The sequence below is a fragment of the Sus scrofa genome, chromosome 12, assembly GCF_000003025.6.
Source record: "Sus scrofa isolate TJ Tabasco breed Duroc chromosome 12, Sscrofa11.1, whole genome shotgun sequence".
Classification (NCBI taxonomy): Eukaryota; Metazoa; Chordata; class Mammalia; order Artiodactyla; family Suidae; genus Sus; species Sus scrofa.
The window spans coordinates 60995234-61063809 of record NC_010454.4 but is presented as its reverse complement, the minus strand read 5'-3'; the positions used below and the strand labels follow the sequence as shown (position 1 = coordinate 61063809).

General features: G+C 59.0%; 3 protein-coding genes across 8 annotated transcripts; all 3 read right to left on the bottom strand.

Annotated features, from left to right (window-relative positions):
* On the bottom strand, window positions 3129-5914 carry PLD6 (phospholipase D family member 6). Its single transcript, XM_021068030.1, has 2 exons — window positions 5415-5914; window positions 3129-3434 (listed from the first exon to the last, which is right to left on the bottom strand). Exons 1-2 carry the CDS (start codon window positions 5827-5829, stop codon window positions 3184-3186), a joined length of 666 nt encoding a protein of 221 aa, XP_020923689.1. The 5' UTR covers window positions 5830-5914; the 3' UTR covers window positions 3129-3183.
* On the bottom strand, window positions 18410-34624 carry FLCN (folliculin). 3 transcript variants are annotated; one of them, XM_021068029.1, is made up of 14 exons: window positions 34153-34608; window positions 32552-32653; window positions 30062-30121; window positions 29596-29868; window positions 28313-28459; window positions 27290-27511; window positions 26483-26643; window positions 24204-24295; window positions 22927-23117; window positions 21868-21981; window positions 21169-21292; window positions 20260-20391; window positions 20049-20154; window positions 18410-19620 (listed from the first exon to the last, which is right to left on the bottom strand). In XM_021068029.1, exons 4-14 carry the CDS (start codon window positions 29842-29844, stop codon window positions 19419-19421), a joined length of 1740 nt encoding a protein of 579 aa, XP_020923688.1. In that variant the 5' UTR covers window positions 29845-29868; window positions 30062-30121; window positions 32552-32653; window positions 34153-34608; the 3' UTR covers window positions 18410-19418. The 3 variants fall into 3 exon arrangements, 1 of the variants encoding a protein (XP_020923688.1); XR_002337421.1 differs by having other exon boundaries at window positions 20260-21292; window positions 21868-24295; window positions 34153-34624; XR_002337422.1 differs by lacking the exon at window positions 34153-34608 and adding an exon at window positions 32779-33313 and having other exon boundaries at window positions 20260-21292; window positions 21868-24295.
* Window positions 39890-63248, bottom strand: COPS3 (COP9 signalosome subunit 3). 4 transcript variants are annotated; one of them, NM_001244149.1, is made up of 12 exons: window positions 62415-62556; window positions 58022-58151; window positions 55830-55942; window positions 55697-55746; window positions 53259-53351; window positions 52358-52537; window positions 50185-50325; window positions 48638-48811; window positions 45668-45754; window positions 41756-41869; window positions 40482-40562; window positions 39890-40209 (listed from the first exon to the last, which is right to left on the bottom strand). In NM_001244149.1, the coding sequence occupies exons 1-12, from the start codon at window positions 62467-62469 to the stop codon at window positions 40156-40158; spliced, it is 1272 nt and encodes a 423-aa protein (NP_001231078.1). In that variant the 5' UTR covers window positions 62470-62556; the 3' UTR covers window positions 39890-40155. The 4 variants fall into 4 exon arrangements, 2 of the variants coding, with proteins under 2 accessions (NP_001231078.1, XP_020921748.1); XM_021066089.1 differs by lacking the exon at window positions 58022-58151 and having other exon boundaries at window positions 39892-40209; window positions 62415-62560; XR_002336808.1 differs by having other exon boundaries at window positions 39894-40209; window positions 40482-41869; window positions 62415-63248.

Here is a 68576-nt window from a genome sequence, read left to right as displayed (position 1 = left end):
CCCACAGAATGGGAGAAAATACATGCAAATGCATCGACTGACGAGGGATTAATCTCCAAAACTTACAAACACCTCCACAGTGCAACACCAAAAAAACAAACCCCATCAAAAAATGGGCAGATCTAAACACTCAATTCTCCAAAGAAGACACACGGATGGCCAAAAAACACAGATGTTCAACAGCTCTCATTATTAGAGAAATGCAAATCAAAACCACTACAAGGAGTTCCCATCATGGCTCAGTGGTTAACAAATCTGACTAGGAACCATGAGGTTACAGGTTCGATCCCTGGCCTCACTCAGTGGGTTAAGGACCCGGCGTTGCCGTGAGCTGTGGTGTAGGTCACAGACATGGCTCAGATCTGGCACTGCTGTGGCTGTGGTGTAGGCCGGCAGCTGTAGCTCCAATGAGACCCCTAGCCTGGGAACCTCAAAAGACAAAAACAAACAAACAAACAAACAAAAACCACGACGAGGTGCCACCTTACACCAGCCAGAATGGCCATCATCCACAAGTCTACAGACAATACGTGCCGGAGAGAGGGTGTGGAGGAAAAGGAACCCTCTTACGCTGTTGGTGGGGATGTAAACTGGTGCAACCACTTGGAAAACAGGATGGAGATGCCTCAGAAAAAAACACAGAATTCCCACCGGATCCAGCAGTCCCAGTCCTGGGCATCTACACAGAGAAAACCACGACTCGCAAAGACACATGTACTCCAACGTTCCCTGCAGCACTCTTTGCAATAACCAAGACACGGACACAACGTAAATGCCCATCGACAGAGGAGTGGATCGAGAAGAGGTGGTACATATACACAGTGGAATATTACTCAGCCATTAAAAAGAACGAAATACCAGCATTTTGTGCAACATGGATGGACCTAGAAACTATCAAGCCAAGTGAAGTCAGTCAGACAGTGAGACTCCAACGCCACATGCTGTCCCTTCCATGTGGAATCTGAAAAAAGGGCACAATGGACTTCTTTGCAGAACAGACACGGACGCAACAGACTTTGAAAAACTTCTGGTTTCCGAAGGAGACGGGTTGGGGGGTGGGGGGATGGGCTGGGGGTGTGGGATGGAAACGCTATAAAATTGGCTTGTGATGCTCACTGTACACCTATAAACGTAATGAAAGTCATTGAGTAAAAATAAATAAATACATAAATAAATAAAAAAGGGCACAATGAACCTCTCTGCAGAACAGATACGGACACACAGACTGAAAAACCTCTGGTTTCCCAGTGAGACAAGCTGGGGGTGGGGGGATCCACTGAGGGTTTGGGATGGAAACGCTATGAAATTGGGTTGTGATGATCACTGTACACCTATAAATAGAATAAACTGAGTAACAAAAAATAACAGGAATTGCATGGTGGCCTCACGGTTTAGGCTCCCGTATTGTCACTGCTGTGGCGCAGATTTGATCCCTGGCCCAGAACTCCTGCATGCCACCGGCGTGGACAAAAAGTGTTAAATTGTAACAGTGGAAGGTAATACCTTTTTTGTGGGTGAGGACGTGGAACACTGCGGGTGGGAATGTAACACACAGTTCAATTGTTTTGCAAAGTCGGGCGGCTTCTCAAATGGTTAAACAGAGTCGTAGAAGCCAGCGATTCCAGCCCCAGAAACACCCTCCTCAAGCCACGAAGCTGCAGGTGGACACACCTGGATGTGAACTCTGACCCCGCCTCATTATCTGCGAAACCACCCTAACGTCCGCGGTGAGGACGGTGGGCACCGCGTGGTCTCTGTGCACAGTGAGCGGCTCTTCAGCTGTGAGGCCGGGTGAGCGGATGGGCGAGAGCAGGGACAGAGCGCAGGCCATGGGGCCCATTTCTGGGAAACAGCCACAGCAGGGAAATCCACAAACAGGGCCTCCTTCTGCAGTGACGACAACGCTCTGAAGGTAGCGGTGACGGGGTATAATTCTGTTAACATGCGGAGAACCACTGAGCTGCACACGTTAAAACGGTGATTTTTGTGGTATGTGAATCCCAACGAAGCCTTTTTTTTTTTAAGGCTGCAGCAGAGGCATAGGGAGGTTCCCAGACTAGGGGTCAGTTCAGAGCTGCAGCTGCCGGCCTGCACCACAGCCACAGCCACGCGGGACCCTTAACCCACCGAGCGAGGCCGGGGATCGAACCGGCATCTTCATGAATACTAGTCGGGCTTGTTCCCTCTGAGCCACAACAGCAACTCCCCAACAAAGTCTTACTTTTAAGGTAATCAGTCCCTCTAAAAGCCAGTTCCGTGCAGCCAGTACAGCGTTTCAAATGAACGAACGAACTTGCAGGGTCCACCCCGACACTGCTGCCTCAGGTCAGGGCCAGTGCAACAGGCCAGCCGCGGGTCGGGGGCGCCAGTCACTTCGGGCATCGACCAAAACGGGACAAAACAGCCTCCTTGGAGGTGCATTTTAGTCCCGCCCCCTCAACCCCCTACAGGAAGTTTATTTTATTGCAAGTATATTTCAGGAAGGCTACTTACTAGCTCAGACTTTTTTTTTTTTTTTTTTTGGTCTTTTAGGGCTGAACCCTCTGGGTATATGGAGGGTCCCAGGCTCGGGGTCGAATCGGAGCTGTAGCCGCCGGCCTACACCACAGCCCCAGCAACGGGGGATCTGAGCCGCATTTGCGACCCACACCACAGCTCACAGCAACGCCGGATCCGTAACCCACTGAGGGAGGCCAGGGATCGAACCCACAACCTCAGGGTTCCCAGTCGGGTTCGCTAACCACTGAGCCACGACGGGAACGCCTACGTCCAACTTGGAGGTTCCCTTTCCCAGCACTAAGAGGACGAAAGTAACCAAAACGGACCCAGGCGCAAGGCGCAGGCGCAGCGGACCCGCCGGCCGCGGGCTCCGGCTCCACCGCCCGACCGACCCGCCAGACGGCGCCGGGGCCTTCCCGGCGCCGCGGAGGAGACCAATTGGGGGGGGGGAAGAACCGGAGCGCAGCCGGGCGGCGGGAGGTGTCCCCCGCGCCGCGGCCGGTCATGTCCGTCCGCAGGCACCAGCGAAGGCCCCCGAGGGCGCGGCCCCGACCCTCCCGCCCCGCGGCCGCGCCCCCCGCTCGCTGACCGCCCCCTCCGGCCCCCAGACACTGCTCGCGGGCGCCGGGTTAAATAAAGGAGGAGAATTTAATGGGCCGCCCCCCCCCACCCCGCCCCGCGCCGTCAGCGGCTCCGCTGCTTCTGCGACGGGAAGAAGGTGTACTTGGCCGGGTTAAACTCCTCCCAGATGCGCTCGAACTCGGCCAGGAAGAGGCGCACGTACTCCTCGTCCTCCAGGATCAGCACGTTCTCCCTGTTGTTCTGAATGGCCTGCGTGGTCCAGTTGAGCGAGCCGGTGATCAGCACCTTCCTGTCCACGATGGCGAACTTGTGGTGCATGTAGCCCAGGTCCTGGTCATGCCGGACCTGGATGCCTGCGGAGAGCCACACGTCGCAGCCGCTGTCCCGCCGGGCCGCCCCGCCCCCGTCGCGGCCCCTCGGCCGGGTTTGGGCTCCTTCCCAGGCGCGGACGCTGCAACGGCGCTGACGGCCGCTCGGGTCCAGTTTCCCCACGCACCCCCCACGCCTGGCCTGGTGACAGCGGCTGAGCCAGCCTGGGACCCACCTCAACCCACCCAGGGGCGGCGACGCGGAGGAAAGGGAGCATGGGTGTGTGTGTGGGGGGGTGAACCAGGGTTGCCCACGCCGCTGCTCTCAGGGCTCCTCAGTTTCCTCTGCAGAGAAGCCCCACCCCCGGCTCCCAGCCCCCTGACCTGGGTGGGCCCCCAGCCAGCCCCGTGGGCCCACCACCACACCGACAAGGCAGTTACTGGTTTCCGGAAAGCCAGTGGTCATCAGAGCAAAAAGCACCTGCTGCGGTTTCACGCCCCTAACCGGATCCCCCTGCGAGCACTGTCTTGCCTGCATGGGCAGCGCTGGACCCAGCAGGCCCCAGCCCTTGGTGGTGGGGGATCAGGCTGACCTGAAGCCCGAGCTCGCATCCAGCCCCTCCGACCGTCAAGGGCAAGGAGCAGGAGTGCGCCCTGCGGCCCCTCCTGCCTCCTGCCATTCCTCACGCCCGCGAGGCTCGAAAGGCTCTCCAGCAGCTGTGCCCGCTCTCCACGCAGCCACACCTGCTGCCACACCTCCTGACCCGCCGGGGTCCACTCAGCCTCCCCAGCGGGACCTCCTCATTCAGCACTGGGTCCCAGGCCCGGAAGGTCTTGGCAGCTATGGCTCACAGATGCCTGGCTCGCCCAGTGAGGGTGAGCCATGGCCGGGGTGCCAGCGGAGGAAGATCAAGCTGCACGTGGAGTCTGGACGAGGGCCCCTTGAGGGTTCCCCCCAAACCTGAGGTTCAAGACCTCTCTAAAAACTGAGTAAATAAAACCGCTCTGCCTAAACCACCCAAGCTTCCCCCATCAAAAGCAGGGACAGACCAGGGCTGCTCACGACTGCCTGGAGGCAGCCTCAGTACTTAAATGAAGTTTCCAACCCCGTGAGGAGTACCAGCGGATTAAGTGATCTCACCCGCAGAGCCAGCTGCCCGGTCAGCAAGAGGCCGGGGCTGCGCTGAGAGCAGCCAGGACAAATCTTAAAGGCCCCACGCGGGTTCGGGTCTCGGCGGCCACCAGAACCGACAGGTCAGGCGGCAGCCGGTGCAGGAATGACCCTCTTGGTACCTCCTCCATGGTGGAGGGCAGCGCACAGGACTGCACCACACGGAAGCAGCAGGAGGACTCACAGGTGAGGCCCAGGATGTATGAGGTCTTCAAAGTGACCCCACTTCCAGCTCACCTGGCCCCACTCCAGGAAGAGACGCAGGAAGAGAGACCTAACTTCCCTGTCGTTTTGCAACTGGAGAAACAAATCAACTAAACACGCTTTAGTGTATTACTTTTCGTCGCTTCAGAAGCTCTAAAGGGAAATTTGTCGGTGAATTTAAGCTGAAAAGCTTTTTCCTCCCTTTGATCCCGCGCACCTGTGCCCTGAACACAGACTTCCCAGCCCCGACAGCTTCCGTTTGCAGACCTACTTCTAGCCTTTCCCTCTATTTACTAAGTGCTTTCTGACTAAACCAACAGCATTCAGACTGCAAAAGCCAAAACCTGACTGGCAGGGCTGCACCCCCAGATCTATGCCCAAGGCGCAGGCTTCCCCGGCTCCCAAAGCCGTCTGGGTCAGGGGAAGGCGGGAGCAGACCGAACCCTGGGAATCACAGACCCTGCTCCCCCGGGGCTCCCACCCAGGTCTCCTTGTAAAACGCTCTGCACAGCTGCTGCTCATAAGGCCCTAGAATTTCCCCAGATTTTGCCAAGCCGCCAGGGTACGCGAGCGAGTCTCCCCGTCCTCAGACCCCTCCACAAACACCCCGCCTTCCGCCTCTGCCTCCCCCGGCCCTGCGCCCCGCTTACCTGCCTTGCGGAGCAGGCCGATTTGCGAGCCGTTGAGGGCCATGTAGTCGCAGTCGGTGATCACGCGGACGCGCACCCCACGCTGGTGTAGCAGCTGCACCGCGCGGCCCAGCTGCGGGCTGGAGAAGGCGAACAGGCAGAGCTCGAGGCTGGCGCGGGCGGCCAGCAGGGCACGCAGGAGGCGGCTCAGCGAGCTCTCCCCGTGGGGGAGGCTGCACGGGCAGCCGGAAGGCGCGGCGCCCGGGGCCCGCAGCAGGGCCTCGGTGCAGGTCACCTGCGACGGGAAGAAGAGCACCTCGCGCAGCGGGCGCCGTCGCCCGGCCCGCAGCCAGCGCAGCAGTGCGGGGAGCGCCTCCAGGGCCAGCGCGAGGCCCGCGACCGCCACAGCCGCCACTTGCCAGCGTAACGGCCGCATGTCGCTGAGGCCGGCGAGGCCCAGCCCACCACGTGCGCCCGCCGAAGACTGCGCCTGCGCCTGCGCGCCCGCGGGCCACGTGCGCCGGCCACACACCGCACTTGCGCACTCAGCGCCCGCCGCCCATTGCGACAGCACGTCCACCGTCCGCTGGCTTGCTGCGCCTGCGCATCCAGGTGCGCCCGCCCACACTGCGCCTGCGCATTCGCACCTCGCGGCCACACGCACCACCACCTACTGCGCCTGCGCGTTCCCCCACATGCCGCCCACTTCACCTGCCTGCCAGGGGGCCCTGGCACGCACTACCCACAACGCCCGTGCATTCGTCACGCACCGCACCTGGGCACCGGCTTTCCACGGGGAACAGGTGCCTGCCGCCCACGGCGCCTGCGTATTCAGCAGCCATCGCCCTTTGTGTCTGCGCTCACCTCCCACTAGCCCACTGCCTCTGTGCACCCACCTGCCGCCCACCTGTGGCCGCTGCCAGAGGGCACAGGGGCAACCGACAAATAAGGGACAATTTGAGGAACAACATAAGTAATGCATCATTGTATTATAGCCCAAGAATAAAATACTACTCTAGGAGTCCCCGTCGCAGCGCAGTGGTTAACGAACCCGACTAGGAACCATGAGGTATCGGGCTCGACCCTGGCCTTGCCCAGTGGGTTAAGGATCCGGCATTGCTGTGAGCCGCAGTGTAGCTCGCAGACACAGCTTGGATCCTGCATTGCTGTGGCTCTGGCCTAGGCTGGTGGCTACAGCTCCGATTAGACCCCTCGCCTGGGAACCTCCATATGCTGAGGAAGCGGCCCTAGAAAAGGCAAAAAGACCAAAACAAAACAAAACAAACAAAAAAACAAAAACCTGAGATACTACTCTATAATGATGGAACTGACAGAATAAAAAAAATTGTAGTAGGAGTTCCTGTCATGGCTCAGCAGTTAACGAATCAACTAGGAACCATGAGGTTGCAGGTTCGATCCCTGGCCTCACCCAGTGGATTAAGGATCTGGCATTGCTGTGAGCTGCGGTGTAGGCTGCAGACGCGGCTTGGATCCCGTGTTGCTGTGGCTCTGGCCTAGGCCGGTGGCTACAGCTCCGATTAGTCCCCTAGCCTGGGAACCTCCATATGCTGCAGGAGCAGCCCTAGAAAAGGAAAAACAAACAAACAAACAAACAAATCGTAGTAGTTACGATCGTGGTTCAGCGGAAACAAACCTGACTAGTAACCACGAGGATGAGGTTCCATCCCAGGCCTCACTCAGTGAGTTGAGGATCCGTTGGTGCCATGAGCTGTGAGCTGTGGTGTAGGTTACAGACCTGGCTCGGATCCCGTGTTGCTGTGACTGTGGTGTAGGCCAGCGGCTACAACTCTGATTTGACCCCTAGCCTGGGAAACTCCCTATGTCAAGGATTCGGCCCTTAAAAAAAAAAGGCAAAAAAAAATTGGAGCGAAAACGGTATGCCTTAGGCAAGAATTCCAAGGAACCTACGTAGACACGCCTCCAGAATGGCATCACGGGATCTGCCCTCCGAGCGGGAGCAGGACTGAGTGCCCACAGTGGGGAAAGAGGAGAGTCACCTTTCTCTGAAAAGAACTGCAGGCAGCCCCTTCCGCAGTGCTGGCTGACGTCACCAGAGCCAGCTGTGCACATCACGCAGCCCAGACGGAGGCAGTGACAAGGTCACACTGCCTCTGCGCTCTCTTTCCCAAAGCCCCAGGCTGCAGCTCCGTCCTGACGGGAGGCACCTCAGGAGCCGGCTAGGAGAGCGTGTTACACATTCCCCGGGACACCGGGCTGGTTTTCACGCCGTGGTCATGAAAAGAAGGAACACCTTGGACACTGTCACGGACCAGAGCAGACGAGGGAGAGGCAGACTTGTCACGTGACAACTAAGTGCAGTGCGGTCCCTGGACTGGCTTCTGGGACAGAAAGACGATGCTAGTGGAAAAAGCGGTGGCGTCCAGATAGCGTCTGCATTTGCGATTAACAGAAAGGACCCGGCGTTCGTTTCTGCACTGCGACCAACGCAGGACACTCAGCAAGTGAGGGAGTGGCTGCGCAGTGCGGGGGAGCGGCTTTCGGGTAAAGCTGAAGTTACTCCGAATTAAAAGCGTGTTTAACATGGACCGCCCACACGGCCCAGCTGTCCCGCTCCTGCCACAACCCCAAGTATCGCACACAAGGACTCGCACACAGACGTTCACGCCGGGATTCTGTGTAATCACTCAAATCTAGAAACGCCAGAGTGTCCGGCAACTGATAAACGTCTGCACATCTGGGCAATGGGATGCTGTTTAGCAACAGAAAGAAAGAAACTTCCTATTTACGACAACGTGGATGAATTTCTCTTACAAAGAGAGCACGTGCTCTGTGATTCCATTTGTATGACATCCTCGAAGATGCAAACTGTAGTGACAGAAAGAGGCTCCGTGGTGCCCGGAGGCGGGGGACGGGGGGTGGGAGGAAGTACAGAGAGACGTGAAGTGATGGGTGTGTGTTTTTATCTCGATGCTGATGATGGTTCCGCGGGCACGAGCGTAAGTGAAACGTGCCAAATCACAAGGTTTAAAGAAGTGTGATTGACTGTATATCAACCGTACGTCAATAAAACCGTGTTAAATAGAGCTCCTGAGTTTAATTCTGGCTCCCCTACTTCCTCACTGCATGTCCCAAGGTGGCTTCCTCTTTTGAGACCTTCTTATGAAATCACAGTAAAGACTGAGAAGATGGGAGTTCCTGCTGAGGCGCAACGGGACGGGCAGTGTGTTTGCAGCTCGGGGATGGAAGTTTGAGTCCCTGGCCCGGCTCGGTGGGTTCAAGGATCCAGTGTTGCTGCAGCTGTGGCCCAGCTCACAGCTGCGGCTCAGATTTGATCCCTGGCCCGGGAACTTCCACATGCCACAAAAACAAAAACAAGCAAAAACACAGAGCTGGGGGAACGAGTCAATGACAACCATCTCAGGGCACGGAAACCCACCTAGGCTGGAGCAGCGGGAGATGTGGCCTCGGTGGCTGGGGCTGCCTCCATCGTTTCACCACCTACCCCCACCCCAGGCTTGGGTGCAAAGAGCGGTATTCTTAGCCATGTGGGGCCGGCTGCAAAACCCTGCAGTTTTGCTGGCTAAAAATGGCAGAGTCGGGGCTCCCGCCGTGGCTCAGCAGGTTAAGGACCTCACGTTGCTGGGGCTGTGGCGTAGGCGGCAGCTGTGGCTCTGATTTAACCCCTCGCCTGGGAACTTCCATATGCAGGTGCGGCCCTAAAAAAAAAAAAAAGAAAAGAAAAGAAAAAGAAAGAAGAAAAAAAGCAGATTGAGTTGTGAAAGAATGAGAACAAGCCGCCTGACCAGGCTGGCAGTCCCGCTTGGGGCGAGCAGCAGATCAGTCAGAAATGTGACAGAGACCCTGGAAGTGAGAACATCAGGAAGGGACCGAGTTTGCTCTCGGCACTTCCCTGGCTAAGTGGGGAGCTGGCACGTAAGCATCCCCCGACCCACAACCAGAGTGACCGGCAGAGGCCCGCAGGCTCAGCCTCTTTGGGTAAACCCTCTGCTAAAATCCCTGCTGACTGTTCCATCAGAAAGACTCAGGGGCGACCCTGAATGGAAAGAAGTTAAACCACTGGGCAGTCGCGCCAGCGAGCGCACGGCAGAGAGAAACGTGCTGAAGTGCCAGTCCAGGCCTGTTTCCCAAGAACAGCTTCGGAAACACAGAATAAAACCCAGAGTTGCGCCACTCGGTTACCCAAAACGTCCAGCTCTCGGAGCTCCCCCTGTGGCTCAGGGATAACAAACCCGACTAGGAACCATGAGGATGCGGGTGCAATCCCGGGCCTCGCTCAGCGGGTTAAGGATCTGGTGTCGCTGTGGCTGAAGCACAGGCTGGCCGCTGCAGCTCCGAGCGGAGCCCTAGCCTGGGAACCTCCATGTGCCCCAGGTGCGGGTCTGAAAAAAAAAAAGCCCAGTTTTCAACCAAAGCTTACTAGACACGCAGAAACAAGACAGTTTGCCCCACATGCAGGGAAACAAACCAAGAGAAACTATCTCTGGACTCAGGTTGGATTTAGTAGAAAGAGATTCCAAAGCAACTCATAAAGGGCAGAGCTCCCATTGTTAAGGACCCAACAGCATCTGTAAGGTTCTGGGTTCGATCCCTGGCCTCGCTCAGCGGGTTAAGGATCCGGCATTGCCTCAGCTGTGGTGTAGGGCGCAGAGGCGGCTCAGATCCGGCGTGGCTGGGGCTGTGGTGCAGCCCGGCAGCTGCGGCTCTGATTCGACCCCCAGCCTGGGACCCTCCGTGTGCCGCGGGAGGGTGTGAGATGCCACGAGTAATTTTGGTTTATTCTCAAGAATTACAAATGGAAGAACTTAGGAAGAGACGAGGTAACTGCCCAGTAGCCTGAACGAACACTCCAGACGGTCTTTCCTTGGAAAAGTGTGCACTGCGTCTGTAACGTAGCAATAGGAAGCCCTTGACCACCTTTGAGCATGGAGGAGGTGCTCACGTGTGCGACGCTGCAAAAGCACAAAACCATTTCCGTCCCCGGAGCCGCCGTCCAGCTCGTCTGGGTCTCAGCACAGTCTCAGAGGCCTGCATCACGCTGGGGGTGGGGCCCGGAGCTTTCCAGAAAAACCAGTCAGTATAGGGCCTGCCTACCCATTCTTTTTTCTCTCTTTTTTTGGTCTTTTTAGGGCGGCACCCACAACATATGGAGGTTCCCAGGCTAGGGGTCCGATCAGAGCTGTAGCCACTGGTCTACACCACAGCCACAGCAACGTGGGATCCAAGCCACATCTGTGACCGACACCACAGCTCAGAGCCACGCGGGATCCTTAACCCACTGCGCAAGGCCAGGGATCCAACCTGCGTCCTCATGGATCCTAGTCAGGTTCATTTCCACTGCGCCACGACGGGAGCTCCTGAGCCACTTTTAAGTGTACAGGTCAGAGATACTGCACACGTCATCCACCCCCTTAACTTTACATCTTGTAAAACTGAAGTTCTGTTCCTGCTAAAAGGAATTCTCATTCTGCCCTTCCCACCCCAGCCCCCGACAACTACCGTTCTGCTCTGTCTCCGTAATGCAGTCTCTTCCTCGTGTGAGTGGAGTCCTTTGTCCTTGTGTGACAGACTTATTTCAGTCAGCGTGACAGCCTCGAGGTCCACCCCCGTGGTGACACATGAGGGAATTTCTTTCCTTTTCCAGGCCGACCGATAGGCTCCTGCACGAAGCCCCAGCACTGCGCTGTCCCCTCAACGGCTGACCCGCACTAGGGCTGCGTCCGTCTTCTGCCTGTCCTTAACGATGCTGCTCTAGGGAGGTCCCGTCGTGGCGCAGTGGTTAGTGAATCCAACGAGGAGCCATGAGGTTGCAGGTTCGATCCCTGGCCTCCCTCCGTGGGTTGGGGATCTGGCGTTGCCGTGAGCTGTGGTGTAGGTTGCAGACGTGGCTTGGATCCCGTGTTGCTGTGGCTCTGGTGTCGGCCAGTGGCTACAGCTCCGACTCAACCCCTAGCCTGGGAACCTCCATGTGCTGCGGCAGCGGCCCTAGAAAAGCAGTAAGAGTAATAATAATGCCATGAACAGGTAAATGGCTGTCTCTTGGAGACGCTGCTTTCAGACCTTTGGGGTACATACTCAGAAGTGGAATTACTGGGTCACATGGCAATTCTCTTTTTAATCTTTTGAGAACTCTTTTTTTTTTTTTTGGTGTTTGTCTTTTGCTTTTTAAGGCCGCACCCGTGGCATGTGGAGGTTCCCAGGCCAGGGGTCCAATCAGAGCCACAGCCACAGCCACGCCAGATCCAAGCCACGTCTGCGACCTGCACCACAGCTCCCGGCCACGCCGGTTCCTTCGCCCACAGAGCGAAGCCAGGGATGGAACCTGCGTCCTCACGGATGCGAGTCAGATTCATTTCCACTGCGCCCCGACGGGAACTCACCCCCAGCTACTTATACTCCCACCAACGGCGCACAAGGGCTCCAGTTTCTCCACATCCTCGCCAGCACTGCTGATTTCTGCGGTTTTGCTGTCGTGTGTTTTGACGGTGGCCCGCTTAATGGGTCCGAGATGGTATCTCATGGTCGTGTGCTCTTGCTCGTCTTCAACGATTAGCGACACTGTTATCCTTTCAAGTGCTCCTTCGGGGACCTGGACATCCTCGGAGACGTGGCCATTCAAATCACTGGGCATTTTTTGCTGTTGAAATTTAGAAGTTCTCTATGCATTCTGGATGTTAGTCCGTTATCAATAAACAGTTTCCAAATATTTTCTCCTATCCTGTGGATTGCCTTTTTATTCAGTGGATGGTGTCTTCTGATGCGCAAAATTTTTAAATTTCCAAGGCATCCAATTTGTCTATTTTTCTGTCATCTACACCTTCGGCCTCACATCCAACAAGACGTGGCAAATCCAATGTCAAGATCTTCTCCTATGTTTTCTTCTTGTTGTTTTTAAAACTGCTCGATGAATTTTACTGTTTTCTTCTGAGAGTTGTACTGTTTTAGATCTCACATCTAGGTCCCCAAGCCATTTTGGGTTAAATTTTACATACGGTTTGGGGTGGGTTCTGTTCCTTTGCATGTGGCTACCCAGTTGTCCCCACTGAATGGCCGTGACCCTTCTCGGCTATCGTCTGGTCCTGTGTGCGAGGCTTCGTCTTTCCGAGCCCTTGCATCTACTCCGCTGGCCTATGTGTCTGTCCCAATGCCGAAACCACAGTTTTGCCTTTTTTTTTTTTTTTTTTTTGCTTTTTAGGGCTGCACCCGCAGCATGTGGAGGTTCCCAGGCTGGGGGTCCAATCAGAGCTACAGCCGCCGGCCTCCACCACAGTCACAGCCACGCCAGATCCGAGCCGCGTCTGTGACTGACACCACAGCTCACGGCAATGAGGGATCCTTAACCCACGGAGCAAGGCCAGGGATTGAACCGCAACCTCGAGGTTCCCAGTCGGATTCCTTTCTGCTGTGCCACGACGGAAACTCAATTTTGATTTTGGAAGAACCAAATTTGTGGTTTCTTGACTTTCTGTTGTTTTTCTATCTTCAATTTACTTTCTCTCTGCATAAATACATGCACGCATACCCGTATCTGTCTCCATGAGCCGGAGCCAAGGGACAAGCCCAGGAAGGAGGAAGCAGCCCCTTCCTCGTTCTATTCCTTCAGGCCTCAGCCTGCCCGGTGAAGGGGGTGGGCTCCCCCCCACCCCAGTGCCGGATGCACTGCTTTCTCTCTCTGAGCTCCCTCTTGCTTGTTCATAGGGAGTATTTTCACTGGTTTAAGCTGTTTATCGTTTACCTTCTCCACAAGATGATACGTTTCAACAAACAGGTAACTGTTTCCAGCCCCTAGAAGGATGCTGGTGTACAGAACTCCCAAGAGCTTTCTTGTTTTTTAACAGAAGCATCTGTAGCTATAAATTGCCTCTCATCACGGCTTCACCACGTCCCAGAAATTTCGGCACATTCTTTTCATTTCCAAGGATTTTCTCATGTCCACTGTGACTTCTGCTTTTCTCTCTCAGTTGCATAAAAGTGTGCTGTTTAGGAGTTCCCGCTGTGGCTCAGTGGTAGTGACCCAACTAGCATCCATGAGGACGTGGGTTCGATCCCTGGCGCTGCTCAGTGGGTTCAGGATCTGGCGTTACTGGGAGCTGTGATCGAGGTTGGGGACACAGCTCGGATCTGGCGTTGCTGTGGCTGCGGCATAAGCCAGCAGCTACAGCTCTGCTATGACCCCCAGCCTGGGAACTTCCATTACGCCTTGGGTGTGGCCAAAAAAAGGGGGGGGTGTTATTCAATTTCCACAATTTTATGAATTTTCCGGTTTTATGTAATCGATTTCTAACTTTGTCTTGTCATCAGAGAAGATACTTTGTATAATTATATTTTAAAATCTATTGAGGAGTTCCCATCGGGGCGCAGTGGTTAACCAATCCGACTGGGAACCATGAGGTTGTGGGTTCGATCCCTGGCCTTGCTCAGTGGGTTCAGGATCCGGCGTTGCCGTGAGCTGTGGTTTAGGTCACAGATGCGGCTCGGATCCTGCGTTGCTGTGGCTCTGGCATTGGCTGGCAGCTCCAATTAGACCCCTAGCCTGGGAACCTCCATATACCGAAGGAAGCGGCCCTCGAAAAGGCAGAAAGACAAAACGTGAATAAATAAAAATAATAAAATCTACTGAGACTTCATTTGTGGCCTAAAACACGGACTGTCGTGGAACACGTCTGCGTGCACTTGAGACCGGGCATGCTGCCGGCAGAGTGGTCTGCGCACGTGTTAGAGGCACTTGGTGTGCTGTGCTGGTCAGGTCGCTTCCTTATCTTCAGTTTTCTCGATACCTGTTACTGTAAATGGGAGATGGAGTCTGTTAGTGCAGAACTATTTCTCCCTGCGATTCTGCTTTTTCACACATTAGTTGTGTGAATGCTTATAATTGTCGTATCTTCTTGTACTTTACAGAAAGCTTTTTGCTAACATATAATGGTCTTGTCTCCTGCCAAAAAAAAAAAAAAAAAAAAAAAAAAAAATCCCCCACAGCACATGGAATTCCCAGGCCAGGCATCGGATCCAAGCTGGATCCTTCACCCACTGTCCTAGACCAGGGATCGAACCTTTGTCCCCTCACTACAGAGACGCCACCAGTCCAGCTGCACCACAGCAGGAACTCCCTCTTGAAAACTTGTTTGACTTAAAGTCTACGTGTCTGCATATAACCAGGTAAATACGTAAGTCTTTTTTTTTTTTTCCTTCTCCTTTTTTCTTTTTAGGGCTGCACCCACAGCATATGGAAGTTCCTGGGCTAAGGGTCAAACTGGAGATAAGGCTGCTGGCCTAAACCACAGCCACAGTGACACCGGGTCTGAGCCACATCTGTGACCTCCACCACGACTCACAGCAACACCAGATCCTTAACCTACGGAGCAAGGCCAGGGGTCGAACCCGCATCCTCATGGATAGATGCCAGGTTCTTAGGCTGCTGAGCCCCGACAGCAACTCCCAACCTGTGTCCTTGATTAGAGTTTAGTCTTTACATCGGAGGGACCAAGCTGTCACGGTGTTGGTTTTACCACAGGCCCTAAGGCGTTTTTCTCACTTCTTGCATTCTGTCTTCTTTTCCATTGATTTTCTTGAGTGAAATGTTTAAATTACTTCTTAATTTCCTCTTCTGTACACCCTATAACTTTTCTGTGGTTACCGAGAGGAGGCTGTTGAACATCTTAAAGTTGCAATGTTCCCATTTGATCTTAGAGCAGCTTCACTTCAACAACAGACAACAATTCTGCTTTTTCTGCAGCCCCACCGCACCCTTTTGACTGCTGCATCCTTATAGACCATGTGCCACGAAACAGCAATGATTCTAAGTGTACAGTCCCCTGAGTTGTGTATACAATTTCGAGTTATCAACCAAAGTTACAGTGACCCTAGCTTTTTTTTAAAATTTTTTTGTCTTTTTGCTATTTCTTTGGGCCGCTCCCGTGGCATATGAAAGTTCCCAGGCGAGGGGTCGAATCGGAGCTATAGCTGCCGGCCTGCACCACAGCCACAGCAAGACGGGATCCGAGCCGCGTCTGCAACCTACACCACAGCTCATGGCAACGCCGGATCCTCAACCCTCTGAGCGAGGCCAGGGATCGAACCTGCCACCTCATGGTTCCCCGTCGGATTCGCTAACCACTGTGCCACCAAGGGACTCCACAGCGACCCTAGCTTTTACATTAATTTTTTTCTTTAAATGTATGTTAAGGTATAGAAAACAAAATGGACAGCTGCAGGGCACGGTCGTGGGGATTCTCGGTGTTACAACGCCCAGGTATTCGTCTTTGCGGAGGTCTTTACTTTTCACACGGCTTTGAGATGCCATCTCGCGGCTCCCGTGCCACCCTGTAGGCTTCCCTTGAGCCCTTCGGGCAGGACAGGTTGGTGAACAAGATCCCCCGCTCTCCCCTGGAAGCATCTCTGCTGCCCCTCACTGGAAGGGCAGGCACGCTTTCCCACAGAAGAGTCGAGGCCGACGCTTCAGACCTTCCGTCTGCCGGCCTGCTGTCCTGCGGCCTCCCGGCCCCAAACAGAAACCCGAGCATCACCTCACGGGGACCTCGCGTGTCCACGACGATTCAACGCCCTCCGCGGCCCTCAGCCCTGCTCTGTGTCTTTGCAGCGTCTGGTCACGCGTCTCGGTGGGATTCTCCTGGAGATCAACTGGGCAGCTGCTCGGCTCCGTACGGTCCTTCCTCGCTCTGCTACCGAGCTCGGCCGAGAGTTTTCTAGAGACTGAAGGTCGGCTTCGCGTCAAGCCAGACGACGGACACCATCACCCCACGGCATCTGCTCACTTTGGGTCTGTACGTCCTATGCTGGTGCTTCGTGCAGCGTTTCAAACGTTTTATTCCTTTGTCGGGGTCTGTGATCAGTGCCGTCTGACCCGAACCCACTGAAGGCTGCGCCGATGGACAGCGTGCACAGCGCTTGCTTTATAAAGACGATGGCGCTACCGCACACTTAACAGGCTAGAGTATCACGTGGACATAAGCTTTTCTTTTTAGGGTTGCACCTGCAGCATATGAGAGCTCCCAGGCCAGGGGTCGAAGGGACTCACAGCTGCCGGCCTGCACCACGGCCACAGCAACGCAGGATCCGGGCCGTGTCTGCGACCCACACCCCAGCTCACAGCCACGCCGGACCCTTCAGCCATGGAGCAAGGCCAGGGATCCAACCCACGTCCTCGTGGATCTTACTCAGGTTCGCTAACTGTGGAGCCACGAAAGGAACCCCGTGGGACCCTCTTTTACGTGCACCGGGAAACGAAAGCATCCGTGTGAGCCCATCTGACAGGTGCTTGCCTTCCTGAGGGGCCTGGAGCCAGACTCACAAGCAGTGTCTCCGAGGTGCGCGTGCACGTGCACAGTCACGTCTCGAGAAAACCGGGGTCTGCAGCCCTTATTCACTCCCGGCCGCCCCGGTCCTTCCCTCAGGCTCCCACAGCACGTCCCTCCGGACGCTGTGCCACCATCTGGGAGGTGCAGCTCCTCAGCCTCCGTGAGGTCTCTGGTCCTCTCCTCAGGGTCCCAGACGCTCCCTGCTGCTCGGCGTCGTCTTTAAATCTCTCTACTCAACTTTTCATTTCCGTCACTGTTGTTCCAGGTTCAGACTTTTCTGACTCTTGGCTCTCCGTCCCTCCGGTATCGCCACTCTGTCCACACAAAACGTCCTCCGCATCTTCTTTCAGCTCTTGGGGCATCTGGGAGACGGCTGTTCCCCGAGTTCCCCTTGCGGCACAGCAGCAGAACGAACCCGACCAGCATCCATGAGGTCGCGGGTTCGATCCCTGGCCAGTGGGTTAAGGATCTGGCGTTGCCGTGAGCTGCAGTGTCACCGTGGCTGTGGTGGAGGCCGGCGGCTGCAGCTCTGATTCCACCCCTAGGCCGGGAACTTCCATATGCTGTGGGTTTGGCCCTAAAAATGAAAAAACAACAACAAAAGAGATTTGTTTTAAAGTCTTTCTTTCTCAGGGACAGATTCTGAATTGTTTTTGGTTCCTTTCAACAGGTTCTCCACACCCTCCCGTTTCTCTGCAGGTCTCCAATTTCTTGGTTGAACACTGGACATTTAAAAACGTGACAGCTCTGGGCACCAGATTCTCCCTCCCCTGCGGTTTGCTGGGGGTCTGTTTAGTTTTTATTGTTATAGGCGCCTTGCCAAGAACCAGCCAGAAGAGTAGCCTCCAGTTTTTCTCAGGTCTTTGCTGAGTCCTCACCTGGGCGTGTGCAACAGACGCTTGCTAACCTTCTCAAACATGCAAATTTTTTCCGGCTTTTTTCGTAGGGCCGCATCCGTGGCACATGGAGGTTCCCAGGCCAGGGGTCCAATCGGAGCCTGGCCACTGGCCTGCACCACGGCCACTGCATCCTCTCGGACCTCTGTCAGGTTCGTCTCCACTGAGTCACGACGGGAACTCCACGTGCAATGGTTTCTGAGCGTCCTCGTCCTTAATGTCTGGCCCCTGAGAGGGGAAAGCGAAACAGTGGAGGGGAGAGGGTGCCAGCCCCCCTGCACTCGCCTCCTTGGGGGGTGCCGGCCCACGGCTGCCTCCCTCTGGGTCTGCACTCTGACCAGAAGCAGCAATCAGGGTTTCCCTCGTGTTGTGGTGCGTTAAGGACCCAGGGTTGCTGCAGCAGTGGTGCAGGCTGCAGCTGCAGCATGGGTTCGCTCCCTGGCCCAGGAACTTCCACATGCGTGGGGGCAGCCCCCACCCACAGCCAAACGAATAAAACAGCAACTGGCAATGGAGCACGGAGCCCTGGCATCTGGAGGCCAGGGGCTTTCTCACTTCGTGCTCCCACAAGCTCCACGCGCGCTGTTCCAGGAGCATGTGCACGTGGCTGCAGGTGGGACCCTCCACGAAGAGCGAAAACTGACGGAAGGTTACCCAGCACCTGCCAAGTCCTCTCCTGGGACGTGTGAGCCTCCAGCCGGGAAGAGCTCCGAAGCTCGTCCACCGCCAGAACTGCGTGAGCCGTGCTGTTCTCCGGGACGGACCGCAGACACTCTGAGGCACGTGACCAAGGAAAACACAGTCGGCCATTTAGAAAAATATACCTTTATTGTGTCGATGCTGCTGCACGATGCAGACACCTGCTCATACAAACACGGTCTTCACGTTAACTACAAACTAAACACGAGAAACCACGAGCCAATCAGCAGGACCACTGGGAACGCGTCTAACCGTGACTCCTCTTTCCAGACGCACACTGGGACGACGAAACCGCCTCGAACCACCCCCAACACTCGGAGGGTTGCCTGCCGCCGAACCTAAGTGTCTCCAGAAGCAGCAAAGGGCAAAGCGACCTGGACGGAAACCACGGCGTTTCTCAACTCCACGCAGAGCCGGCCCGTCTCAAGCTCCTTCGACCTTTCCACAAACCGCCACCTCCGCACAAAAGACCGGGCCTTGGCCTCAGGCTGCAGGCTGATTTTCCAGCTGCCGTGCTGGGCGGCCTCCCACGACCTCAGGGCGTGACTTCTGGACGACCCGAAGCTGGGGAAACACTCACCCCACCCCCGAGACCCCTCCCAGGCCCGACCCCAAGGCCAGACCGCCAGCAAGGCCTACGGATGGGCCCCCGGCTGACCTCCACAACCACAGCGAGACGCGCGGACACACTGGGAACCTGGAAAACCCGTGCTGAGTCCCGGGACAGAGAGACTCGAGCGCTGACCTCAATCCAGGACGCGACGCTGCGGCCACGGCGCTCAGGCTGAGGCGGCCTGACGGACCCCCATGAGCTGGGAGATCCGCGGCCGCCACAGGCCTGAGGTGCCCGAGGGCAGGGGGCTCCGGGGCACGGGCTTCCCGCCGCCCCCTCAGGGCCGGGCAATGCTGACAGTCTGTCGGGTGGTGCCAAGAACCGTGCCAGGTCCACCCCCACCCAGAGGGCCAAGCGCAGCCCCCGCGGCGCCCACTCCGTGTCGGCAGCAGCTCCACGTGGGCAGTGTGGACGTGGGGGCACGGCCTGCGACGGCCCGGGAGCGCACCCGAGCTCCGTGGCCAGGACGGCCGCCCCCACTCCCCAGCGGGTGCCCACGGGGTTAACTGCGGGGCTCGGAGGCCGTGGGGCTGCGGACGGTGGACATGAGGTGGGACTTGTAGGTCTTGCTCAGGCCGGTCATCCAGAACTTGAGCAGCTTGACGTTGTCCTCCTCGGACGCCCCGAGGATGCTCAGGAGCTTCTGCGTGTCCTCCTTGGGCCGACTGTCCACCTTGGTGAACTTGAAAAGCACCTTCACTTTGCTGCAGGAAACCGAGACCAAACACTCAGCGACCCCGGCAGCCTCACCAGGGCTGGGGCCCAGGGGCCCCGGTGGCTTCCAGACCGGCAGCAGCTCTGGAAGCAGCGCGGGGTCCCTCGCCTGCCCGCCGGCGCCCATGCTGGGGCGTCCAAACAGGAAGACAACAGCGGGAACCACGCCTTACACTCGGAGAAGAAGCGGCTGCTCGGGGGTCTCCCTGCATCCATCCCCTGAAGTCGGGACAACGTCTGACCCGCTAAACCCGACGACAAGCGACTCCGCGCGGGACACGACGGCCGCTTCCCGCGGAGCGCCCGGTCTCGCCCCTGCGCCACCTCCCCGCGGCCGCCTCCTTTCCGGAAGCAGGTCCTGGTTCCCGGGGGAGCGCCCCCCCCCCCCCCAGCGGCCCGGGGCCCAGGCGGCGCTTACTTCATCCACTCCTCCTTGAGGCACACCAGGCACTGGTCCACCACGTCCACGGACAGGTTCTGGTTGGTCAGGGCAGCTTCCATCTTATTCAGGATGGTGGGGCCGACTGCGGGCCCGGCGGGGCAGAGCGGGGGGCGTCAGCACGGGCGGCGGGCAGCCGCAGCCCCCCGCCCCGTTGCGGCCAGAGGCCGCCCTGCCCAGCAGCGCCCACCTCGGTCCGCGGCCACTGGGCTTCCACTGGTGACCACGAACTCGTACTTGCTGAGGGACTGGTCGTCCTCGCACGCGGCCGGGTGGAGGCTGGAGCGAGGGGCTGCGTGGACCTCCACGATGACGGCGAACTCTGCGGCAACACAGAGGCGCTGCCCGGGGGCTCCTGACACCCGGCCAAGGGCCCCCGCGACCTCAGGCCACCGAGACGGGGCAGAGCTCCCGTCGGAGGTTTGCGCTCCGGCTGTAACGTCTTCTGTGTGTATCGTGAGCGTCCAGGGCGCACGTCTGCCTCGTGAAGCTAAGGCCGCGGTGCAGCGCCGCCCGCGGATTAACTACTGAATCACTAACTACGTCCGACGCCTGGCCTGGCCCGATGCCGGATGGCCGGCGGGAGCGTCCCGCCACGGCCCCAGCGTGCGACCGGGAGCTGACACAGAGCAGCTGTGTGGGGGTCACGCAGCCTGTGGGGGTCTCCGGGACTAGAGCCTGCCTTCTCCGCGCTGCCTCCTGCACTCACGCCCCAGCTGGGGTGCTCAGGGGGTGGCAGCCCCGCAGGCCTGCACTCTGGGGGGACCAGGAAGGAGGCCTCAGTCCCGCAGGCCTGGACCTGGGTGGCCTCACTCGGCCACACCACAGACGGCCCTGCCATCCACCCCCCCATCCACCACGGGGGTTCCCGCCAGGCCTGGCACCTGTCCCCACGGAGAACCGCTCCCCAGCGAGCCACCCTGACGGGAGGTTGTGCCGTCCAACCCTCACCCACTTCAAGGACAGAAAACAGAGGCCCAGTGTCCCCAGGAGAGCAGGTCCTGCAACGTGGGTCTTCCCGGCAGGCGCCGTCCTCGAACCCACAGCCAAGATCCCGTCACCGCGCTTCGGCTCCGGGCCGGGAGCGCAGGGCACGCACCTGAGGCCAGCACGTGGGGGGGGATGTGCACGTGCGGGCTGAGCCCCAGGAAGTTGCAGCGGTAGGCCTCCTCGTACTGGCCGCTGTAGGGGATGACGCGGACGCAGCCCACGGGCAGCATGGTCTGGGGGGACAGGGCGCCTCAGAACCGGCCCCGCCAACGCGGCCCCCAGGTCCCCCCAGCTCTCCCGCTGCTCTGACCTCAGGCGTCCGTCTCTCGCCTCACCCCCCAAAAGCCTCTAAGGCTCTGGAGAGGCCGGTTCACTCTGCGGCCTCGGGGGCCTCGGCAGGGGCTGGTGTGCACCCTCGCGCACACTCGCGCACACTGGCAGAGCCAGACCTGGGCCCGGCGCCCCCTCGGCCTCCGGGGAGGCAGCCACACCTCGCCCCAGGGGCTCTCGGCGAGCCCTGAGCAGCGGACGGCGGGGGCCCAGACCCGCCTCCCCGAGTGACGGCTTCTCAGAGGCCCTGGGCTGGGGGGCGCGGCCGCCGGGACGGTCAGCCACCCATCAGCACAGCGTGGACCACGGGCTGGAGTGAAAACCACGGACGACCGCCCTTGGGAGTGGTGGACACACGCAGACCCGAGACGCAGGCGCGACCCTGCGCCCGGTCTCTGCTGCGTCCTCACCCGGCTGTGTGAGACCCGCCAGGCCGACACTCCTGCCACGAAACACGTAAGAAGAAAGACCCGCTCACCCGGAGAACCTCGAAGGCTGAGTGGACGAGGTCCGCGTCTCTGCTCTTCCAGATGACCTGGTTCCCCATGAGCACGTGCCAGGCCAGCATGCGAAAGGACGGGGCCCCCAGCACCTGCAAGACACGGTCGCGGTCTCGCGCGCGAGCCTTCTTCCCGCCCCGGGGAAGGTGTCCGTGCGTCTGTCTAGAAACTTCCTCTGCAGCGAGAATGGAGACCGGTCAGGACAGGCAGCGTCTCCGGGAGGCCGGGTGAACCTGCCCGAGGCAGGAGGGCGCAGGCTGACCCCGAGGCTCCTGCGCACATTAACATCTGTTCCCCGACGCTGTTCTCAAAAACTTGAGGCAGTTAAGTGCTGGCTTTTTGTCCACTTCTCTCCTGCTCTACACGCTGAAGCTTTGCCAAATCACGTCAGCGCGAGCCGGCGGGATCAAAGCCTCCGGCTTTAACCCACGCGAGCGGCCGCATTGAGGGTGGATTTGACAGGCGGCTCTTTTTCATCCCGAGGCCCCGAAGACCACCTGCCCTGAGGTCAGTCTCCACTTCACTGTCCAGAAGAGAAACGACCCTTTTCTGACAGGTTCACGCTCGATGTCAAAGTCAACTCCATCTGACAAAAGGGACAGGCCGCCTCCGCAAGCGCGCCGTCCGCCCGCCCGCCCACCCGCCGGCCCCCGCCACGCGCTGCACCACAGGCTCCGCTCCTGGGCTTCACGGCCCAGGGCGCACCTGCGGCACTGGGGTGGGCACGGCAGGGGTCTCTCACTCCCTGTGAGAACGGACGCCGTTTTCAACGTGTGAGGCACCTACGCTGTGCGCAAACCCACGGTGCTGTTCAATTCCTTTAGAAGGGTCTAGAATGATGCATCGTGAGACGTCAACGGTAAGGCCTTTTCTGAAAGAAGCCGCTGTATCCTCACTGACATCCCAGAGGCCACTGCCACCCTCAGCCGCCCCCCAGGAAGTTCCTGCGTCTCCTGCACACGACAGGCCCGAAGGACGAGGCGCTGGATGCGGAGAAGCCGAGAGGAGGGGACCCGGCTCCCCTACCTGCCGCCTACCTGCCGCATGTGCCGCAGGGACTTGAAGACGGGGGGCTTCCGCGGCTGCCAGGCTCCACGGTCGGAGAGCACGGCCGGGTCCGGGGGGCGCTGGGCCAGCTCCCGGCCGCCCGCGGCCTCTGACAGTGCAGGGCCTTCCCCCTCCTCTGCGGCCTCGGGGCTGCCCCAGCTCTCCGACTCCTCTTCCAGGTCTGCAACACAGACGCCGACTCAGTCCCCGCCGCGCTGCCCTGGGCGCCGGCGTCCCCTGTGCCCTGCACACGGCCACCACGGCCCAAGGACACGCGTGGTTCACAGCGTCTTCTCTCCGCGTCACACGCAAAGGGCCTCACGAGTGCCCTCGAGCCAGGATGTCACGCAGCTGTGTCCCACCCAGCGTGCGCTCTGAGCCCCTCTGCTCACCTTCGCGGCCAAACACAGTCCCAGTCCCGAGAGTGAGCCCCGCACGCGGGCGTCCCCTCCCCCGACACGCACGCCCGGCTCCCCGCGTGAGTACATTTTGACGCAGGCCGCCCTCGCCGTCTTCACGGGCCGGGAACTTTCATCCCCACTTAGAGGCCATCCCGTGTGGCCACAAATCCGGAGGCGAGGCTGTGTCCTGACCAGGTCCTGCTCTGGCTGAACCAGCTGCCCCCCACACGACGCAAGTCCCCCGACTCCAGGAATAACCTGGGAACAGCTCCAGGGCGTGCTGCCAGTCACCTGCACAACTGCGCACCGGACGCACCCAGAGAGGCTGGGGACCGAGCCCTGGATGTGCACCGCCGGAAGCCGCCTCACCGCGGAGGGGAGCAGCGCCCCCGGGCCGGGCCAGACAGAGCGGCAGACCAGGAGCCCAGGGAGGGCGGCCCCAATGCCGAGAGGCTCGGGAGCCACCACGTGCAGTGACGTACGATGTTCTACTGTTAAAACGCAAAGAACTGGGGTCCCTGGTGGCCCGGTGGTTAAGGACACAGCTGCTGCGGCTTGGGTTCGATCCCCGGCCCGGGAACTTCTGTTTGCCACGCAGCGGCCAGAAAAGGGCAAAGGATGCATCACCGTCAGAAAGGCCAAGCGGCTGCTCACGTCACACAGGGACGCGAAAGCTCCAAGCCGTCCTGAGTCTCTCCCGAGCGACAGCCGACAGCCCTCGCCAGTGGCCGTCAAGGAAAACGAGACAGGAAACGGCGAGAAAGAGGCGAAGCGCGAAGAGCCAGCTTCTGCGATGGCTTCCCGCTGGGTGGCGGGGTGCAGACGGCCCCGCGGCCCCAGCCCCGGCAGGCGCGGCGCCCGCTCACCTGCGAGCTGCTCCATCTGGACCAAGGTGTCCTCGGTGGGCGCGCCTTCCAGGAGCTTCTCGGTCAGCCGGCTGCCACACGCCTTCAGGAGCCTGCGGAACAGAGCGTCCCTGACGCGCCTTCCCCGGGGCAGAACTGGACCAGGGGCAAGCCAGCCTCGCGCCCCGACTACGGCTAACGGGAAGCACGGCTGTGAGAGAAGGGGCTGAGCAAGCCCCGAGCGGACCCTACAGCACACGTGGCCCAGGCCTCCAACCAAAGGCAGGAAGTCGGGGTGGCGGGGTCTAGACGGAGAAGCCTGCCGCACGGTCCAGCGCCTGTGCGGGGCGCTGACCCCACCACACAGTCCGCCCAGTGGCAGGGCCCGCAGAGGGACCGCGGCCTGGGCTGTGTGGCCTTATCGGGCCGCTTCACTCATCTGGACGGATGTGACTGCGGCTCTACGGCTGAAACGACACAACCAAGACTCGCTTTAAAAAAAAACTTAGGCGCTCCCGTCATGGCGCAGTGGTTAACGAATCCGACTGGGGACCATGAGGTTGCGGGTTCGATCCCTGGCCTTGCTCAGTGGGTGAAGGATCCAGCGTTGCCGTGAGCTGTGGTGTAGGCCAAAGACGCGGCTCGGATCCCGCGTTGCTGTGGCTCTGGTGGAGGCCGGCGGCTGCAGCTCCGATTCGACCCCTAGTCTGGGATCCTCCATATGCTGTGGGAACAGCCCAAGAAAAGGCAAAAACACTCACACACACACACAAAATCCTAAGGGAGTTCCAGCAGCTTAGGGAACTGACACTGTTATTATAGGGGCTCAATTCACTGCTGTGGCAGGACGTTTTATACGCTGCAGGCGCAGCCAAAAAAAAGAAGATAAAGAGGAAAAAAAGAGAAAGGATTGAGAGAAAAGGCGAGAAGAAGATCAAAGGGCAGTAAAGATGCAGGGAGCTGCTAAAGCTGGACAACGGGAGCGTCCAGCTCTTTGGGCTGCTCGTTACACGTGGAGTCCGTGTGAAAATTTCCCTAAATAAAAGGACACTTCTGACAAGTAAGTCCTTGAGTGCGGCTCCTGAGAATCTGCAAGCTGAAGAGAAAAAGAATCTTTCTGCCTCACCTGACCTGGCTCCTCCTGCCTTTTCATTTTTATTTTTTGCTTCTTAGGGCCGCAGCTGAGGCATACAGAGTTTCCAGGCCAGGGGTGAAATCGGAGCTGCAGCCACCGGCCTCCACCACGGCCACAGCAGCGCAGGACCTGAGCCACGTCTACAACCTACACCACACTCCGTCGCAACGCCAGATCCAAGCCTTGCGGTGACCTACACCACAGCTGATGACGACAGCAGGTTCTCAAGCCACTGAGTGAGGCCAGGGATTGAACCTGCGTCCTCGTGGACGTTAGCTGGGTTTGTTTCTGCTGAGCCACAATGGGAATCCCCTTCTTGTTCTCTCAAAATCGTTTTATTAGGAAGAAAGACAGGAGGAACTGTACGCCAGGTGCTCCCGCCTTAGTGTGCAGGTTCTCGGGAGCTGCACTCAGGGGTCTACGTGAGAGGAGCCTCCACACCAGGCCCTGACGGGGACGCTGCACACGGATGCAGGTCGGGGGTGGGGGGGTCCCTGGAAGGAGCGCAGCCTGCAGCGGGAGGAGGAGAAACCCCCTGCGGCCCGAAAACAGACCGGGGTGGTCTCCAAACACGCCCCCAAATCTGGCGACGCTTCCCCCTCTAAAAGAAGGGGACAAGCCTTCTCCTCCCGCCAGGCAGCGCCTAGCGACAGGGGCACACTGGTGACAAACAGCGCGTGCACGAAGCACAGGGGGCTGCTGGGGTCGGTCCTAAGAGCAAGCAGGTCCCATCCAACTGCCCCACACAGCCGGCGACGACACGCCAGCCTCGAGAGAAAGCAACTCCGCTGAGACCAGGCGGGGCTCCTGGCAAGTGCAGACCCCCAGGCTGTGCAAGACCAACGCGCCCCGCTGTTTACGAGAAAGGGGAGACTGCTCGTCCTGGCACAGAAACATCACTTTGAAAAATCCACTAGGGAGCTCCCGCTGGGCCGCAGCGGCCGGGGATGCTGTGGAGCCTGGGGCTGATCCCGGGCCTGGGGCAGCGGATGCAGGGACTCAGCAGGGCCGAGGCTACAGTTCAGTCCCTGGCCCGTGAACTGCCAAGTGCCACAGGTGTGGCTGCTCAAACACAAAACACATCGGGAAACCAGTCCCACCTAAATGCGACCCGGCCCCCCAAACCAGAGCACAGCCCCCCCGCCAGCTGTGCGGGGCGCGTTACCAGGCGAAGGAGGTGTGCAGGCAGGCCCAGAGGCTGTCGTCGTCGGTCAGGGAGGTCAGCGAGCGGGCGGCATTGCCGTTCCTCTGGTGCAGGAACGGCGTGAAGGCCGTGTTCATCCTCTGCGCGCGCTGGGGGCACCCAAACTGCTCCGCCTCGAACACCTGACACGCACAGGGAGGGTCAGAGCCGGCTGGGCGCCCGGGCGCAGCTGGCACCCCAGCCTGGAGGCGGCTGCCAGACCCTGGCGAGCACAGCAGCTCTGCCCACGGGCGCCGGAGACGAGGCTCGGCCGGGAAGCTCTCCTGCAGCCGCCCCTGCAAGGGTCCCCCCCTCACGGGCCGGGGAGGCTCCCCCTGCTCAGAGCTGCAAAGGTGGAACACGTGACCGCCCAGGGAAAGGAGGGGCCAGAGGCGCGAGGCCTCCACCCCACCCCGAGCCTGGCAGCAGGCAGAAGCAGCAGGACTTCGGCCGAGCCGACCATCGACCATCTGCCCCGCTGCCCGCGCCCCCCCCGCCCCCCTCCTGGCCGACGGCTGCAGAACATCAATGAGACTCGAGCTTGTTATCAGAGCGCCACCGGCCTGTCCTGAGCTGCAGCCCTGCCGCCGCAGGTGCACCTTGGCCGTGGCTCTGCAACCTCGGGCACACAGGCCGCCAAGGTCACGGCCAGAGACGGCAAAGCCAGCGGGGACAAGACCAGAGCTCCGCCTGCAGCAAAGTCAGAGTCCAGGGACCAGAACCAGAGACTCGAGAGCCCGTGGAGGAGGAGGCGCCCCGCGCCTCGGCCGGAGCCCCGGCCCCGGTCACCTTGAGGGCCTTGCCCTGCAGCTCGTCGATGATCCCTCGGACCCTGCCCAGCAGGAAGGGCCAGGAGTTGATGAGGTAGATGCGGTCCATCATGATGGCGATGATGCTGTACCAGCGCTGGAAGCCGCGGGCCAGGCTGTCCTTGATGAAGAAGGTGTGGCTGAACACGAAGCCGTGCTGCTCGTCCCCGAAGAAGATGGGGCCTTCGCGCCCGGGGCAGACCTGCGGGACGGGGACACCTGCTCCGGGGCGCCGTCCTCGGCGAACCCCGCGGAGAGCGGGAAGGGCGAGGGGACAGAGGAAAGGGGCCTCCTAGAGGTGACATGCGACCCTGAGAACCGCGAGGGCCGGCGGGCTCCCGCCTCCCCCCACCTCGAGCCATAAACCACGACGCAAGGTCGCAACCTCGCCCCGCGGGGCCACCCTGGAGTGCTGGCAGGTCTACACAGCCGCGCAGCGACGACCGTGTGACAAGACTTGGAGGAGACGTGGGCCTCGCTCCCGACACCCCGCCCAGCACACACCCACCCTGAGCAGGGGAACAGGGGGCAGCAAGGCGGGCACACGGCGCCCAGGACCAGCAGCGAGGGAGCCTGGTGTTTCTCAGCAGGGGTACCCCGCGACAAGGAGCGGCTGCCCCCAGACTGCATCCTCTGTGACGAGGACACAGGCTAAGGCGGGAACACGACATCGGCAGCTGCGTATCTGAGACGTCCCGACCCGCGCCAGGCGGCTCGGAGAGCACACAGCGACTGACGGGGACGAGGCGGGGAAGCGACACCGGACGTGAGCAGCGCGTCCGTGAACAGCCGCTCCCTGAGGGCCGGGGGCTTCAAGCGCCAAGCTGGCCACGGGCCAGCCTCCACCAGGGCAGGGCGCACGCGGAGCCCCGAGGCCGCCCGCGCCCGCTCGGCCCGGCCGGCTTTGTCTGGCAGCACCACCAGCCGCCCTCCGCTGGTCACGGAGGCGGCGCTGGCCCCAGGGCCCGGGGCCCGGGGAGCGGGAGGGGCCCGGGCCGCTCACCTCACAGCTCAGGCTCCGCACGCAGGCCTGGCGGACGATGCTGAAGAGTTGGGGGTGGTTGGGGTGCTGGTGACTGACGTACTTGATGGAGGTCTCCTTGTCGTGGCTGATGTAGCCGGGGTGGCCAGCGGCAAGGGACCGGCAGCCCTGCCCGCGAGAAAGCAGGGGAGGCCGGTTGGTGGGGGAACAAGCTATGCGCCCTGCCGCTCGCGCAAGCGTGGCGCAGGAGACGAGCTGCCCTCATGGGGCGGTCACCGGGTCCTGCGGCCCCACCAGCCGAAGACCCCACCGCTTCCTACCAGGAAGCAGCAGGACGTGGAAGGAACGAAGGGCAGCAGACCCGACCCACCAGCATCGAGGAGCAGGGCGAGCCCTGGGCGCGTGACCCAGAACCCCCCCCCTGCAGGGCAGCGCCGAGGAGCGGCGGGCAGATGTGCCGGCCTGTCCTGGGTCCCAGCACGACTATGTCGCTGGGGCCTCAAGAAGCCACCGGACCGTGGCATCGGCGTGGCTGTCCGGGGACACACACCCAGACCCTCTGCGTGGTCCAGCTGGCGCCCTCCACAGCCACCCGCACGGAGTTCCCTCAACTCCGATGGGACCTCCCGCCTGAGAACTTCCACGCGCCGTGGGTGCAGCCCTAAAACACAAAGTCAATAAAACAAAGCCACCAGCACGGGGGTGGTGGCCAGTGCTGTGCAGGACCCCCCGAGGCCATTCCAGCCCAAGGGCTCGGAGTCCTCCACGACTCTTCCAGCCCAGACCCCGCCCCGGGGGACACACTCGGTCACCTCCTGCTCCCTCCCCCAGATCCCCCGTGCTTTCCAGCAATGCATCAACCCACCCCGTCACGCCATCTGCTCCTCGGCACAACCAAGCCAGGGCGGCTGGCGTGCTGCTCACACGGCACTGACAGGTCCACCCCCGCCCAACCGCGACTCCCGACCCAGGTCCTTGGCGAGGAGCCGCGGCTTGGCGAGAACACGTGACCTCCAATCCACAGCCCCGAAGCTGCACCGAGAGGCCCGCCCGGCTGGGCAGACCCGGGAGGAGAACACTCCCCTGACAACAGGGTCCAGGGCCAGAGGCTCGAGAGGCGCAGTGTGCGAACGCGCGTGTGTGGGGGGCTGGCAACCGCTCTGCCAGGGCAGGGCGCAAACACGAGAGCTCACGCGACAGGAGAGGACGGAGAGGGGAGCAGCGAGCGCGAGGGCCCAGGGCCGTGCTGCCGGGCCCCACGAGCCCCTGCCGAGAACAGGCGCCCGAAGCCGGGGGACACTCGCCTCGCACATGTCTGACTTCTTGGGCCCCGGGCTGCTGGACTCCGCGCTGGCCCCTTCCGCCGGACTGTGCGCGCGGACGCGGCTGCTCATCTGAATGCCGCCCTCCTCCTCCTCGGCCTGGTCGCCCTGGCCGGCGCCGTCCCCGCTCCCGGCCCCCTGCGGAAGCGGCGCGTGCAGCACCTCCGTGCAGAAGAGAGTGCGGGGGCCGTGGAGCTCGCAGAAGTGGCAGAGCGCGACGATGGCGTTCATGGCGTCCGGGGGAGGGCGCGAGGCCTGTGGGGAGAGGGCAACACCGCGCGCTGGCCGCCACCTCCACCCGACGGCACTGCCGGCCCCGGAGCACGGGGAGTCCCTGCTGCGAGGACGGAGGCCGAGCCGGCCGCCGAGGACAGACCCCCAGCGGGAACCAGACGCTGCGGCCCAGGCCCCGGGAACCCGCCCGGCGCAGCCGCCCCTCGGAGCTCACCTCCTGGGGGCACACGGGCGGTGAGCGCGTCAGAAGGGCAGGCCCGCTGGTCCAGGATCCCTGCGGGGGGCGGGAGGAGTTTAGACAGAAGGGCCCCCAGGGGTGTGGGGGCTGCCCAAGCGGGGCCGGGGCGGGACACTAGGACTCCAGGGACCCTCTGGGCCACACGACACCCGCAACGCTTTCTCAGAGATCAGAGCGCCCCCGCTGGGTTCCGGTAAGAAACGGGATCAGGGCAAACTTTACTCGGATCCTGGGGGTGGGGGGGGCAGAGCGGGGCTGGGGCGCGCGGAGACGGGGCGGCTGGACCAGGAAGGCAGGTGACGTGGAGCTGGGTGGGCTATTCGGGGGGCACCTCGATGGGACCTGGGCCCCCAGAGCTTAGACGCAGGAGAAGAAGGGCTCGTCGAGGGGACAGACGACAGGCAGGGCAGCAGAGCAGAAACCCCGTGCGCAGAAAGTGACCGCGAGGACAGCAGGGCCCTGGCGGAGCAGCGGGGGGAGCAGGGCACCCAGCGGGCCTCCAAGGGCAGAGGAGGCCCAGAGGGGGAGTGACGGCCCAGTGTAACTGCCACGTGTGACACAGCAGGGCCTGGAAGCCAGGCGCGAGGAGGGACGAGGACTCTCTGGGCCCAGGCGTCTGAGACGGGAGTGGGAGCTTCGCCCTCCCGAGCATCCCTGTCCTCGTCTCACAGGCGCGCAGGGCTCACGGCCACCGTTTTAAGGGAACAGGGTGGACTGGGGACCATTTCTGTCACCACAGGAAGTGCCCCAGACAGCCCTGCTCCACTGGTAACCGTTCAGGCGCCCGGCGTCTGAGAGAGTCCCGGGCGCCGGCCCTCTTCTCTTGGGGACACCACCCCCACCACGGACTCCAAGGGCAGGCTCCCTGCGCGCGTCGCCCAGCGGCCAGGCCCCCGCAGAGGGCCGACCGAGCCAAGGCACCAAGCGGCCTGAGCGCGCACGGTGGGGCCGGCGTCGCCCTCCTGCTGCTGGGAGCTCAGGGCCGCTCTCCGGCCTGCCCACCTGCCCACCTGCCCACCTGCTTCGCAGCTGCCCGCTGGGCCGACTGGCCCGCGCCTGTCAAACAGCAGGAACCGCAGGACCCACCACGAGACAGGCCTCTGAGGAGGCGGCCCCGCGGGCAGCAAGTCAGGCCCCGGCCTGGACGGCAGGGGGGTGGGGGGGAGACAGTCGACAGAAGGACGTTTAGCCGGAGGACCCCGAGGTCAGGGAGAGTCTGGGCTGCAGGACCAGAGGGCAGCGCCGAGGGTAAAGGGCCAGGACCCTCCCCACGGACCCCAGCCGGTCACCCCTCAGCCTCCCCCCGCCGCAGGGCCCTGCTCGGAGGAGCCCCTCATCGGCCCCAGGGCCCGGCTCGCCCGTCCCCCTTCCCCGACAGGGGAGGGCTCCTCTCCTCCGTAACAGGTCCCCCACACAGTCGACACCCGCTCGCTGCCGCTGGAGAAAGACAGGAACTCAGGAGCCGAGCAGAAAGGACTGCTGTTGCCACAGAGGGGGGAAGGGTCACTGTGGGGTCTGCAGACACGAGAGTGAGGGGCACCGGCTTGGAGGACACCAAGGAGCAGAACTGGAGTCATAGAAGCTGAACAAACCAGATTTAAAAGGCTAAGGGCGGAGTTCCCATCACGGCTCAGTGGTTCACGAATCCGACTCGGAACCGTGAAGTTGCAGGTTCAATCCCTGGCCTCGCTCAGTGGGTTAGGGATCCAGCATTGCCATGAGCTGTGGTGTAGGTCACAGATACAGCACAGATCCCGCGTTGCTGTGACGTAGGCAGGCAGCCACAGCTCTGATTCGACCCTAGCCCAGGAACCTCCATATGCCGCGGGCACAGCTTTAAAAAAATTTAAAAAGACCAAAAAAAAAAAAGGTAAACGCGACGTGGTTGAAGTAAATGGCTGAAACGCCTACTGTGAGAGTTTTTATGGTGCGGCAAGTTGGAGATCCGGCGTTGTCACTGCGGCAGCTTGGCTTGCTGCTGTGGCACAGGTTTAATCCCTGGCCCAGGAACATCCACAGGCCGTGGGCATGGGGGAAAAAAAAAAAAAAACCCACTGTGGAAGAAGGAGCCAGGCAACACGACGGAGTGAGAACCTCGGAAGGAGGAGCTCCCGCCGTGGCTCAGCAGTAACAAACCAGACTAGTACCACGAGGACGTGGGTTCAATCCCTGCCTCACTCAGTGGGTTGCCATGAGCTGTGATGTAGGTTGCAGACTCGGCGCGGAATCTGCGTTGCTGTGCCTGTGGTGTAGACTGGCAGCTGTAGATCTGATTCGACCCCTAAAAAAAAAACCTCAAAAGGAGAGATACCTAGACCCAAAGTAATCAAAGGCATCAAGCTTGGAAAAGACCCTATTTTCCTGTGAGAGACGAAAAAAGACAAGTGAGACCTTCGCCAGTGAGAGGCGCACACCGCGGCAGCACCTGGCCGAGGTTCACCCCGTCTGCAGAGCAGCAGTACCAACCTCCGTGCTTGGCAGTCACGGGACGCGCATGGCGCCTAGGCCAAAGCGAGACAGGCCGCTTCCCAACAGCAGTCTTTCTTCAGCTCTGGGACCTGAGGGTTTCTAGATAAAGGGAAAAAAAAGTCACAGCAGGTTCTAACAGCAACAAGCAACAACTCAAGGGGCTCACAGCCAACGTGAAACTAGGATGTCCCCAAAAAGGACTTGGCGATTCCCGTGGTTCTCACTTTTCAAGCAGCCGCTGACGGAGAAGGGACACTGGGGTCAAAGACGGGCCTGAGTTCACGCCTCTACAGCAACTTTTCACAAACGATCTCTTGCAATAAACTTAAGGGACCTTCTCAAACGTAAGATGCTTAGAGACACAAAGTCCTCGCTGCTCCTTGCTAGTCCTGGTCATAAGGGGGCAGCGGCCGCATCCCCCACTTTCACCCTTCAGACCGCAGACCGCTCTGGGAAGGGAGAGCTGAGGCGACCTTGCTCAGCTCCTTCCCAGCATCCAGCATCCGCAATCAAAACGGGCGACTCCTCTTAGCTTTTCATCTCTTGCTTCTCTGCGGCCACACCGCTGGCACGCAGAAGTTCGCCAGCCAGAGGCTGAACCTGAACCGCAGCAGTGACCTGGGCCGCAGTGGCGACAGCGACGGAGGCCGCAGGGAAGTCCCCCTTGTCAATCTTTAGGTGAAAAACACTCCCGCCTGACCTCTCTTTGGTCCCCGGGGGCCCCGGCCCAGGAGCCACCGCAGGGCAGTGAGGCAGCCCAGGGCAAAGCCTGCGAGCCCGCCGCCTGTGGAAGCGGGAAAAGGCCCGTCTCCAGGCCCGGCCGGGCGACGGCCAGGAGGCACCGAAGCCCCTGGGCGCCGCCCGAAGCCCCTGGGCGCCGCCCGAAGCTGAGCTGCACAGGCCAAGCCTCACCGCGGGGAGGGAACCGCCGCCGGGGCCGGAACAGCGGGCAGCTCTCTATGGACCCCCCACCCCACCCCCGTCTCCGCCGGGCGCCCGGGCTTTCCAGGATCCGAGCAAAAGGCAGAAACGTCCGCCCGCCCGACGGCCTCCTCCCCTTCACACTCCACGCAGAAGCTCAACCCCCGCCCTCCCGCCGGGGCCGGCGCGCGGGACGACGCTGCCCTCCCGGGGTGCGCCCCAGGCCCGGGGTTAACTGCAGCCGCCGCAGAGGGCCGACGCTGCGAGGACCCGGCGCAGGGCGGCTGCCGGCCCGCAGCCTCGCTGTACACACAGGGGACACACGCGGCGTCGCGGGCACCGGCACTCAACCACCGACAGGCTGGTGCCCCCGACACGTCCGCCCCGACGGCCCCGACGGCCCCCGCGGATTGTGCCCGGTGTCCCCCGGCTGGCGACCCATCGCCTCCCGCGGGGACTCCTCCCGGCCCCCGGCCCCCCGGGGCCGCCGCGACCCACCCCCGGGCCGAACCTGCCTCCCCCGACCGGGCGCGCCGGACCGCACCCGCCACACCCGACGGCCCCTCACCTCCAGGGCCCGCGGGACCCCGGGCGGGGGCGGCGACGCCGACGCGCCCCTCAGCCCGGCCTCGCCGGCCGGCTCCCTCCCCTTGCCCCGAACCCGCGGGTCAACTAACCGGACAGACCAGGGCGACGCCAGACGCCGGCGGAGTCCTGAAGCCCCTGGGGCTGCCCTCGGGGTCCGGGGCCGCGCCGTCACCTCCTCCCCCGCGGCTGCACGGCGCCCGCCCCCAGGCGCGTGACTCGCCCGGGCCGTACCACTGCCCCGGCCGCGGGTGGGGGTGCGGGCCGTACCAACGCCCAGAGGTTTAGTGGGGGCTCGGGCCGTACCATGGCCCGCCTGGCGGAGGGGGTGCGGTGCGTGCCACCCGTCCCAGAGGCGGTGGGGGCGTGGGCCACACCACCGCCCAAGCCGCGGGTGGGGGCGCGGACTGTATCATGGCCGATTCGCGGAGGGGGTGATGGCCGTACCACCGCCCAGGCCGCGGAGGAAACGCGCGGAGCCGCACCCCGGGAAGGCCCGGAGAGCCCGGCGGCTCCGAAGTCCAGCAGAACGCCGTCGCCACTACCCCCAGCCCGCTAACCCTCTGAAAATTCCGGAGTGGTTCCGCCCGCTCAGACGGAGGGGCGGGGGATGTCGGAGGAAACCATTACAGGAGAGAGGGGTACTTCAATTTAAAGAACCTTTTAAAAAAAACTTGAAAAATATAGCTATCCTAGGATTCCCAGTGCACACCAAAGAAACAAAAAAGGGAATGTCGCGATTCCATAAAGGGCGCTGTAATTCCCTTTGCTTGCACCATTAGTTTTTATTAAATTTCCGATTGAACCGGTCTTCGGTGGGGCGTGCGAGCATGGGGCCGTCCGCCAGCTGACGTAAACAGAGGGCGACGTCGAGGGAGAAGGCCGTCGGGTGACGCAAAAAGCCCGCGCCGCCGGGAAAGTGGGACGGGAAAGCGTGTGCGCCAAACTTTAAAAACTGTGGTTATCCAGAGATAATCTTCTAAAACCTGGGCGTCTTTTGTTCAGACTGTATAGTGGTCAGTCCGAAAGGCTTCAGTGCCTTATGCCAGGCGGCCTAGAGTGAGGGAGTGTCAATGGACCGCCCTAGACCAAGGGTAAAATCACCGGGTCTGAGAGTTCCCTGGTGGCTCAGGCAATTAAGGATCCGGTGTTGTCACTGAAGCGGTTCGCCTCGCTGCCGTAGCTATGGGATCGATTGCCGGCCCAGGAACTTCCGCGTGCCAGAAGCGCGGCAAAAAAACAAATCACGGGAGTCACTTCTGAGCCGAGGAAAGCGCAGATGGGCACCTTGTGGTAGAAGATTAAGGGCTACAGGGGATGGAGTTTTGAGGCCAGTTATTGCCCCTATATTATTAACTAGTCCTAGCAATCCAGTTCCTCTTGATATTGGACAGCCAAGAACTTAGCATACTGGCTGATAAGTCAAAAAATAATTTCCGAAGCAAACAGTAACACAGGAGTTCCTATCGCAGCTCAGCGGAAACAAAGAAAGAAACAAAGCCATTAGGACGCGGGTTCGGATTCCTGTAGGTCGCAGAGGTGGCTGTGATCTGGCTTTTCGGTGGCTGTGGTGTAGGCCACCGGCTAGAGCTTGGATTCGGCCCCTAGCCTGGGAACCTCGTATTCCGCACCTGCAGCCCTAAAATGGGGCGGGGGGGGGGGCAGTAACAACAACAACAAAACCCCCACAGGGATATACTGATTTGGAGTTCTAGGTTTACTTCTGTCATCAACGCCTGAGTTTTACAGAGTTTGTGAAATGCTTTTTGAAAGCCTTAGTGGAAAGGTGCAAGAAATGACTGCGGCCTCCTAGTCTGTGGCCTTTCAATTTCTAACAGAAAAATTTCCCACATCTGTCACAGTAAACAAAACTCACCCTGAAAATGACACAGCAGCAATTCTGAATATAAATCTGACCAACTGATTTCCACACTAGTAAAGAACTTAACACAACCTTCCCAAACTTTGCTGCCATGCTGCTTTTATTTAAAGGGAGCTTAACATCTTAAAGGGAAGAAATCCCACTGCATATCCTGCTGCTTCAACCAGGAAGACAAATGTTCTTTCACAATTTTTAGTGTTTTGTTGTGTTTTGGTCTTTTTAGGGCTGCACTCGCAGTATATGGAAGTCCCCAGGCTAGGAGCTGAATCAGATGTGCAGCTGCTGGCCTGCGCCACAGCCACAGCCAAGTGGGAGCCCAGCGGCTTCTGACCTGCACTGCAGCTCACAGCAACGCCCGATCCTTAACCCACTGAGCAAGGCCAGGAATTGAACCCGAGTCCTCATGGATGCTAGTCGGGTTCATTAATCCCCAAGTCACAAGCTGAGTCACAAGAGTCACGCTGGGAACTCCTCGACTGAATACGTCTAATCACGTCATTTTTTAAAAAGTATTATAATAGATCCCCTGTTATAAATAGTAATCCAAGCTTTCACCTCTTCCAGCAACAACAGTATTTCCTGGGTTTTCAGTTATGCTTAACAGCAAGCAAGTAACGGGTCATATGTCAGAAGGTGGAACTCACACAAGACTTGTACGTCCTGCAGAGGTTTGGGCTATCAGACAAATGCATGTAAGTATCCGGCCAGTTGCAAGGCAAGAACTAGTCATTCAATATTATCTCTTAAAACAAAACGAGTGTTTATTTTGCATTTTTTTTATCAGAGCGGTTTAAGAAAACTGTTTAAAATTACCTCTCCTCCCCAATTAAATCCATATGATAGCTTGTTGGTATTTTAATCCAATACCAGCTGCTTGTTAAATCCCAACTGGTTGTTTTTCAGTCTAATGATAATAATAAGCAGTCCTTGGAGGATGGAGGCTTATTAAATGCCTTTTACAATTAGCCTGAGTGCTCTGGTTTCAGCTTCTGATTTAGGAAAGGCTACAGATGGGATTTTGTCTTTGTGCAGCAATGTCACCATTAAATAACTTAAGTGCCTACAAAGAGTACCTGCCCCATCTTCCTGTTCACAAGTACCTCATTTACCATTTATTTACTCTGGGCTCTTTGCAACTGCTCGAACTTACATGCAAATAACAGTTTTCTTCTACAAATTCACTGCTTTCATGGTGCAACCCAGAAACTCAGAATTTACAAATCCAGGAGCTCCCATCGTGGCAGTCGGTTAAAGATCCAGTGTTGCCACCGATGTAGCGTAGGTCCCACTGTGGCTCCGTTTCAGCCCCTGGCCTGGGAACTGCCCTATGCCTTGAGTGTGGCAAAAAAAAAAAAAAAAAAAAAAGGGAGTTCCCGTCGTGGCGCAGTGGTTAACGAATCCGACTAGGAACCATGAGGTTGCAGGTTCAGTCCCTGCCCTTGCTCAGTGGGTTAACGATCCGGCGTTGCCGTGAACTGTGGTGTAGGCTGCAGATGCGGCTCGGATCCCGCGTTGCTGTGGCTCTGGCGTAGGCCGGTGGCTGCAGCTCCGATTCGACCCCTAGCCTGGGAACCTCCATATGCCGCGGGAGCGGCCCAAGAAATAGCAACAACAACAACAACAACAACAAAGACAAAGACAAAAAGACAAAAAAAAAAAAAAATTTACAAATCCCAAACTGAATTTCTGAAAGGAAGGGATAGGAGAGAATCAGAAACTGACCCGTGGCGGAATTTGAACAGGGGAGTCCCCGTGAGCATCGTGGCTCACAAGCTGACTTCACTTCTTAAGACCCTCTGCCAAATCAGGTGCTGGAAAAGCGTGTTTGTTGCCGGCCGGATTATAGAGGCACCTCCCGTTACTGCGGCCAGGGGTATCTTTCACATGGTCATATTCCATCCGCGATTCTCATGTCCTGAACAAAGCGAGGAAGGCGTGCTGCACTCTGTGCAGGGCAGAGAAGCTCCAGCCCTTCGCGGCCCGTCTGCCAGTCTTTGGCTCCGAAACACCTGCCGCCATTTCAAAAGCGGGAACTCCGAGATGTTTCTTTACACCAGTTCATCCCAAACTGGAGACTCTGGGCCAAGTTCCCCTGAGACATTCGACACTCGAGGCTGAACACCGTCTGGGGGCTCGCCGGGCACAGACAGAAACACACACACACACCACGTACTGAACTCTGAGTGTCTCTCATTCATCCACAGCAAGTATTTTCTACTTGCTCGGCCACGCCCACGGCACACAGAAGCTCCTGGGCCAGAGCCGTGACAACGCTGGATCCGTCACCTGCTGAGCCACAGGAGCACTCAGGATCCAGAGCATCTACTAACAACTGAGGACCAGTGAGTCCACTACGAACGCCAGGCCCGGGCCACACCCTCGGGACTCGGAACCTGCCCTAACTCCCTAGGCGCAAACGCACCCTCGCGACGCTCCAGGTCTTCGTAGGTGCACGTGTTCAGAGAACAACCTGCCGCTGAGAACCACCTCGAAGGAGCAGCTAAGGCTGTGACTCGGCACAGGCACAGGCAGAGCCAGAGCAGGCACTCCTCAGGCGCAGCAGGTGGGAGTCTCAGTGTCACTTCCTGTAACAAATGAGGCCACCTGCCTCCCTGACTGAAAACTTCCAAGAGTAACGCCTGTCGAGAGAGAGACCACCCACCGGTTTCACAGAACAATCTAGCGGATGCACTAGTCACGTATTAGAAAAGGCAAAGACTCACCAAGGGATGAGCAGATTTAGGGGGTCCCCACCTGTGCATGTGGGAGCCCTGCCGCCGGGGCCTGCGCCCCACTCCCTGGCTCTGCAGAGCTAGGGCCCCACCACCAGAGAGGACGTGGGAGGCCCCCCCCCCCCGGGCACTGCAATGGCCGGGGCGCGTGGGGAGTTCCGCGTCAAAATGATGCGGTGTCTCGATGAACCCTGTTTTGGGAAAAAACTAAGTATCCGCATCAGAAGCCCACAGAGTTGCCCTTTCCTTATAAACACTCATGGCCGGCAGCCACCAGGCCCCTCAAACACATTTTAGGCAATTTTAATTCAGGTACAGGTAACTCAGAAATTGTCCAATTGTTTTTTACAAAACAACTCAGGGGCTGTAGTTTGCCACACTGACGGAAGAAACGTTTCCTCTCTCCCAAGAACAGGCAGGTGTACAGGTGAAAATGACGCAGCTCACTTGGAGAGCCAAGTCCCGAGGCGGGCTCACAGCCAGGCCGCGCCTGTCTGTCCCTAAGCTGTGCTGGAACCTGGCCTCACCCAGGCATTTACGGAGCCGGCGGTCTGCGGCTGCGTTTCTACAGCAAAGCAGTCCTTGTCACAAGGGTCCACAGCAAAAAACCCACTTTTCTGGCCTTGCCCACGGCATGCAGACTCCCTTCCTCGGGCCAGGGATCAAACCCATGCCATAGGAGTGACGCCAGGTCCTTAACCCGCTAAGCCACCAGGGAACTCCTAGGGCAACTTTTTAGGCATGAAAATGTGACTGCAAATTTCGGGTTAATCTGACCACACTTTACCAAGCGTCCACACCATTCCGGGGCGAGGTCAGTGACCCTGAGTCAGATGCGTTTCAGAGTCTGCAGAGGAGGAGCCCGACACATAGTCAAAATGCGAATGTGCGGATGATCAGAAGACGCCTCTGAAGAAAAAGAGGGGAAAGCCGGCACCTGTCTCACAAAAGCGCCCTGCTCAAGACGACAAAGAGGGCAGCACTCGCCCGCGTTAGAAGGGGCACGGCAGCGTCGCTCGGGTTCCAGCGCAGTCGCTTCTAACCACGAGGCACTGGTTCCTGCCCGAGGGACTCGCCCAGCTTTATTTTTCCTTTGACACAACCGACAGCAACCTGAGGTGCAAAGCTTGTAGTTCCGAAGACCTACCTCGACGCACAACGAACGCGTTCTGCAGAAACTTCTCGGAGGAAAAAAAGTGATACAGAAGACACATCAGTGTTCCAATAATTTAAACAGAAAGGTGGATTTAATGCCATGACATTGACCTGAGGGTAAATAAACCCAGGCCGGCCTTGCACGGTTGACAGGTTATCCTTTGTCTGCAGAGAGGACGCCTTCCCAAAGCACACGGGACTGGAGCTGCCAAACGCGACGGCCGGTCTCCAGGTCCGGGCGAGGCAGGCTGCTCCTCCCTGCCGGCCTCACCCCACTTGCCTCGGCCAGGGCCACGGCTGCTCTTCAACCCGGACGGACGCTGGCTTCACGAGTAGCTGGACGGTTTGTTTCCCGAATCGTCTTCCTGCGAGCCCATGCTCTGGGAGGGAGGGAGGCAGGCACGGTCTCTCACCTGCCCCGCGCCCCGTTCCCCCCCTACCCCGGCGGAGGCAATGCCAGGAACCCCATCGCTAAACTCACTTCCAGCCTGGAGTCTGAAAGCGCTCCCAGCGAGTATGTCTCGTGAGCTTCGCCCCCGCGCTTTTCAGAAACTCGGGACTAAATGCTCAGCCTGGAGCCAAGCTCACACTCCCGGTGTGGGGACCGCTCCTCCTCCACCCAGCCCACCTCCCGCTAAGGGGGCCCAGGCACCTTCTGCACGAACTGGGGGTTCACAGTGATCTCCTGGTCCATGGCCTTCAGCCGCTCGTCCAGCTCTATGCACTTCAGCATCTGCACAGAGGGCGGGTTTGCGCGGGCTCAGTGGGCAGCTTGGGCAGGCGCATCCCTTTTGCCAGACTGTCAACGCGGCAGCCACAGGGCCACAGCGCCGGGGCCCCTCGGGCTCTGCAGCCAGAATTTTCTGGATCCAGAAAGCTAACTGCAGAGGGAGTGCGTGTCGCCTCCCAGCCCAGGAGGCTCTCTGGCAGCGCCCCCCCACACACGAGCACCCTGCAGTGGAACCTGGAAACAGTCACACTAAGTGTCAGTCCAGGTGACATCTGCCACCCAACGAGTTACCAAAAAAACCTTCCCGTTTTCAGGTTTCTCAAAACCTGTGAACTGCCAACGGGGTTGGGGCGCCACAGGGAGCCGTGAAGCACCGCCTTCCGGGTTCTGAGCCTCCTCCGCGGCGTCAATCCTGTCCCCGGGCGGAGCTGAGAAGCACAGGCTGCCGCCCGGTCCCGACGCCAGTCCGGAACCCAGAGTGGCCCTGGCGCCGCACCAGCTCCGCGGGGCAGGGGCCCCGGCTCCCCAGCCTCCTCCAGCTGCCCCCGCCCCACGGAGGGAGGGCCTCCTGACTTGAGACGGGGAGCCCCAGAAGCATTTTACCAAGAGTCGAGGGTGGACAGTATAACTTAGCAGTAACACCCTGTGCAAACTGTAAGCCCCTTCAGGTGTCCTGAGGGTGGAAGGAGGCTCTGGTGAGCGAGGCGAGCAGTCTAACCCACCACTTCGGTGTAACACACAACCTGAAAGAGTCTGAAGCCGTCCGTTTTGAATTGGACTTTCTGGGAAATAGGACATTCTGAGAAAGGAGCCGCATTTAAAACTAAAATTACCCTGGAACACAGAGGCGGTGTTTCAAATATAAAATCACAACCGGGAGTTCCCGTCGTGGCGCAGTGGTTAACGAATCTGACGAGGAACCACGAGGCTGTGAGTTCGATCCCTGGCCTTGCTCAGTGGGTTGAGGACGTTAAGACCCGGCAGTGCCGTGAGCTGTGGTGCAGGTCGAAGATGCGGCTCGGATCCCGCGTGGCTGTGGCTGTGGCGTAGGCCGGTGGCGGTAGCTCAGATTCAACCCCTAGCCTGGGAACCTCCATGTGCCATGGGTGCGGCCCCAGAAGAGACAAGAAATACACAAATACATAAAGGAAGACAAAATCAGAAGCACCGGTCCCAGAAGCCGGGCTGGCATCTACCTCTTGGTCGATACTCTGCAGCATGGCGGGGTTGTTGTACTTCTCAGGGTTGTCGTGGAAACTGACCATCCCATCCTTCTGGTTGATGCTGGCGAAGATTTCTCCGTCCTCGATCTACCAGAGAGAGGGCAGGACGCAGTTTAGGCCTGAGCACTGGGAGCCGCGGCGCTTCGACACGGACACCAGCGGACAGCACAGAAAATAAGTAAAACCCCTGCGTGTGCTTCTCCGCGCCATCTGTTTAGTCAACAAGCGCCCGTGGAACACCTGGGACGGCTGAGGCCCCCTCCAGGTGCCACGGGGTGCAACGCTCGCAGGCACTCGCCTCGCCCCGGAATTACTTCACCGAGAGAAACTCACAAGCGGGAAATGATCCACTTCAGAGCCGTCAGTTCGGCAGATTAAATGACGCGCGGGAGGCCCCGCACCTACGGGGCTTCCAAAGGCTCCACCGCCCCTGGAAGGGACCCCCACCCACCCCCAGCCCACCCCCAGCCACCACTCGTCTCTCTGCGGCTGAGCGCAACCATGATGTGTCGGAAACGCAATCACACACCACGCGCTCTTTTGTGTCTTGCTTCTACAATGTGATGTTTGCCAAGTCCCCTTGTCTTTTGTTTTCTGGGGTTTTTTTTGGCCAAACCTGGGGCATGTGGAAGTTCCCGGATCCTTAACCTGCTGAGCCACCAGCCTCTGCACCATTTTGTTTTTTTAATCTTGAGAAAAAAACTTTTTTTTAACTAAGATACAGTTGATCTGCAGTTTCTTCAATTTCTGTTGTACAGCAAAGTCTCCCGATCACACAGCTCCCTGTGCTGTACAGTAGAGCCCCACTGCCCACATTCAAGATACAACAGTTTGCATCCAAAACCCCCGAACTGGAGTTCCCATCGTGGCTCAGCAGTAATGAACCCAACTAGTATCCATGAGGATGCGGGTTCCATCCCTGGCCTCACTCAGTGGGTTTAGCACCCAGCGTTGCCATGAGCTGTGGTGTAGGCTGTAGACGAGGCTCGGATCCTGCATGGCTGTGGCTGTGGTGCAGGCCAGCAGCTGCGGCTCCAATTCAACCCCTAGCCCGGGAACTTCCATATGCCCTACACGCGGCCCTAAGAAACAAACAAAACCCCACCAGTTACTCCTTTCTTTAAAAGGAAAGAAATAACGGCATTTGCAGCCACATGGATGGACCTAGAAACTACCAAGCCAAGTGAAGTCAGTCAGACAGTGAGACTCCAACGCCACATGCTGTCCCTTCCATGTGGAATCTGAAAAAAGGGCACGATGGACTTCTTTGCAGAACAGACACGGACGCAACAGACTTTGAAAAACTTCTGGTTTCCGAAGGAGACGGGTTGGGGGTGGGGGGATGGGCTGGGGGTGTGGGATGGAAACGCTATAAAATTGGCTTGTGATGCTCACTGTACACCTATAAACGTAATGAAAGTCATTGAGTAAAAATAAATAAATACATAAATAAATAAAAAAGGGCACAATGAACCTCTCTGCAGAACAGATACGGACGCACAGACTGAAAAACCTCTGGTTTCCCAGTGAGACAAGCTGGGGGTGGGGGGATCCACTGAGGGTTTGGGATGGAAACGCTATAAAATTGGCTTGTGATGATCATTGTACACCTATAAATGTAAATAAAATTCATTGAGTAATTGAAACTAAAAAAAAAAACCCCACCAAAAGCCCCGAAGTGCCGGTCCATACACTCCTCCCCCGCGCCCCGGAACCGAGCCTGCTCTCCTTGGCCCTGGCCTGGCCTGGCCTGGCCTGGTCTGCGGACGGGCTCCTCGGAGCCAGGTCCCAGGCACCGCGAGTAAGTGCTGTCGCAGGGTGTCTGCCTCTCTCTGACGGACTTCGCCTAGTAGGAGACTCTAGCTCCATCCACGTTTCGTTTCTCTTTCTGATGCCTGAGGCCTGTTCCGTCGTGTGTTCCATCCCTCACTCCAGTCCTGTCAGTGGACACCTGGCTCGTCTCCACGCCTCGGCTGTTGTTGTGGATACGGTGCTAGGACGAACTAGGACGAAGAAACGGGCGGGGGCATCGACCTTTTCCGTGGGCCTTCTGTCCTGACAGCCGCCCAAGAGTGGGGCTTCGGGCTCACACGCGTTCCACACCGCGTTTTCCGAGCTATCTCCTACTGGTCTCCACGGGGGCTGCAGCAACTGACATGCCCACCGGCAGGGCAGGAGGCTCCCTTTTCTCCACACCCTCCAGCATGTGCTATTTGTGGACTTGCTGATGATGGCCATTCTGACCGGTGTGGGGTGGTACCTCACTGGAGCTCCGACTGGCATTGCTCTAGTAATGAGTGATCTTGAGCCTTTCTTCACGTGCCTGCTGGCCATCTGTATGCCTTCTTTGGAGAAATGTCTACTTAGGTCATCGAAAAACTTACGGTTTCCAGATGAAAAGTGGACAACTTTTCATTTGGGTTGTTGTTTTGCTGTTGAACTGTATGCGGTATCTGTGTATAGGGAGATTAGGCCCTTGTCTGTTGCATCATTTGCAGATTTTCTCTCATTCTGTGGCTTGTCTTTTCATTTTTTTAATGGCTTCCTTTGCAGGGCAAAAGCTTTTGAGTTTAATTAGGTCCCACTGGTTTCTCTGTGTCTTTACTGTCATCACTGCAGCAGGTGGATCAAACGAGACCTTGCTGCGATTCATGTCCAAGAGCCTTCTGCCGTCTTCCTCTAGGAGTCGGATAGCAGCTGGCCTTCCCTTGAGGTCTTGAATCCACTCTGAGTTTATTTTTGCGTACGGTGTTAGACAAGGTTCTAATTTCATTCTTTCACATGGAACTTTCCAGTTTTGCCAGCACCATCTACTGAACACACTATTTTTCTTCCCCTGTGTGTTCTTGCCCCCTTTGTCATAGATTGGTTGACCGTAGGTGACTGGGTTGCATCTTTAAACCATTTCAGTGCAATGCAGTTTACACTGCCCTTGCAATTTATTTGTTTTATTTTTAGGGCTGCACCCGCGGCATAGGGAGGTTCCCAGGCTAGGAGTCGAATCAAAGCTACAGTCACCGGCCTCCATCACAGCCACAGCAACACCGGATCCTTAACCCACTGAGCAAGGCCAGGAATCGAACCTGTGTCCTCATGGATATTAGCTGGGTTCTCAACGGCTATTAGCTGAGCCACAATGGGAGCTCCACACATCTGCATGTAAAATGTGAGACCCTGACACATCTTTCTTCCACGGCCACAAACATCACCTTCTGGTGCTTTTTCTGCCAACGCTGATTCCAAGGCAACTTCCGGGTCTGTGAGCTTCATTTGCATCAACAGCCAGGGGTTTGTCTGGTGGATCCTCAAGCCAAAGCCTGTCCATGAAGTTACACAGTGAGACGCCAATTAAAAAATCCCGGCCTGGTACTGCTACTCCTAACAAAGCCGTTGGCAGGAGACAGTGACCGGTCCACTTGTCACGGTGCAGCTGAGCTGCCCAGACTGCCCATCACCGCCAGCCTTAGAAAGGAGGGCGCTGTTTATGCGCCAGCAGGCAGCCGGGTGGTAGTGAAGAGGCTGCCCATCACAACCAGGACTGGGCACACCCCAGTGCCCATCTGAGGAGAACGAGCAGCCTGAGGATGACCGAGCTACAACCACGCGCCGCCCCGAGCCTGAATCCCCCGGCGTTCGGCAGCAAGAGCCAGAGCCCCTCCTCCTCAGGCATCTGCCCCATCCACGAGTGTTTAAACGAAGTTTACGACGACACCACAGACGAGGAGCACAAGCAGGACGCAACCACATCCATCACACAAGTCCCCGGGGCTGGAAGACCCCAAAGCGGCAGGGAGTCCACGTCAGCGTCCCCCCAAAACGAACACCGGCCACCTTCAGAAGGACCAACCCCACTCGCTAACTTCCGAAAGCCAGAACCGCACTCACCATGTGCAGGACGTACTTCTCTGCCTCCTGCGGCCCGGACAACTGCACTCGACTTGCCATGTCTTGTAGCGACAGCGTTAAAAACGTCTGAAATGCAGGAGACAATTAATGGAGACAGGAGCACCGAGGACAGAACCTTCGCTAAGTGCGCAGAGTTCCACTGAGTCGTGAGAACCTGCTCTTCGTTATCGCCTAAGGTGATTCTCGTTGTGACGGTGACGCGAAATGGAGGAACGAAGGGCTCAGGGTCGGTTTTCCGGACGACGCCGACCGAGGTCAACGTCACGCAAGCCACTCGCGGGGCGCTGTCTGCGACAGCAGAGGCCAGAGCCACCACGACGTCCAGCGGCAGGCTGGCCAAGGGCAGCGCAGCACAGCTCCGCCCACGCCTGTAAAGACGCCCTAAGGCAAGGATGCTTTGCAAGAGCTGCAAGGGATGAGGCGCGGGGCATGTGTGCCACCGAACATAATCTGCAGCAAGCCCGCCCGCATCCGTGCGAGAGCGCATCCGTGCGCCAGTACCGCACGGCAACGGGTGTGCTCGCGGGCGCAGACACTCTCGGGGGGGGGGGGGGGGGGACACACCCAGGTGCCGGGTGGCGCCGGGCTGCCTCTGGGCAAAGAAACCCTGTGGCCGAGGCGTGCGACATGGACGGCAAGCTCTGTACCTGCGAATTCTGTGCCATCTAGTAAACAACAGGAAACCGAAAAAAAATCACATTCATCCTTCGAAAGGCAAAGGCAGGATGAGGGGAGTTAAGGGCAATCGCTGGTGACCACTGGCCTGCCAGGGACGTGGTGCAAACGCCCCGTTAAGGAACAGGTTAAAGGAGCTCTTTTTCTCAGGGCAGCTGGCAGTATCCACAACCGCGGCGTTTTCAGAGCAGGCTCTGATGCTGGAAGGTCTTGACACGGCGTTCCTGCTGTGGCTCAGGAGGACCCATGGGGACACGGCTTTGATCCCCGGCCTCGCTCCGTAGGTTAGAGACCCGGCAGTGCCCTGAGCTTCAGGGTGGGTCACAGACACGGCTCGGACCCCGAGTGGCTGTGGCTGTGGTGCAGGCCAGCAGCTCCAGCTCCGATTTGACCCCTAGCCTGGGAACCTCCACATGCCACAGCTGTGGCCCTGAGAAGACAAAAAAATTTAAAGAAAAAGAAAGAAAATTCTTGATAAGCCAATGACCAAAAAAACCTAGATGTCCTTTAGTTCAGACGGGGTAGCAGAGCCCCACCCAATGAAAACTACTGTTAATTCTAGGAAAGATCTAAGGACTTCAGCACAAAAGCCAACATTTCTGAATACGCAGAACCATCCTTTTTCCTCTTCAAAAATAAGTGGACCCTCACGGGAACGTCCACCCAAGGGCCGGCCGAGTGAATTACGACCAGGGAGTGCAGTGCGGTCACATGACACAGGCTCCCGCTGCCATGGCGACAAGCTGAAGAACAGGGGAGAGGCCCAGACCAGCACCCCACGCGGCTGTGGAAACAGGCGAGGAATCCAGAAGATGCCCACTGAGACATGGAAATGCAGCAGCAGATCCGACACCCCACGAGAGCCCCTCGGCCCCGGCTGCCCTGCGGCCAGCAATGCCACAAGACAGGCAGGCACCCGGCACCCGCTGAGGCCTCTCGAGGAAGACCCCTAACCTGGCTCAGAGACCCCGGCTCCCTTCCGTGACCTGGCACCGTCCCTGCCCACCAGCAGCCGCGGTGGCCTCCCCAGGCCCTGCCAAGTGCTCATCGGCACATGGACGGCGGCCTGGACGGACTGGCCAGGCCCCTCAGGCCAGCTGGGCCCAGCTCCCACTCTGGACTTCTCGGACCCAACACAGAAAACCGTGTCCCACACGGACCTCTCGGGGCCAGCGGTGCGCTCACTCCCGCGTCATCGAGCGTGGCTGCCACCCTGCAAGGTGGCAGCAGAGGCCCCCTGCAGCGACCCCGCTCCGGCCCCGGGGCCCTCCTTTCACGTCTGCTGACAGTCGCCGCTGAACACATTTCAGGACGAGCACTGTCTCCCATCCCCGCTGGGGTCTCGTTTCTACCTGCACCCCAGCAACGGTGCCCCCGGTGCAGCGGTCTGCCTACGGCTCCTCCTGACGGTGAGACGGGAGCTCAGAGGGGCTGTGCTGGCACCCGGACCGCACGGAGAACGCGGGCGGTGAGGCTGCTGGCGACCCTGAACCTCAGGTCCGCTCTTCGCAGCCTGTGGGTCAAGCTGGCTCTCCCGGGGCGGACAGGGGACATTTGCTTCTGACGGCTCTAAGTTCTCTGTCTTTCCTGTTCCTCCTTTTCCTCTTACAAAGTAATTTCACAGCCTCTCTGCTGCCTGCTGTTGGTCCGGAGGCTGGGGCAGCCTCCCTGGAGCCAGCGGAAGGCTGCTCCTTCCCAATCGCCCGCCCCTGCCCCCTGCCCCCCCGCTTCTCCGGCTGCCCCCCCCACCCCACCCCCCGGTTCCCGCTGCGTCCCCGGACCCGAGCCAGGTCGACTACAAGACAACCCCCGCCCCGCTGCTCTGCGCCTGTGCCCGCCGCCCACACGGGCCGGGCGGGGTGTCAGCACCCCCCCCCCGCCGACCCCCACAGCTGCCCGCGGCCCACACAGGCTTTCCCTCCTCGCGTCGTCCTGCCCGTTTCAACACTCGATGATGAGCATGTTCTCCACAATCAACCCACCAGCATTACTTTCATCTCAAAAGGCTCACCTACTGCCCGCTCTCAGGTCACGGGTCAGAGGTCAGCCCCAGGGCCGCTCACGGGCTCCGCGTCATCTCTGCCCCGGTCGTCTCCCTCCCTCTTCCAAACACCCCGAACCTGCCCCCGAGAGACCCACGGGTACCGACCGCACCCTCTGAGGACTCGGCCGTCCTCAGCCCGGCCCGGCCCTCGGCAGCAGGCGGGACGAGAGGACCGCCGGCCGCCGGCCGGGGTCGGGGCCGGGGTTGGGGCTGGGGCCGGGGGCGCGCACCTTGGTGAGCCGCTGGATGTTCTTCTTGTACAGCGAGGACAGGCACTGCTTCACCAGCCCCATGTTGCTGTCGCGCACGAAGGTCTCGCTGTGCTTGTTCACCAGGGTACGGAGCTCCGAGGGGCTGTTGGTCGAGTAAACTTGTGCCAGCTCGTGGTACGCGTTGCTGAGAGGCTGCAGGCCCGAAGGGGGGAAACAGCCAGATTCAAGGGTTAGAGCCACGAACCCTTCACAGGAAGCACAGCAACACCTGACGGCCCGTAATCAGAGCGGGTCCATTCACCAGTGCTCACTGTCCGCAAACGGACGACGATGCACCCAGAGCAAACGCCTCGTTTGCAGACCAAGGAGACTCTCACTGTGGAGCAGTCTGCGGTCAATAATCTACTTTGCAGCACAAAGCAAACCGCTGCCCAGCAGCACACAGTGTGCGGCTTCCGTCACGGCCCGCGGGGCTTCTCCAGCAGCAGCTCCAGGAACCCCTTTGCGACAGAGGCCTCCGCCACCCTTCTTGGCCCGACCTGCTCACACGCGCCTCACCAGGTGCCGCGGAGAGGCCGGGCTTCGGGTAAGAAGCCGGGAACGAGGCGGCTGGGCGGAGGGCTTGCTTGGGGCCGAGCCGCTTTAGGTGCCCTGTTTCAATGGCAGAACCGGGGGCGGGGCCCTGAGGAGGTGAGTGGGCCCGAGGGCACGGGCGCACGTGGATTCAGGTCAGAATCGACCTGGGCACCATCCCCGACGCCCTCGAGTCACGAGGGCCCAGCGGACAGAAGCACTCCCCCTGCGACAGGCCGCGCAGGCGGGCCCCAGCCCCGCCCTCCCTCCCGTGGGGTCCCAGGGCCTCTCCCCACCCCGAAACGCGGGCTCTTCAGCCAAGGACACGAGGGGCGCAGAGGCCTTCTCATCACCAAGGCTTTAAAGTCATCTCCTGAAGTTCTGAGTTCTGTACAGGAAGGTCAGCATAAAAAGGTCACTGCTTCCTGTGCTCCCAAGGCTGGTCCTCAGGGAACAGACGGAAGCTCCGGGAGCAGGAGGCCCAGGAGCGGGGCTGGGGGAGCAGAGGCGGGGGCCACGAGCATCTCGGCTCAAGTGGGAGGAAGACGACCAACCGCACAGGCCCTCAAACACCTAAAGCTCTAATCGCCCAGAGCACAGCGGGCGGCAGAGTAGCGAGCGGGGTGCGCGGGCTGGAATCCAGCCTCCCGGCGTCCAGTGAACGCCTGTGACTTCGGACCCTCCAGACGAAGCAGAGGGTCTCACAGACACAACACGTCCTCTAAGGAAGCAGTTCGCGGGAGTTCCCGTCGTGGCGCAGTGGTTAACGAATCCGACGAGGAACCATGAGGTTGCGGGTTCGATCCCCGGCCTTGCTCAGTGGGTTAAGGATCTGGCGTCGCCGTGAGCTGTGGTGTAGGTCGCAGATGCGGCTCGGATCCGGCGCTGCTGTGGCTGGGGTGGAGGCCGGCAGCTGCAGCTCCGACTCCACCCCTCGCCTGGGAGCCGCCCTGAGAAAGCCGGGAGGACAGCCGTTCTCCCTGGACACTCACCTTGATGAACCTGCCCACGATCTGCGACGTGTACTTCGGAAGCTGCTGCACCTTGCCGAGCAGGATCAGAGACACCAGGATGTACTTCTTGTACGACTCCAGCATGATGTGGCTGACGGCCATGGCGGGGGTGGTGATGGCCTGGCGGGGAGAGCGCGGTGAGGGCCGCGGCGGGGCACACAGCACCTCCCGTGACCGCGACGGCGGCGTCCCGCTCTGGAGGCGTCCCGCTCACCGGGTTCTGGTGAGTTCACCAGGCTGTGCCACTGTCACCGCTGCCCCAGCGCAGACACGTTCACAGCCCTGAAAGGAGAGCCCAGCCCCAGACAAGCTCCCTCTACTCCACACCCCAGTGGACGTGTCACGCGCTCGGCACTGCAGGCCCTTCTGTGAGCGGCTTCGCCCCACGTTCTCCGGGCACGCCCGTCTGCAGCGGCTCCAGGGCCGGGCTGGGTGGAGACCCAGGCTGCTGGGAACATTCCCGTCCGATTCCGAGCGGACCCCTGGGCGGCTTCCCAGGGGTGGACATGCTGGGTCCTGCAGCAGTTTCAGGTTTTGCCTATGAGGAGCCAGAGCACCGGCCGTCCCCGCGGGCAGGGATGGGGAGCCGACCGCCCACCTCTCCAGGGCTCCCTCACGACAGCGCCTGCCTTTGAGGCCAGCTGCCCTGGGGCAGGGCGCCCGGATCTGCATTTCCCTGATAACTCGCGCTGCTGGCCACCCGCACATCTCTGGAGAAACGTCCACGGCCCGTGTTAAAAGTTTAGTTTCGAACTGTTGCATTTTGTTCACCCAGATGTCAGCCTCTGATCAGAAATGCGACGTGCAGACAGCGCCTCCCACTCTGTAGCTGTCTTTCCACCCCCCTCACCTGGATTCCTGAAGCTTAAGAATTCAAAACAATCGCGCCCGGAGTTCCCGTCGTGGCTCAGCAATTAACGAACCTGACTGGCATCTGTGAGGATGCGGGTTCGATCCCTGGCCTCAATCAGTGGGTTAAGGATCAGGCGTTGCCATGAGCTGTGGTGTAGATCCCAGATGCAGCTCAGATCCCGCGTTGTTGTGGCTGTGGTGTAGGCCGGCAGCTGCAGCTCTGATCTGACCCCTAGTCTGGGAACTCCCACATGCCATGGGTGCAGCCCTAAAAAAGCAAAAAAAAAAAAAAAACAAAACCCACATCGAGGAGTTCCCGTCGTGGCTCAGTGGTTAACTAACCCAACGAGGAACCACGAGGTTGGGGATGCAATCCCTGGCCTCGTTCAATGGGTTAAGGACCCGGCGTTGCCATGAGCTATGGTGTAGGCCGCAGATGCGGCTTGGATCCCCTGTCGCTGTGGTGTAGGCTGGCAGCTGTAGCTTCAATTCGGAGCTGGGAACCTCCATAGGCCTTGGGTGTGGCCCTGAGAAGACAAAAGACAAAAGAAAATAAAAACAAAAACCCCACACTGACATGAAGGAGACGGGCCAGTGCTTGTCACTCGGGTGAAAGAGGAAATAAGTGGGTTTTCAGGTAAGAGTCTCCATCTGGAAACGCGAGAGGCGGTGTTTTTACACGTCAGATACTCGGAGAGAAGCCTGCTCTGAGCGCTCGGCACACCGTCCAGTGCCCGGGGCGGTACCTCAGGGCCACCCGGGCGCCCATCGGCCGGCTCCTGGCCTACAGGCTGGCACTCGGTGGCTGTGCAGTGCGTGTTTGCAGGTTTCTGAAGAACTGACATTGGTGACTATGCTCCAACGTAAAGTCGCCTGGAAGGTCTCACCTGATTCGTTGCTTCCTCCAGTGCTGTCACTGCCCCTAGGCCCCCAGCCGTGCTCGACAACCCCACTTGCCCAGGCACTGCCCAGTGACAGGTGTGGGCGTGGGTGTTTACCCTGGCACCCCCAGTAATGTGAGCTCCCCAAGGCTAGGAGCGTCTCATCACCGTCACATGCGCTCTGAATGAGGCAGGACTTAGGAACATCAGGCAAACTCCTCTCACGGCTCGGGTCTGAGCCCATACTGCACCCCGCCTTAGACCCTAAGCGGGCCTCCAGACCCAAGGGTGGGAGGGAGGCGTCACGTCCACTCCTGGATGCCCGGGGACGCGGGCCCCAAGAGCGTCTGCCTGCTGCAGGCGGAGCCCTGTGGGCAGCAGGGCAGGCCCGGCCCCTCGAGGGCCCTCGGGGCGCCCACCTGCTCGTAGAAGTAGAGCGCCCTCTCGAAGTTCTTCAGGCCGGTGTAGACCATGCCGCCGTAGTAGTAGTAGCAGAGAAAGTGCCTGGCGTCGTAGGCCCCGTTCTCCTTGCAGATGTCCACCATGTCCACGTCGAGGTACGGGAGGGCGGGCTTGAAGCACTTGGCCAGCAGGCAGAGCTGGGGGAACAGGGGCCCAGTCACCGTGCCAGCGGGAGGAGCCGCCCCGGAGCCCGCAACTCCCAACAGTCAGGTCGGGGCTCCCGCTCCACCGATGAAGAGAATGTAAGCGCCCAGGCGCCACTCATTCCCTTCAGCGCTCAGAGCGCGCAGCCCTTCCTCGTAACAGACGCCGCCGCGAGGAGGCGGGATGGTCCACACTGACCGCGCCTCTGCCGAGCGGGTGGAGTGAGAACAGCCAGGTTTCTCCTCAGTTCCTCCTTTTCCACCTTGGACCCCCAGCTAAGGGTAGGGACGGTGCCCCAGGGCAGCAGCAGGCGGCCGTGCCAGGGGAAGGCCCAGGGCACAGGCAGGCAACATCTGGGGTTCACCCTGGAGAGAGGGGGTGGGGGTGGCGAGGAGAGGGGGCTGGGGAGCGGGGGTTGGGGCTGAGAGCGGGGTGGGGGGAGGCCTCCCTACACCCCTGCCCTCTGCCCTCTGCCCTCAGGATTGGCGTCACAGCGTAGGAAGTCACCATGTTTATCCTCGGGGCCAGAGCCCCTCACAAGAAAACAGCGTGGGTCACCAGCACCCCACGCTCGACTGGGTCCTGGCTGAGCGGCTGAGCGTCTGTCCACAGGTACCTGCCGCAGCCTGAAGACTCGCTTCCTGGCAACACGCACCCCTGCGGACTCCCACCGTCCTCGCCCACCCCGCCACCGGCGACGTCCGGGCGGCTCACCTGGCAGAGGTCGGCGTGGACTGAGGTCAGCTGGTTGGCGCTCATCTGCATCTTGTCTATGGCCTGCTTGAGGACGCCGATGCCGCGCAGGGGCTGCCGGGACAACACTGCTGTCAGCACCGCGGACCCAGGCTGCCACTTACAAACCAAAGCAGCACGGCTGGCGGTTCCTCTGAGCAACAACAGCAAGTTCTGTCCCTATTGAGTCAGAAAAGGTCTTTTTTTTTGGTCCTTTTGCCATTTCTAGGGCCGCCCCCGCGGCATATGGAGGTTCCCAGGCCTACACCGCAGCCACGGCCACACAGATCTAAGCCGCATCTTCAACCCACACCCCAGCTCACGGCAACGCCGGATCCTTAACCCACTGGGCAAGGCCAGGGATCGAACCTGCAACCTCATGGTTCCCAGTCGGATCCGTTAACCACTGAGCCACAACGAGAACGCCCAGAGACTGTTTTCTTAAAGTAATTCAGCACGGGAGTTCCCGTCGTGGCTCAGCGGAAATGAATCTGACAAGGAATCATTGAGGTTGCAGGTTCGCTCTCTGGCCCCGCTCAGTGGGTTAAGGATCCGGCCTTGCAGTGAGCTGTGGTGTAGGTCGCAGACACGGCTTGGATCTGGTGTTGCTGCGGCTGTGGTGTAGGCAGGCGGCTGCAGCTCTGATTGGACCCCTAGCCTGGGAACCTCCACATGCCGTGGGTGCAGCCCTAAAAAACAAGACAAAATATAAATATGTAAATAAAAATAAAGTAATTCAGCACAACTGTTTAAAATCACGAAGCTTCAAAATTAATGGAGGTCAATAGTCAAAAGCCGTACCACACTCAACAGTTGGTTACAGTTAAAAATTTCCAGGTTATTGTTTTGCTTTGTTTCTCTGGCCGCCCTGCGGCAAGTGAGGTTCCCGGGCCAGGGATCACATCCGAACCACAGTTTCAACCCAAGCCACGGCTGTGGCAACCAGACCCTCGACCCACTGTGCTAGGCTGGCGATCGAACCTGGGTCCCAGGGCTCCCAAGATGCCTCAGACCCCACTGTGCTGCAGCAGGAACTCCAGAAATTTCCCAATTATTTACAAGAGATGAGACCCACGCTTAGGAAACATAACTGTGGGTCAGGATGCTGGCACTTGCCCACGGGGCAGCCGGCACTTGCCCACGGAGCAGCCGGCACTTGCCCACGGGGCAGCCGGCACTTGCCCACGGGGCAGTCCCGGCCTGTACACTCTCTCCAACAGCATCCCGTGCCTGACAGTGACTGACCGTTCACAGTGAGACCACAAGATGCGAACAGTCCGCTTTCCTGCCCAGACCAGGAATAACAAGACCGAGAATCAAGCAGGTACAACGGGCCGCCGGGGAGGAGGCGTGACCACAAGACCCTGGCGTCACCAACATGTCTTCTTCAGTAAAGCCTCATCGAGTTGTTCTAATCGTCTCTCTCAAAGCACAATCATGTGTCACTCCTACGAAACACCAACTGGCTCCAAGCTTCCAGTCTCGTCACACCACAAGCATTAAAGCTCAACTTCAAACATTCAAGTTATAACTGGTGTCGAAACCACAAAAAACAAAGACGTTATCAGATTAAAAGGGACTATCCTGTCGTAGCTCAGCGGAAACACATCCAACCAGTATCTATGAGGACGCAGGTTCGATTCGGGGCTCACTCAGTGGGTTAAGGATCCAGGGTTGCCGTGAGCTGTGGTGTAGGTTGCAGATGCGGCTCGGGTTGGTGTGGCTGTGGCGGTGGCTGCAGCTCCTGTTCGACCCCAAGCCTGAGAACCTCCACATGCCGAGGGTGCGGCCCTAAAAAGAGAAAAAGAAATAAATAAAAGGGGCGAAGGAGACAGGATAACATAATCCAACCTGTGGTCCGAGATGTTCCTTTGCTATAAAGGACGTCAGTGAAACGACGGGCAGACTCTGACCAAGGGCAGGCTCGGTCAAGGTTCCGTCCGTGTCCACCCGAGGTCGTGGAGAGACCGTCCTGAGCTTTGGGAAACAGTCATGGCAGCTTCAGGGCGGGGGCGCCAGGGCTGCAACCTTCTTCCATCGGCTCAGGAGAGAAAGGCCAGCAGGACGAGCAGGTGAGGGCACCCGCCCGGGGGTCCGGGGCAGGGGCATCGGAGGCCACTCACTCCGCTATCCAGAGAGGGTCTCAGCACCGCAAGTTAAAAGGCGGAACACAGTAAAAAGTGGCCTTTTACGACATAAAGGGCACTGGAGTGGCAGCTGTCAACTCCGGCAGCAGCTGCTGCTGCTTGCGTCGGGGCGGCCCCCTCGGCAAAGGCCTGGAGCTTCCGCACGGCCCGCGGAACCCCCGCACCGACCTCGCTCTCCAGGGAGAGACGCTCAGCCCCGAGCTGCCACCCCCACGACGCGGGCTGGCGCCGCCGGAGGCAGGCGGGACCCCGGGACGCGAGGAGCACCCTTACCTGTTTTCTTTCCACGAGCGCATTGGTCAGCTGGTGGCAGAGCCCGGCGACTGGAAACAACAACAACCACACAGTGAGAACGGCGACGAGAGCGGGACCCAGCCGCCCAGGGAGGAAAGGCGGCGGCGCTTACAAGTGTCCGTGGCGTAGCGGATGTGCTCGCCGTTGCAGGCGCTGATGAAGAGCTGAGCCTGCGAGAAGAGCGTCTCGAAGTCGGGCGCGCTGGGCATGGAAAACTTCACGAACCTGAAGCAGAGAAGAGAGGCGACTCGCCCCGCCGGCTCGACGGCAGCTCGTGGAGGCGACGTGCGCCCGGGCCGATCCTGCCTCCGACGCGCTGGGACGGCCAAGGCAGTGAAGACCCCGAGCCCGGGACACGGGCCTGGCCCGGCTCTGGGCGTGATCAAGACACGGAAGGCATGCGCGCGCGCGCGGGGGCTGCAACAAACACGCTCAAAAGAGAACTTTCGAAAAAGAAAACTCCCTGACGTGAAGCCACGTATCAGGTCATCCAACACTCATCAAGCACCCACCCAACCTTCAACCAGGTTGTTTCTGGCCGAGCCCGTGGCTCACGGACACTCCAGGGCCAGGCACTGAACCTGCGCCATGGCAGCAACGCCACCGGAGCCTCAGCCTCCTGCACCACCAGGAATCGCCAAACATTCTTAAGAATAATTTTCTTTGGGGAGTTCCCACTGGGGCTCGGTGGTTAGCAAACCCGACTAGGAACCATGAGGTTGCAGGTTCGATCCCTGGTCCCGCTCAGTGGGTCAAGGATCCAGCGTTGCCGTGAGCGGTGGTGCAGGTCGCAGACACGGCTCGGATCTGGCGTGGCTGTGGCTGTGGTGCAGGCCGGCAGCTATAGCTGTGATCAGACCCCTAGCCTGGGAACCTCCATGTGCCGCGGGTGTGGCCCTAAAAAAAAGAAAGAATAAGCAGCTCAGGGCCCCATGCCTGGCATCTGGCAGAACAGAGACTCAGGCTCCGGGGAGGGGGCCTCACAAACAAGATGGGGCTCTTCCCAGGTTTCCTTTAACTCACATACAACGTAAAACACCCCGGAGCCTCAAAACGCTTCCACGCGCATCGCCTCACTTGACAGACACGCGTGTGTAAGTCGACACGTATACATCACGCTCTCTCATCTTCTCAGCAGAAAACAGAGGTGACCCCTCGGCAGCAGCCCCAGCCAGCAGAGCCTCCCACCGCAGGGCCTGCCCCACGCCTGCGCTGTCCAGAGCCGTGGCTGCGGCAGCTCCTGAGTCCCTGAGATGGGGCGGGTGCATCTGGGGAGTAAACATGAGAACCTTCGACTTGTTTGTTGACTGTCTGTGCTCAAAAAAGGAACGCGTGGCCGGAAGCCTCCGTCCCGCAGCCCACAGGCCAGACCTCGTGCTGGGACAGTGGACGCACCTGTCTCGGGGGTCCCCGAGCAAGCGAGGCTGGACCCTCACTCGAGGTCCACTGCTCCTCAGTCTATTTAAAGTATCTCGGCTTTCATGCCAAGCAAGAAATCACAAGACTGAAGCATCAAGAGAAGAGAATTCAACCATCAAATACACACAGTCGCAAGAGTTCGACAGACAAACTGAAATAACGTCACTTAATTTGGTCTAAGAAAAGCTTAAACCTGTATATCAACTGCACTTCGATGTAACAAACAGTGGGGGACAGAGCATAAACTTGGGTGAAGGAGTTCAAAGCAAGGCTGCGCTGGCTCGCCGCCCTCACTCAGGGCCGTCCCCAGGCCTGCCCGCCACCGTCCCTCTGTTCTCAGAAAATGTGGCGATCCCAAGGCCCACGGGAATCTACGTGTTCAGGTAAGTGCAAACTACAGCACCCGCAGCTGAGATGGCCATTCGTTTTTTTTAAAATAAAATTCAAGGGAGTTCCCCTCGTGGCACAGTGGTTAACGAATCTGACTGGGAACCATGAGGTTGCAGGTTCGATCCCTGGCCTCGCTCAGTGGGTTGAGGATCTGGCGTTGCCGTGAGCTGTGGTGTAGGTCGCAGATTCGGCTCAGATAGCGAGTTGCTGTGGCTGTGGCGTAGGCTGGCGGCTACAGCTCTGATTCGACCCCTAGCCTGGGAACCTCCATATGCCGCGGGAGCAGCCCTAAAAAGCAGAAAAAAACCAAACCAAACAAACCACCCAGAACAAGATGTAAAAGCAATGATTAGCTGGGATGACCACAGTGTGACTTCGGTTGTGCAAAGGAGCTCAATGCTGTTCACACAGGTTACTTCCCACAGCGAGAGAGGCAGGCCAGAAAGCGCGGGGTCCGGCGTGAGCAAGCGCCAGCCCAGAGGACGATGCCCTTACAGGACGGCAAGGACGCCCAAGGAGTGCTCCTGTACGTCCAGGGCCCCGAGCACGGTGTCCAGGTGGGATAAGTTCTTCGCAAGGAGCTCCCCGCTCTTGTTGATCAGTTCACAGAGCTGAGTCATCTGCCCTGGAAAACAGGAGTGACACCGCGGCTCAGCTGCGGCACGAACCCAACGCGGGCCGTCCCACCCCAGACCCGCAGGTGCCTCCGGACGGCTCCTGCTCCTCCCGACGGCGGATGAGCGCCCAGAGGGTGCGGGCGGGAAACGGCCTCGTCTGCGGCCTCAGCCCCACTCCCCCTGTCCCTCCAGCCCTGCTCCCCACCGCTCTGTCACCGCACCCTCCTCGCACCCAAAGCGCCACCAGGCCTCAGCCCCACTCCTCCCTCTCCTCCGCCTCAGTTCAGACGCCCACTGTTTCTTGCCGGGCCTGCCTCGCCAGCTTCTAAAGGATCTGCCTCCTCCCCTGTGCCTGCCAGCCCGCACTGTGTACTGGCGCCTGTGGGCACTCCCCTTGGGCACCCGCATCCTCGCCTCATGCCCCGCGCGTGCTGCTTTCCGAGCTGCGTGCTCCCTGCCCACCTCCCCCAGCGTCCACAGCGCTCGTCTGTTGGCCTGGGTGGCCCGGCCGCAGCTCCAGCTACTCCCAGCTACCCGTCCTCTCTGCACGTCACCTGGGATGGTCCCAGCAGGTAATTCAAGGTCAGGTCAGGTGCAGAGCTTCACCTCCAGCCTCAGAACACAGAGCTTGCTTAGCAGCCAATCGATCAACGAGCAGCTTGCAAACGAGTCCGTTTCCTAACTGGTCCACTGATCCTTCCCCAAACCACAACCTCCTGCCTTAGCAACCAAGGCACAGGATCTAACTGGCCCACAATTTGACTCACTGATTCCCCTCCACGGAATTCTCTTTCTTTTCTCTGTAGCCACGTCCACCGCATGTGAAAGTTCCTGGGCCAGAGATCAACCGGCACCACAGCAGTGACAGCACCGGCTCCTTAACCCACTGAGCCACCAGGGAATTCCGGAATTTTCTTTTTTGAGATACGGTTGATTTGGGCTATATTCCCGGTGCTATACAATATATGCGTGCAGCTTATTTACGGATGTGTGGTGTAGTGCTCCCTACGCCTTAATCCCCTGCTCCTACCCGCCCCCACCCCCGGCAACTGGTAGCCAAGAGTCTGCTTGTATGTCAATACAAATACAAAATTTGTATTTGTACTTGTATGTGTGTGTCAAAATTTGGCAACTGGTAGCCAACAGTTTGTATGTCAGGTGCTCGATTTTTTTTAGTCACTGGTTGGTCTTATTTTTTAGATTCCACATATAAGTGATAACATACAGTGTTTGACTTTCTCTGCCTTTATTTCACTAAACACAATACCCTCAAGGTCCATCCACGTTGTTGCAAGCAGCGAAATTGCATCATCTGACGGCCGAGCAGTGTCCCACTATCTGCGCACCCATCGCCTCTATCCGTTTGTGGACAGACGCTGAGGTGGCTCCCCTGCCTCGGCGACTATACATGCTGCTGCTGTGACCCTGGGGTGCAGGGAGCTTTCCAAGTCAGTGCTTTGTTTCCTTCCAACTATGCGTGTGTATATACATATACATACACGTGTGTGTGTGTGTGTGCACGCGCGTGTGTACACATACGCACATCTGGGAGTGAGACGGCCCAATGGAACGCCTGCTCTGTTCCCAGTTTTCTGAGGAAGCCCCACACCACTCCCTGTGGTGACCTGGCTGCACTGATTTCCTTCCCACCAAGAGCCCCCCTTCTCCACATCCTCGCCAGCACGTGTCATTGGCGGTCGTGAGGGCTGCCATTCTGACAGGTGTAAGGTGCTCTCACTGGGGCTGGCTCTGCGCGTCCCTAACGCTCAGCGATGGCGCAGGCGCATCGGTTTCGGCGGGGTATCCTGCTGACAGACCCCAGGGCCAGGCTGTGGGCTCCCGAATCCCAGCAGCTGGCTTTCTGGTGACAATGCAGGGTACACATACGTCTGTGAGCATTAACCTCCTAAACGTCCTCCTGCAATAGTTGTCTTGGACTCTGAACTTCAAGCTACCCAGACCAGCTATTTCTACTTAGTAGCTGAGTGACTTTTCCCATTTAAAAAAACACTTCGATAGTATAATGCTTAAAATCCAAGTGACTGTAGTTACTTTGATACCTTCTAGAACTTCTTACGATACTTTTAAATTTTTACCAAAAATAAAGGAAACATTCCATTATTATCACACTCACTGCAAAACAAAAAGTCCGTGATCTCTCTCGGCATCATCTTCCAAGATAAAAACGCAAGGAGATCCCGTTGTGGCTCAGCAGTAACGAATCTGACTAGTTTCTAAGAGGATTCAGGTTCGATCCCTGGCCTCACTCAGTGGGCTAAGGATCTGGCACTGCTGTGAGCTGTGGTGCAGATTGGCAGCTGCAGCTCTGATTCGACCCCTAGCCTGGGAACGTGCATATGCCCTTAAAAAAAAGCAAACACAAAACCAAAGGTAACAATACAAGATGAACTGGGAGATAACTCACTGTCATTTTTTTTTGAGGGGGGACGCCCGCACATATATATGGAAGTTCCCATGCCAGGGGTCGCATCCAAGCTGCAGCTGCCGGCCTCCACCACAGCCAGTCAACGAGGCTTCGGAGCCGTGTCTGCGACCTACACCACAGCTCACGGCAACTCGGGATCCTTAACCCACTGAGCGGAGCCCAGGATAGAACCTGCATCCTCCTGGATACTAAGGATTCATTTCCGCCACACCACAAAGGGAACTCCCAACTCATCATAATCCTATTAGCGATCTCACTGGCAGAAATGAGGCAGCTTCTTCCAGTTAAACAATCCACCACTTTAAAAACCCCCACTAATTCACATATGCTCGCAATGATTTGAATCACCCAGAAACAAGGATTTCTTTTTTCTTTTTTTGTCTTTTTGCCATTTCTAGGGCCGCTCCCGCGGCATATGGAGGTTCCCAGGCTAGGGGTTCAATCGGAGCTGTAGCCGCCGGCCTACACCAGAGCCACAACAACTCGGGATCCGAGCCGTGTCTGCAATCTGCACCACAGCTTACAGTAACGCCGGATCCTCAACCCACTGAGCGAGGCCAGGGATCGAACCCACAACCTCAAGGTTCCCAGTCGGATTCGTCAACCACTGAGCCACGACGGGAACTCCGAAACAAGGACTTCAAGTCCATTATTTCCCCTAGTTAACTAAGCAATCCTGAGTTGAGACCTAAGAGAAATGCTGGGTCGCCATGAAGCCACATGGCAGTGAGGCAGTGAAGCAGGGAGAGCAGACCTGAGTGTCATGAGCAGCATGTGAAATCTGCCCAGCCAGACGAGTGGCCAGAGAAAGCTGACACATTCCCTTCACTTAAGGTCCCCGTCAGAAAATCCTGAATAAGAGTAAACAGAAAGGCATTCACGTTTGCTATTCGGCAAAGAGGCACAGAAGGTGCCCCTGCCTGGCCAACTGCTCCTACAGCAGCAACTGCACAGAGCGTGTGTGCAAAGCTCGCAGCTGCCTGCCCCCCCGCGTGCTGCTCACAACCACCGCCTGAGTTCTGTTTTGCAAATAAGAAAACTGGCCCAGGGAAATTAGGCGGCTGGCACAGAGTGACTGAAACAGGACTCCAAGGCAAGGCGTCTAGGCACCCTGCACCGCGGGAAGCAGAAACTAAGGTCTGGGCACAAATGAGCGAATGGGTGGCTCCCAGGCTGTGCCTTAACTACCAACCTAACTCCTACCAGTAACGAGGGAAAGAAACAGAAGAGCGCGCTGAGCAGCGCGCCACAGCTCAGCTAACCTCGGGACGGCGAGCTGGACAGCACCTGCCCTGCGTACACACGGGGACAACACTCAGCAGAGGAGGGGTGCCTGTCCAAGGTCACGGGCGCTGCTACAGTTTGAACGGTTCCTCCCACTCAGCCCTAACAACTCAGCGGAGAGGGGCTATTTCACCAACAAGCAACGTGAGGCAAAGGACCTCACAGCAGCGGCCAATTACTTTAATTCCCGGCCAGGGCTCGATACTCAGGGGACGAGATGAACGAACCAACGGCGTGAAAATTAGAGGCAAAGGAACAACGGTCACGACCCCGCCCCCGGGAGGGAACCTGGAGCCAGAGCCCCCGAGGGTCGGGCGCCCCGAGGCGCAAGAGGGCGGGCTGCGCGGCCGGGTCGGAAGGGGCTGCGGGGAGCCGCGAGGTCGGGGCCCCGGCGGCGGGGGATGGAGGAGGGGGCCGGACTCCGACGGCGGGGGTCGGCGTGAAGGCGGAGGGGCCCCCGGCTCGCGCGCCTGTCAGCCCCGACGCCGAGCGCCGCGACCCCGGCCGAGCCCCGGGCGCCGGCCCGCGCCCACCGCCTCACCTTGGGCGGAGAGCTGGCGGACGCTGTTGACGAACTGCTCCAGGGCGGAGGCCATGTTCCCGGCGGCCCGGCAGCGGAGACGGCGCGCGCGGGACGAGGGCCGGCGACCCACCGAGGGCCTCGATGCGGTGACGTCACTTCCGCCGCCCCGGCCCCGCGAGATCTCGCCTCGCCCGGGGCGCTGTTTCCATGGAGCCGCTTCCGGTGCGGCCGCGCGGGACGCGGCTCGCCTTCCCTTCCGTCTCGCCGGTGCGCAGGTGAAACCGCTCCGCGTCGGTGATGGGACGGCGGACGAGCGAAGGAGCGCAATCCAGAGCTAGGCGCCCTCTTTCCGGGTTTCGCTGGGAAGGAGCCGCCGCTTTCCACCTGCCCGGATCCTTCAGGCCGCCATTCCTCCCTGAGGCTTTTCCTGTGACTCCGGCCGGGCAGGCAGCCTGGGCTCACCTCCCTCTTTTACCACTTAGTTGCCGCGTGACTTTGGGCGAATTCCTCGGCTGCTTTCCCTCGTTTCCCATCTGTAAAAGGCTCACGATGCACCACCCCGTAGGGCACTTCGAGCCGCGCCCAACACCTAGAGACGTGAGTCTTCACTCAGCGTAGACGCGGAATGGCCTGCATGGACCCGTCCCTCCTCCGCTGGTTCTCAGAGCGCTTTGTTCCTGTCACTTGCACTCTTGCGGAAATGTGTTCCGAACCCACCCCGTGTCCGTGGCTCATACAGGGCGTGAAGTTCCTTGAGGTCGGATACCTGTCTTACCCACCCCTGTTCCCCCTGAGGATTTAGCACAGGATTTGGTGCGTGATAGGGAATGAGTAAAGAAACATACCTTTTAAACTTCCTCCAACGCACATTTATTTCCTGAGCATCTGCAGTGTTCTGTGCCAGGCGCTAGAGATACACTGGACACAAGAATCCTCATAATCCACGGGCCTTGCAGCCAGCAAGCAAATAGAGACCCTAGCAAAGAGACCAGTGCTCTGAAGGAATGAAACAAGGTTCTAGAAGATGATACAACAAGGGAGCTTGGGGCTCAGCGGTTACAAACCTGACTAGTATCCCTGAGGACATGATTGGATCCCTGGCCTTGCTCAGCGGGTTAAGGATCTGGCATTGCTGTGAGCTGTGGTGTAGGCCGGCAGCTGCAGCTCTGATTCGACCCCTAGCCTGGGAACTTCCATATGCCACAGCTAGGGCCCTAAAAAGCCAAAAAATAAAAAAATAAAAAAGCAAAATACAAGAAAACAAAAACACAAGGAAACTGACCTACCCAGGGAATGACAGGGACCTTTTTTTCGTTTGGAGGAAAGGACACAGACTGATCTCTGAAGAACGAGTAGGGATTTCCCTAAGTGGGAGGAGCGTGTGTGCTTTCCCTGCACTGGGGGAGAGCACATGAGAGGGAGGAGGACAGGAGATGACAGTGGTTGGAGAGGGCAGTGCGACGGGGGTGGAAAGACAGGCAGGGACCACACCAGGTAAACGGTGTTTTGTTTCAAGGCCGCACCTGCAGTGTATGGAGGTTCCCAGGCTAGGGGTTGAATTGGAGCTGCAGCTGCCGGCCCACACCACAGCCACAGCAACTCAAGGATCCGAGCTGTGTCTGCGACCTACACCATAGCTCACGGCAACACCAGATCGTTAGCCCACTGAGCGAGGCCAGGGACCGAACCTGCAACCTCATGGTTCCTACTCTGATTTGTTTCTGCTGCGCCAGGACGGGAACTCCAGATAGCGGCAGTTTGAACAAAAAAGTTATTTGACTCAAAGTCAGCTTTTTGGTTGAGATTTCTAAATTCCAAATTTTTCCTCTCTAAGCCAAAGGCAAAACCTCTGTCTGAGGTTTGCTGCAAGGCCTTCGTGGAGAGAACTCGATGACAGGAGGGTCCCAGATACCAGGAGAAATGGGAATGAGCTTCTAGAACTGGGAACGCACGAGGACATGCAGAGAGGGGGCCGGGGATGCTGGTCCTGGCTTCCCACCCTGGGCCGAACTCCCCCCCCCAACCCCCGCCCTGGGGCAGCCCGTGACAAACCATGTGCTCCTGGAGCCCCTGGTACCACCAGCACCTCTTCCCAGGGCCCCTGCTCACTTGGTGCTGGGTCAGCACAGCCCCCTGCTGGCTGGCAACATCTGAAGGAGGTGCCCACAGTCAGTGGACGGGAGGCAGCATCCTGCACGGGTACACTGGTGACTCAGGTGTACCCAGGGCTGCAAGCAGAGAGGTCGGTTGTGCAGGGAGAGCCATGAAAACAAGTGAAAGGCTGGGGCCTCAGGTCTTGAGAGCAAGGCCAGCAGGCACCTGAAAGGCCCTCAGGCTCACACACCCTCTGTATAGACCAGCGCAGGGCCAGGGCCGAAGACCAGCAGCCCTGCCCTCCAGAGAGAGCAAGAACAGCCGGTGTGGTCCTGCCCTCCACTGGTTGATGCTAAGCTTTCTTCTCCTGTCACCTCCACCTTGGCTGGTAGAGGTGCCGAAGTGCCAGCCTGGACGATGGAAGAGGCCCTGGGTCCACGCAGCAGCAGCCTCGGTCAGGAGCTGGGGACCTTGGGCATTAGGGCAGAATAATTCAGTTTATCAGAAACACCAGTTTCTGTGTGCTTTGGGCTATTTTCAGTTCAACAAGAACTTTTTTTTTTTTTTTTTTTTTTTTGGTCTTTTTGCCTTTGCTAGGGCCGCTCCCATGGCATGTGGAGGTTCCCAGGCTAGGGGTCGAATCAGAGCTGTAGCCGCCAGCCTACACGAGAGCCACAGCAACACGGGATCCAAGCCACATCTGCAGCCTACACCACAGCTCACGGCAACGCTGGATCCTTAACCCACTGAGCAAGGCCAGGGATCGAACCCCAAACCTCACAGTTCCTAGTCAGATTCGTTAATCAGTGAGCCAGGACGGGAACTCCAACAAGAATTTTTTATGTGCCTTTTGTGTGCTAATCTGAGCGAATTGCTGCTTCGGCATGTAGGTGAAGAAAGAGGCTTCTGGAAAGCCCTTCGTGCAGTGCCTGGCACACAGTAGGCCCTCAGTGTATCACTTCTCTGCCCACCAGAACCGGTTAGCTGAATACCTGCGTTAACGCAGAGGCCGGAGGGTCACATGTTGGGAAGGATTGGTTTGAAGTCACTTGGGCAACTGAGCTAATGCCAGCTGTGTGACCTAGGAGAGGTCCATCCACCTCTCTGAGCTGCCTCCGCCCTGGGAGGCGATGGCGTGTATCTCACAGGTAACAGGCAGTGCTCTGTGTGTGGTGTGTGTGCGTCGTCACAGCTGATAGAAGACAACACTCAGGCAATTCAGCTGACCTGTACGGAGTGTCTGCTGCCGGCAAGACTCAGTCCTACGTGCTCTAAGTGTCAGAACTCGTGTGATTCCATCACAACCCTGAGAGGCAGATGCTACTGTCACCTCCAGCTGACAAACAAGGACATGGAAGCCAAGCGGAGTGTGAAGACACGTGTCAGTGTCGCGACTGAAAAACGGCAGCGATTAAAACCCCGGCAGATGAGCCCCAGAGTCTGGGCCCCGTCGCTGCCTCCCAGGGCCAGGATGGGGAGCCAGCCCCCGGCCGAGTGCCCAGGACACAGACACCCTCTCAGGGGCCTGGCAGGCATGGGTCGCTCAGGCTCAGGGGAAGACAGGTTATCACGGTGACACGGAGACACTTAGAGTCAGACAGGCTGCCCTCTGTCTCAGTCCTGACACTTCCCGGTGACCTTGTGCGCTGGTGTCTGTGGACGTGAAAAGATCCCCAGAAAAGGTAGAGGCTTGATACAACAAACACCTGTTATCTCACAGCTCCTGGGTACCAGGTGAGAGCAGCCGAGGGGGTGTCCTGAGCCAGGGCCTAGAAGTCAGCCAAAGCTGCCTCATCTGAAAGCATGATGAGGCTGGCAGACCTGTATCCAGATGCCACCTCACAGGTGCCATGGAGCATGGAGGTCTCAGTTCCCCTCTGCTTATCAGTGGGAGGCCTGAGTGCCCCATCTGGGGGACTCTCCATAGGGCTACCTGAGCCTCCTCAGACGTGGAGGGGTGAGTGACCTGAGCCAGAGAGAGCCAGGAGGGCCCAAGCCTGGCCTGACCTGCCCTTGGAAGGCCAAGACCATGGCTTGCACTGCTCTGCTCATCAGAAGGGAAAAACTAAATCAACTCCACAGCCAAAGGGAAGGGAACCCAGCCCCACCTCTTGAAGACAGAAGGGTCAGAACTGTTGTTTAAAATGACCACAGAGTGTCCGCTGTGGTGCAATGGGATTGGCAGCCTCTCGGGATCGCTAGGATGCAGGCTCGATCCCCAGCTTGGCACGGTGGGTTAAGGATCCAGTGTTGCCACAGCTGTGGCTTAGGTCGTGACTATGGCTCGGGTCTGATCCCTTGCCTGGGAACTCCATATGCTATAGGGCAGCCAAAAAAAAAAACAAAGAGAGAAAGAAAGAGAGAGAGAGAGGGAGGGAGGGAGGACGGAAGACCATGCCAGGTGTTTCCTTGTGGTTCAGTGGATTAGGGATCTGGTGTTGCCACCAGACTGAGCTGTGGCTCGGGTCACTGCCATGGTGCAGTCTCAATCCCTGGCCCAGGGACTTCTGTATGCTGTGGATGCAGCCAAAAACAGATAAATAAAACAACCACACTAAAATGCACGTCATTCCTCTGTCTGTGCTGGATGTGTCCTCTGCATAAGCAGATTAACATCCGCCTCCTCATGGTAATTGTGTGAAGACCCTGTGGGACGAGGTGCCTGGGGGGGCTGGGGGGGCTCGGGGCAGAGTGGGGCACCCACGCGTGTCCGCTGCCTTTGGCTTTGGAGACCAGCTGCTCCAGACATGGTGACGTCTTGCCGCTTAGTCTCAATTTTATCAGCTGTCAAGTAACCGTATCTTTGGGATGAATAATGTCTGTGCTGCTCAAGGCACTCAAAGCTGCTTGTGGAGTAAACGCAGAATGAATTCCTTCCTTCCTTCCTTTCTTTTGCTTTTTAGGGCCGCACCCGCGGCATGTGAACGTTCCTCGGCTGAGGGTCTAATCAGAGCTGCAGCTGCTGGTCTACACCACAGCCACAGCCACACGGGATCCAAGCCTCCTCTTCGATCTACACCACAGCTCACAGCAACGCCAGACCCTTAACCCACTGAGCAGGGCCGGGGATCAAACCCAAATCCTCATGGATATTCAGTCGTCAACCACTGAGCCCTGATGGGAACTCCGAGGAATGAATTTTTTGAGCACATGCTCTGTGCCAGGGCTGTTCTGGGCACTGAGGGCACATCAATAAACAAAGCAGAAACTTTTTTTTTTTTAAGGGTCACACCTGTGGCATATGCAGGGTCCCAGGCTAGGGGTCGAATCAGAGCTTCATCTGTGACCTACACCGCAGCTCGCAGCAATGCCGGATCCTTAACCCACTGATCGAGGCCAGGGATGGAACCCGCAACCTCATGGTTCCTAGTCGGGTTCGCTAACCACTGTGCCACGGCGGGAACTCCCTGTAAAACTAACCTTTAAATATATTGGACTCAAAACGCCCTGGGCAGATGTGTTCAGGGGCGAAGCGAACGGCTGTCTGCAGTGAAATGCGTCAAGGCATCAGCTGTCCGGGCAGGAGGGTGGACGGACAGAGGAAGCCCTGAAATTAAAGCAAATACAGCCGACCATCAACTGGAGCCTCCAGGGGGCGGCACAAGTGTCTTCACTCCACAGCTCTGTCACATCTGTGTATGACAATTGTCACGATGAAGCTAGGGAGAAAAGCATGCTGATGTAATGAAAATGAATAGGGCGAAAAGGACGCCAGGTGACAAAGTCAGGGCCAGGGGTCACAGTCACGCATTCCCGCATTTGTTCTGGATACGGGACCAGGCACACCTTGTCTCCAGCCCTGCATCCCAGAGCTGCCGGGAGAAGAACAGGTCGTGCCCGGGTGCTGAGGACCTGCCGCGGGCCTGGGTTGGGGCCCAGGTCAGAGGGACCCCGCAGCTGTGCCACTCTGCTTCTCTGACCTCAGGATGGCCCACCTGCCCTTCCTTCACACATTTGCACAAAGACCCGAAAATGTCAGTTCCACGAGGGAGGGGGCTTGCTGGCTACTTGGGAGCCACGGAGGCAGAGCACCGGGGAGCAAGCCTGAGCGCAATACTGCAGACCCGGAGAGCGCGGTGTCGGCCC

Bases quoted from the DNA above. Each gene is read 5' to 3' on its own strand.
- PLD6 (XM_021068030.1), bottom strand. From the start codon at position 5,829: ATGCGGCCGTTACGCTGGCAAGTGGCGGCTGTGGCGGTCGCGGGCCTC. The intron at 3,435-5,414 runs GTAAGCGGGGCG...GGCTCTCCGCAG, and splicing joins CGGCCTGCTCCGCAAGGCAG to GCATCCAGGTCCGGCATGAC.
- FLCN (XM_021068029.1), bottom strand. From the start codon at position 29,844: ATGAACGCCATCGTCGCGCTCTGCCACTTCTGCGAGCTCCACGGCCCC. The intron at 27,512-28,312 runs GTGAGCGGCCCG...CCCGTCCCGCAG, and splicing joins TGCGGAGCCTGAGCTGTGAG to GTCTGCCCCGGGCGCGAAGG. The intron at 26,644-27,289 runs GTGACCGGGGCC...TGTGCGTGTCAG, and splicing joins TGCAGGGCAAGGCCCTCAAG to GTGTTCGAGGCGGAGCAGTT.
- COPS3 (NM_001244149.1), bottom strand. From the start codon at position 62,469: ATGGCCTCCGCCCTGGAGCAGTTCGTCAACAGCGTCCGCCAGCTCTCC. The intron at 53,352-55,696 runs GTAAGGGTGCTC...TTGTCCCGGCAG, and splicing joins CGCTCGTGGAAAGAAAACAG to CCCCTGCGCGGCATCGGCGT. The intron at 40,210-40,481 runs GTGCCTGGGCCC...CCTCCCTCCCAG, and splicing joins ACCCCCAGTTCGTGCAGAAG to AGCATGGGCTCGCAGGAAGA.